Raw genomic sequence first — 70,765 nt, forward strand, 5'->3', positions numbered from 1 at the left:
CAGTATGCATGGTTGGGTCGTGTGGCAAATGGAGTCTGAACCACTTACCGTCCAGGGGAGGGGGAATCGCTCGTTGGTTGGTCCATGGGCTCTTCCCCCGTCTTAGGGTGTTCCTGCATCTGCCCTCAGCTCCCCCATCTCTCCCATTACCTCTACAGATTTGGCTGACTCCACCAATCAACCATGGGAAACGGCACGGGGGTGACAGAGTTCATTCTCTTGGGACTCACAAATGACCCCCACCTGCAGGCTTTGATCTTCCTCGTCCTCTTTCTCGCCTACACAGTAGGCATCTCTGGGAACCTGACCATCGTCACCCTAACCCTGCTGGACTCCCGCCTCCACACTCCCATGTACTTTTTCCTGCGCAGCTTCTCCTTGTTGGAGATCGCCTTCACGTCCGCCTGTATTCCCAGATTCCTGGTCACCCTTGCCAGCGGAGACAGAACCATTTCCTTTTCCAACTGCTTCACTCAGCTGTTCTTCACCATCTTCCTGGCGGTGACAGAGTTCTTCCTCTTAGCCGCCATGTCCTACGACCGCTATGTTGCCATCTGCCGGCCGCTGCATTACACGACCGTCATGAGCCGGGGCGTATGCTCCCTGCTGGTCCTCTGCTCTTTTCTCTCCAGTTATATGATCGTGTTCCCACCGTTTGTGATGGCCATCCGGCTAGACTTCTGCGACTCCAACATCATCAACCATTTTTTCTGCGATTCTTCCCCATTGATGGGGCTTTCCTGCACAGACACCCGCTTCTTGGAGCTGATGGCTTTTCTCTTGTCCTTGGGGACGCTCTTCATTACCTTGGCGCTAATGACTGCGTCCTACACGGCCATTGCCCGCGCCATCCTGAGGCTTCCCTCCGCCCAACAGAGGAGAAAAGCCTTCTCCACGTGCACCTCCCACATGGTTGTGGTTTCCATCACATATGGCAGTTGCATCTTCATGTACATCAAACCGTCTGCCAAGGACAGGGTGGAACTGACCAAGGGGGTGGCGGTGCTCAACACTTCCGTTCCCCCCATGCTGAACCCCTTCATCTACACCCTGCGGAACGAGCAGGTCAAGCAGGCCTTCAGGGCCCTGGTGCTCCGGATTGGGTTTTCCTCCAGGAAGTGAAGGCTCATTTGCAATAGAATACCACATGAAAATCCACAGGAGTCACAAAAGGTCAACCATAAAGACTCAGTGCCTGTACATTAGCCTAGTGCTTCATCAGCTGCCCGACAAGCAGGACCTGGCCGTCCTCTAGCCATCCGTGTGTCCCGCACCACCCTCTTGTAAATCCCTCCCCCGACCTGGTCCCCCTGTTACTCTAACCCTTCTGCCCTCGATCATTCAGGGGGGAATGTTGCCATTTCCTGCCACGTAATAGAGACGTTCCGAGATTTGCTCTGCTGGTCAGTGTCGAAGCCGATGTAGTACGACAGGTGCAGTGTGATGTGTAGGGTTTTTTTCTCCTTCCCCTGGCTCCACGCCCTTTCTCCTGCCTTATGCTCGCTCACATTTCATACATGCCAGACAAAAATTCTGTCTTAAAAGCCCTTCTGAAATCCCTCTTCCTGCAGAGGTTCTTCCCCATTTCATTTTTTTCACTTAGGTCTCACCCTCCTAACTACCACCTCAGCACTTATTCAATTCCAACAACCCTTAGCACTTCTGTTCATATCAATTTAATCTTTCCCAATTGATCTCCCTTCATCTTAAATTGAGCCAACTCTAGCACAGATGACTTTATTTAAAACCATCTTCAGCACTTGTGCATTCATCTTTATTCAACTGTGCATTCGATTATTTAATCTGACCATTCTAGTGGTAAATTATTCTTATTCTATCATTATTGTTATTGTTGTTTTTGTATTTGTTCATTGCTTACTGGGTGCCAAACACTGAACTAAGCCCTAGGGTCAGTACAAGACCATCAAGTTAGATGCAGTCCCTGTTCCACACTAACCTCGCAGTCTAAATTAGAGGTAGAACTGGTATTGAATCCCCATTGAACAGCTATGGAAAGTGAAGCAGAGATAAGTTAAGTGACCCAAGGTTACACAGCAGACAAGTGGCAGAGCAGGATTAGAACCTGGGTCCTTCCAGTCCCGTGCTGTTTCCACTAAGGCATGCTACTTCTCATTTCTATCATACCTCCCGTCCTCATTAGATTGCAATATTCTTGAGGAGAAGTGACGTGTTTGTTTATTCTACTGTAGTATTTCAGTAATTTAGTACTTCTCAGTAAGCACTCCGTAAATACCTTTGATCAAGTGATTGATTGGGTAAAGAATAGTACACTTCACTTTGGAGGAGCTCATAACTTAGAACAGTGTTTTACACATAGTAAGTGCTTAACAAATGCCATTATTATTATTATTTTTACTACTACAACTACAACGGTATGAGACCTATTTAAGCCCTTACTTTCCGCAATTATACCTTCCTATTTTATCTGTAATTCATTTTGGGTCTCTTTCCTGAGTACACTATAAATTCCTTGTCTCCTACTTCTACTGCGTTTTTTCTTTGTCCGTTTGTTTGGTTGCTTTTATTATGTAAGCTTTTAGCACGGAGGTCTGCACAAAGTTAATGCTACTGATGGATTGGGATTGTGTGCTATCCTCCTAGGAAGGGTTTGGGAAAGAACTGTTGGATGTGAATCCCCAAGGGAGGTTCCTGGGTGGGACCAGGGTTGATATTAACAGCTGGAGTCTAGGCACAAAGTCATTCATTCATTCAATCATATTTATTGACCGCTTACTGTGTGGAGAGCATTGTACTAAGCTCTTGTTCAGCAATGAATGGCTGAAGCCAGAAAGCAGGGCCCAGCCAGAAGGTCCTATTTTAGGGTGGGGCAGCACCGGGCTGGAGAATGAGCCTCTCTCCTCCCGCAGGCCAAGACCAGCGTAACTGTCCCACCCCAAGGGAGAACTCAGCCAACGTCTCCAGGTTGTGTCCCTCCGTTCCCACTTCATTTCTGGACGCTGAGTCCCCCACCCTGCCCTCCGAGGTCCCCCCGGCCCCGTTCTTCACGGGCTCCGGTCTCCACTGGCTGCCACCATGGGGAACAGTGTAAGCTCATTACTACTCCTGACTCCTGGCACCGGTCCACGAAGCTCGTCGCGAACAGAGCGGATAAAACCAGCCTGGCTCCTGCCGCATTGGTCTTGAGAGCCACCCGCCTCCCCGCACGAGAACTGGGATCCGTGGCTGTGACTGTTGGAATCTGGACCACAAGGAGGCTGAAACTTCTCCTTTTGGCCACCGTCCGCCGTTGCTCATGTCTAACTTGTCATTGCCCTTATGTTTCCATCGCCAACCCTCTGCCCAGTTATGCTTAGATGGGGAGCCTTCCAGGGACCATGTCTAATTCTCTCCTGGGTATCTTCCACAGTTCTTAGAGCAATGCTTTGCCCCATTATTACTCCTTGCTCCGTTGCTGGAGGAGGGATGGGACCTCCTCTCTGTGATTTCTGAGAGCCTTTCACGTTCCCCATGCGGGAAGGTTACCTGGGGTGGGCACTGTCTCTCTTGGGTCTGGATCGGATCTGCCTTCAGCAGTGCGCGTGTGGGGGGCAAAAGGAGGGGAGCTGACCTACAGATGGCCTGGGGCAGGGCCCCGGAGAGAGGATCTGACTGTCGAGGAGCCAGAAGGAGGGGGCCGACTGCAGGGAGGAAGCCCTGATTTGAAGAGGTTAGACAGTTCTTCCTGCTCAAGACCTTCTCCTCCTCTGGTACAGCAACAGCACGCCAGCTCCGAGTGAGACCGAAAGCGGTCTTCTGGGTTCACCTTCTGAGGGGTGCGATCAGGGACCTGATCCCCGGGAAAGTAAGTCTGTCCCTGTTATCCTCCCTGCCTTTCCCCTTCATCATCGTCTCCCCGAAGGGGTATGTGGAGTTCGTGGGAGCAGACTCTTGTGCCCTCAGGTACCCACAAACGCATTTTATCCATTTTAACGCATTGTCGTGGTGACAGTTGAAAAGGATTGTCATTATTTTATCGTCATTATTATTTTTATTTCAGTGACTGTTGTTATTCTTGTTATTATGGCATTTAATAAGCACTTATTATTTGCTTAGAGCTTGGATAGATGCCTGGTTATGCTTTCAGACACAGTTCCTGACCCACACAGGCCTCACAACTTTATTCCCATCTTACAGAGGAGAACATGGAGGTCCAGAGAAATGAAAGGGCTTCTCCGAGGTCATGCAGCAGGCCAGGGGCAGAGTTGGAATGAAAACACAGGTCTTCCAGAACCTAGCCCCAGGCTGTGATCCTTAAATTAACGAGTCCTTTTCATATCTCCTGGTCCAGGGCAGGCCATCTGCCTGAGTAAAGCGAGTGAGCAGAAGCCATGAACATCTCCCCAAACAGGAGTAGGGGGCATCTCCTGCGACGATGTCATTCCACATGGAACAGGAGAAAGATCTTACCCCCACCCTGGAGATCCCGGCCCCCCTGTTAGAGAAGTTGTCCATTTAGGTCTGTCATCACATCTTGCCAGTGATGAGGTCGTCTTTACTCTTCGGCAGGAGGCAGAGCAACTTAGTGAAAATGGTACGGGCCTGCGAGTCAGGAGGCCTAGCATTTAGTCAAAATTCTCCTTCAGGCCCATGGGCTGACCATGGGCAAACACTACACCACTCTGAACCTCAGCTTCCTCCGCTATAAAATGAGGATAAGATAGATTGTGAGCCTCCTGAGGGACAGAAATTGAGGCCATTCTGACCACTCGAATCTACCTCAATACTTCAGCTGGTGCTTAGGCCTTAGGGAGTGCTGTGTTAATGCTGTAACTTTTTCATCAATTGCACAGGATAATTCTTGAGCAGTGTATAACTGCTGCTCACTAGAAAAGAACACCAGAGAGTGGAGAAGGTGTATAACCAGGAGCAGGAGGAGGAGGGGGAAGAGGGGATAAGGAATATAGAAGGGAGGAAGAGGAAGAAGAGGTATAATGGGAGGAAAAAGGCGAGGGGGAAGAGGAGAATGAGAAGAAAGAGGAGAAGAAAGAGGATGAAGAGAAGGAGGAAGAAAAGGAAAGAGGAGGTAGAGGAGAAAGCATAATGAGAGAAGGAAAAGAGGAAGAAGAGGAGGAGATAAATGAGAAAAAAAGAGGAGGAGGAGGAGGAAGGAGGAGGGCGGTAGTGGTTCAGATCTTTGGCCACGTTTCCTAGAGGCCCCCTTCCCCCGTCCCAGGCTGTATAAGTCATGGCCGCTGAAAGTGAGTACCAGATCCTGGCAGAAGCAGACAGAATGGCAGAATCAGGCAGTCGAAATAGTGAGAAATATACTGAGAAATATAGTGAGAGGTGGGAGCCAGAAAGAACAAGGCTGCCAGAAGAATGCGGAGCTTCCAGGGGACAGTGGGATCACCTGTACTGTGGGCAGGGTAAGGGCCAGGAGTGGAGAGCTGAACTAGAAGAGAAGGGTCAGACGGGTGCCCACGAGACTCCTGTGAATCGGCTGGAGTGGAACTGGGGGCATTTTCCTAGCAAAGCCCCTTTGTCCACAGTATGCATGGTTGGGTCATGTGGCAAATGGAGCCTGAACCACTGACCGTCCAGGGGAGGGGGGAATCGCTCGTTGATTGGTCCATGGGCTCTTCCCCCCGTCTTAGGGTGTTCCTGCATTTGCCCTCAGCTCCCCCATCTCTCCCATTACCTCTCCAGATTTGGCTGACTCCACCAATCAACCATGGGAAACGGCACGGGAGTGACAGAGTTCATCCTCCTGGGACTCACAGATGACCCCCACCTGCAGGCTCTGATCTTCCTCGTCCTCTTTCTCGCCTACGCAGTAGGCCTCACCGGGAACCTGACCATCGTCACTCTAACCCTGCTGGACTCCCGCCTCCGTACCCCCATGTACTTCTTCCTGTGCAGCTTCTCCTTGCTGGAGATCGCCTTCACATCTGCCTGTATTCCCAGATTCCTGGTCACCATCGCCAGCGGAGACAGAACCATTTCCTTTTCCAACTGCTTCACTCAGCTGTTCTTTACCATCTTTCTGGCTGTGACAGAGTTCTTCCTCCTGGCTGCCATGTCATACGATCGCTATGTTGCCATCTGCCGGCCCCTACACTACACGACCGTCATGAGCCGGGGCGTCTGCACCATTCTGGTCCTCTGCTCTTTTCTCTCCAGTTATATGATCGTGTTTCCAGCGGTTGTGATCGGCGCCCGGTTAGACTTCTGCAACTCCAACGTCATCAACCACTTTTTCTGCGATTCTTCCCCAATAATAGGGCTTTCCTGCACAGACACCCACTTCCTGGAGCTGATGGCTTTCCTCTTGTCCTTGGGAACGCTCTTTATTACCTTGGCACTAATGACTGCGTCCTACACGGCCATTGCCCGCGCCATCCTGAGGCTTCCCTCCTCCCAGCAGAGGAGAAAGGCCTTTTCCACGTGCTCCTCCCACATGATTGTGGTCTCCATCACATATGGCAGTTGCATCTTCATGTACATCAAACCGTCTGCCAAGGACAGGGTGGAACTGACCAAGGGGGTTGCGGTGCTCAACACTTCCGTTCCCCCCATGCTGAACCCCTTCATCTACACCCTGCGGAACGAGCAGGTCAAGCAGGCCTTCAGGGCCCTGGTGCTCCGAGTTGGGTTTTCCTCCAGGAAGTGAGGGCTCATCTGCAATAAAATGCCACAGGATAATCTAGAATCGCAAAAGGTCGTCCACAGAGACGCGGTGCCTGCACATTAGCCTAGTGCTTCATCTGTTGCTCGACAAACAGGACCTGGACGTTCTCCAGCCGTCTGTGCGCCCCTATACCCGCCTTCCTGTAAATCCCTCCCCTGGCCAGGTTCCCCTTGCAACCCCAGCCCTTCTGTCCCCATCCATTCAGAGGGGAATATTTGCCTTTTCCCTCCACATGATAGAGATGTTCCAAGATTTGCTCTCTGTGTCAGTGCTGAAGCTGATGGAGTGCCACAGGTGCAATGTGTGTGGGATTTTTTTTCAAAATTCCTTCCGTGTCCTTCCTAAGTGAGTTCTTGCACCTAAATATTTGATGTCACTTGCTGTCGGCAGAGGTGAACCCAAAGGCTCACCACCTCTTGCTACTATCCTATTGCTCCTATTGCACCCCCCTTTCACTCCCACTTTCCACTTGTCCCCTCACTTCTACCCTCTTGGTCTACTCATCTCACTCCCACTTCCTCTCATCTCGCACAAATGCATGTATAAACATTAGATTGCAATTATAGTGATATAGTCTAATTTGGGCAGGCACTTGAGCAGTCATTAGAGAACCAGCGTAGCCTAGTCGATAAGGCAGGGGCTTGAGAGTCAGAAGGACCTGGCTTCTAATCCCGACTCTGCCACTTAATAATAATGATAATAATAATAATAATGGCATTTATTAAGCGTTTATTATGTGCAAAGCACTGTTCAAAGCGCTGGGGAGGTTACAAGGTGATCAGGTTGTCCCACTGTGGGGCTCTTGTATGCTGTGTGACATTACGCAAGTCACTTCACATCTCTGTGATTCAGTTACTTCATCTGTAAAATGGTGATTTAGACAGCGAGCCCCATGTGAGAAAAGGACTATGTCCAAGTTAATTAATTTTTATGTACCCCAGCGCTCACTACAGTGCCTGGCACATTGTAAGCGCTTACCAAAAACCATAAAAGCACAGCATTCCAATCTGTCCTATTTGTTCTTCTTCCAACATGATCCTTATTCTTACTCTGGCTCCCACTCTTTGGAAATCATCTCTCTCTGTCTTCCCTACTCGTTTGGAAATGCCTGGATAGCAGCATGTCCAATGGTGATTGGATGGCGAGGGAGTAGAGTCTGAGCAGGTGCCCATCAGCACGGAGCAGCGGTACAAGTGGAAAATTCCATACAGTCATGTCGCTATCTCAATACCACTTCCCCGGCCCCAGGCCATGACAGGCATTTGGGGTGACCTTCAGAATCAGGGTGAAGTCCTCGGGAAGTGAGGATCTCTTAGGGTCGCTTTGGTCCTTCCCTTTCCCGTTGTGGATTTCAGAGCCTCAATCCGCGGATGACTTCATCCAACTTCCCTACAACCCTGAAATCCTGGAGTCTGAGACCCTGTCCTGGAGCCTCCGTTCAGAACAGGTAATTATCAGAAAATCAATCAATCAATGGTATTTATTGAGGGATAACTGTGTGCAGAGAACTTTACTAGCGCTTGGGAGAGTACAAAAGAGTTGGTACACACGTTCCCTGACCACAAGAACCTTACAGTATACCGGAAGAGACAGACATAAATATAAATCCATACGTAAATGACGGATATGTACATAAGTGTTGTAGTACTGAAGCTCGGGTGAATACCAAGTGCTAAAAAGGTAAAGATTCAAGTGTATAAGTGACTCATAAGGGCGAGGGAGCTTGGGAAAAGAAGGCTTAACAGGGAAAGGACCATGGGAGAAACAAATGCACACACACACACGCACACACACACACACACACTCACACACTCTCTCTCTCTCTCTCTCTCACACACACACACACACACACACACACACACACACCAGAACTTTATCCCCAGTCTGCCCTTTCTCATCCTTACTGACCCAAGCAGGATCCCTTAGATTCAGGGAGGCTCCCTGGGGGCTGGTTAGTCTCTGAGCACCCCACCACCTTCCTGTGTACAAATCCTCTACTCTTCAGAAGCAGTGTCACCTACCAAAAAAACATGGCCTGATATTCAGAGTACCTGCGTTCTAATCCCAGCTCCACCACTTATCTGCTTTGTAACATTGGTCCAGTCATTTGAATTCTCTGTGTCAGTTCCCTCGTCTGGAAACTGGAGATTCAGTACTTGTTCTCCCTCCTATGTAGATTGTGATTCCCATTTGGGACCTAATTATCTTCTATCTATCCCAGCACTTTATAAAGTGCTTGGCACATAGTTGGGGCTTGACTTCCTCTCTTCCCACTCCTTTTTGTATCTCCCTGACTGATTCCCTGTATTCAGCACCATCAACCCTACCCTCCCCCGCCATAGCCCCACAGCAGCTATGTACATATCCGTAATTTATTTATTTACATTAATGACTGTCTCACCTTCTAGACTGTAAGCTCGTTGTGGACAGGGAATGTGACTGTTATATTGTTGTGTTGTACTCTACCAAGCGCTTAGTGCAGCACCTGCACACAATTCATTCATTCATTCAATCATATTTATAATAAGAGCTCGTAAAGACGACTGGTGGATTGATGAAAACCACAACTGTTATTCACTCAAGACAGACATTCCGGACTCGTCTCCTAAGGGTCTTCTCCTTTTTCTGGCAGCATGCTCAAGGAATGGCTGGGCTATGAGCTCCTTATCACTCACTGGGTCCTATGCTCACGGTGCCAAACTCTCTTCCTTCCTCAAGGCTCCTGACGAACTCAGTTCCCCGCATATTGGCAGTTGATAAGTTGGGTGCACTTGTTGCGATGGAACCTTGACATTCATGGATCGGTCAAAAGGCACTTTATCCCCCAATCACATACACACAAGGCATTTACGCATCCAAGCTCCAGGGGGCAGAATGCACCCATTCTCAACAATCATGTATACAATGATTCAAGTTCTTATTTTGACCACACTACCGGTAAATAAATTTACATTTCCCTGCTCTTGAGAACGAAAGCTCCATGTGGGCAGGGTATTTGTCACATGCTTGGTATTTATCACATGCTTTTGTGTACTTTCATGAGAAATTAGAACAGCGTCCTGCTCCCAGTGTGTGCGCAGTAAATATAATCTCCATTCCAAGTATTATCTCTATTCCAACCTTCACTCAGGTTCCAGGTGCTGAAGCCTAAGGATCGCTGCTGGGACCATCATTCTTCTGTTGTCCCGCGGGGAGGTGTCAGCCATCAACCCTTGAAGTCATCTCAAGGAATGGGTCCTGATCCGGCCATGACCAAGATTTCATGCACTCGGCCTGGACTGTAGGACCCTGGGAATATCTGGAGCTGTTCCTACCCATTTAGTCTGGAGGGAGAGGAGAAATAACCCTCCGTTTCCCTCCAGTAGGTCCTCTTGTCGTTATCCGATAAGAGTCACCGGTCAACCATGAGGAACCACACGCCAGTGACTGACTTCATCCTCCTGGGGCTCACAGAAGACCCGAATTTACAGGCGGTGATTCTCCTCTATATGTCTGTTACCTACGTACTGAGGGTCACGGACAACCAGACCATCGTCACCCAAACCCTAATGGACTCCTGTCTCGGCACCCCTATGTACTTCTTCCTGCACTGCTCCTCATTCCTGGAGATCTGCTTCACGTCACGTGGGTTTTGTTACTGTGTGCCCAGCACTGTGCTCCACTAAGCCACACTCCTCATGTTGCCACGCAAGTTGTACATGTTTTCGTGTTGCCACGCGAGCTGCAGCCGCTGGACAGTACACTGGAAACTCCCGGGGCGTCTCTCCAGCAGGTCTCTGGTCATCCTGAGTTCCTGGCAGCCTGAATATAGCTCCTAGTCAGGGACATGTAATGCCACACCTTCCAAGGAGGTCTCAGCACATGGCCGCCTGTCCAGGTACTCGGGTGGGGTTTTAACACATACTTTCATTTTCGTAAACCCACCCCAAGATGACATAGTCAGTTCCCTTTGGCCCCCCAGAGAATGGTTCCCTCATCACAAACCGTCATCAGTCCCTCAAGAGATAGGCCGGTTTTGTGGCTTCTCATTGGAGATTGAGGAAGAACTTGGTATTCCTCTGTCTCCAGTGGTGCACATTCACCATCTTAGTCCCTCCTCCAAAGGTTAATTAATCAGGGTCAATGGGCCCCCAATCCGGGTATTAAACGTTCACAGCCAAAGCCACCAAGCATCTACCGACTCAGTATCTCCCGACTCACCCCTGGGGAGACATTGATTGTTCTCACAATTGGTCCCCGTGTGGCCAGCAGGAACCAAATAGAATAAAACTCCAACTCTTGCTCCTGCAGTTTTTAAAGAAGCCCATCTCCTGCCGGAAGAGTATAGAATGATTCTCCTGCTTTGAGCAGAGAAAACTCCTGATGCCTTCCTTCCATCCCCATTCCCAGAGGATGCAGAAATTTTGATCTTGTGGCTAGTGGATGGAGTCGTTTCTACAATGGTGATAGGAAGGCGTGGAACTGACCATGGTTTGGAGAGGTGCATGAAAGCCTGGAACAGAGTAACAGGAAATTATATAAGTGCTAGGGAAGTGAGGACCTCTCAGGGTCACTTTGGTCCGTTTCCTTCCCGTTGTGGATTTCAGAGCCTCAATTCATTGACTGAATCCACCTTCCCTCCAGCCCCGGATTCCCAGAGCCTCTGATCCTGCCCTGGAGACCCCGTTCAGAACTGGTAATTTTCAGTCAATCAATCTATCAATGGTATTTATTGAGGGCTTATTGTGCTCAAAGAATTTTACGAATTAATTAATTAATGATGGTATTTGTTAAGCTCTTACTATGTACCAAGCACTGTTTTAAGTGTTGGGGTAGATACAAGGTAATCAGGTTGTCCCACGTGGGGCTCACATTCTTAATCCCCATTTTACAGATGAGGTAACTAAGGCACAGAGAAGTTAAGTGACTTGTCCAAAGTCACACAGCTGATAAGTGGCGGAGTTAGGATTAGAACCCATGATCTGTGACTCCCAAGCCCGTGCTCTTTCCACTTAGCCACACTGCTTCTCTTAAGCACTTGGGATAGTTCAGCGGAGTTGGTAGAGATGCTCCCTGACCACAAGAAGTTTACAGCATAGAGGGAGAGGAAGAAATACATATAAATCCAGAAGTGAACGGACATATACGTTAGTGCTGTAGTGCTGAAGGTGGGGTAAATCACAACTTCTTGAAACGCAAAGATCCTAGTATATAAGCGACGCAGAAAAGGGAGAGGGAGTAGGGGAAAAGAGGACTTCATCCGGAAAGGCTTCTGGGAGAGACAGATACACACACACACACACACACACACACACACACACACACACACACACACACACGAACACCCCCCTCCCGCTCCCCCTCCAGAGCATAGTCCCCAGTCTGATTTTTGTAATCCTTACTGCCCCAAGCAGGGTCCCTTTGATCCCTGATGGCTGATTAGTATCTGAACAGCCCACCTGCACCACGTAACCATATCCTCTCATCTTCAGTAGCAGTGTCACCTAGTGGAAAAAGTACACCTTAGGGGTCAGAGGGCCTGAGTTTTAATCCATGCTATGCAATTTACTTGCTGCCTGACCTTGGGCTAGTCACTTAATTTCTCCGTGCCTCAGGTCCTTCATCTGCAAAATGGGGATTCAATTCTTGTTCTCCCTCCTATTTAGATTAGGATACCCGAGTGAGACCTGATTACCTTGGATCCACCCTACTACTAAGTACAGTACTTGGCACATAGTAAAGGGCTAACAAAATAACTTTCATTATTCACCCAGGGCAGACACCCCTGACTTGTCTCTGAAGGGTCTTCTCCCTTTTCTGGCAGTATCTCCAGGGAATGATGGGGCCATGAGCTCCTTAGCACTCACTGGGTCCTAGGCTTATGATCCCAAACACTCTTTCTCCCTCAAGGCACCTGACAATCTCAGTTATCCAAGTATGGACAGTTGATGGGTTGGGGGATGAATTCAGGTGAAACCTTGACATTCTTGGGCTAGGACAAAGGACACTTTTCCTCCCTCTGGCTTAGTAGATAGAGAACGGGCCTTGGAGTCAGAAGCTCGTGTATTCTAATCCTGGCTCGACCACTTATCTGCTGTGTGGCCTTGGGCAAGTCTTTTCACTTGCCTGTTGCCTTAATTACTTCATCTGTAAAATGGGAATGGAGACTATGAGCCCCACGTGGGACAGGGACTATGTCCGCCTGATTTGATTGTATTCATTCGTTCATTCAATCGTATTTATTGAGTGCTTACTGTGTGCAGAGCACTGTACTAAGCGCTTAGGAAGTACAAGAAGCAGAGAAGTAGGGAAGTAGAGAAGCAGCGTGGCTCAGTGGAAATCAATCAATCAATCAATCAATCGTATTTATTGAGCGCTTACTATGTGCAGAGCACTGTACTAAGCGCTTGGGAAGTACAAATTGGCATCACATAGAGACAGTCCCTACCCAACAGTGGGCTCACAGTCTAAAAGGGGGAGACAGAGAACAGAACCAAACATACCAACAAAATAAAATAAGTAGGATAGAAATGCACAAGTAAAATAAATAAATAAATAAATAAACAGAGTAATAAATATGTACAACCATATATACATATATACAGGTGCTGTGGGGAAGGGAAGGAGGTAAGACGGGGATGGAGAGGGGGACGAGGGGGAGAGGAAAGAAGGGGCTCAGTCTGGGAAGGCCTCCTGGAGGAGGTGAGCTCTCAGCAGGGCCTTGAAGGGAGGAAGAGAGCTAGCTTGGCGGATGGGCAGAGGGAGGGCATTCCAGGCCCGGGGGATGACGTGGGCCGCGGGTCGATGGCGGGACAGGCGAGAGCGAGGTACAGTGAGGAGATTAGTGGTGGAGGAGCGGAGGGTGCGGGCTGGGCAGTAGAAGGAGAGAAGGGAGGTGAGGTAGGAGGGGGCGAGGTGATGGAGAGCCTTGAAGCCCAGGGTGAGGAGTTTCTGCCTGATGCTCAGATTGATCGGTAGCCATTGGAGGTTTTTGAGGAGGGGAGTGATATGTCCAGAGCGTTTCTGGACAAAGATAATCCGGGCAGCAGCATGAAGTATGGATTGAAGTGGAGAGAGACACGAGGGTGGGAGATCAGAGAGAAGGCTAGTGCAGTAGTCCAGACGGGATAGGATGAGAGCTTGAATTAGCAGGGTAGCGGTTTGGATGGAGAGGAAAGGGCGGATCTTGGCAATGTTGCGGAGCTGAGACCGGCAGGTTTTGGTGACGGCTTGGATGTGAGGGGTTTTGGGGGTTCCGGGCACCGGAAAGAGCCCGGGTTTTGGAGTCAGAGGTCACAGGTTCAAATTCCGGCTCCACCAATTGTCAGCTGTGTAACTTTGGGCAAGTCATTTCACTTCTCTGTGCCTCAGTTACCTCACCTGTAAAATGGGGATTAAGACTGTGAGCCCCCTGCGGGACAACCTTATCACCTTGTAACCTCCCCAGAGCTTAGAACAGTGCTTTACACATAGAAAGCGCTTAATAAATGCCATTATTATTATTATTATTATTACAAGTTGGCGACATATTGAGACGGTCCCTATCCAACAACGGGCTCACAGTCTAGAAAGGGGAGACAGAGATAAAAACAAAACATGTGGACAGTGTCAAGTCGTCAGAATAAATAGAATTAAAGCTATATGCACATCATTAACAAAATAAATAGAATAGTAAATATGTACACGTAAAATAAATAGAATAATAAATCTGTACGAACATATATACAGGTGCTATGGGGAGCGGAAGGAGGTAGGGCGGGGGGATGGAGAGGAGGAGATGAAAAAGGGGGCTCAGTCTGGGAAGGCCTCTTGAAGGAGGTGAGCTCTCAGTAGGGCATTGAAGGGAAGAAGAGAGCTAACTTGGCGGATGTGTGGAGGGAGGGCATTCCAGGCCAGGGGGAGGACGTGGGTCGGACGTGGGTGGGACAGGCGAGAATGAGGTACAGTGAGGAGGTTAGCGGCAGAGGAGCGGAGGGTGCAGGCTGGGCTGTAGAAGGAGAGAAGGGAAGTGAGGTATGAGGGGGCGAGGTGATGGAGAGCCCACCCCAGCGCTTGATACAGTTCCTGGCACATAGTGATCGCTTAACAAATGCCACAATTATCATTATGATCATTATTATATTATGATTATTATGATTACATAAGGCCTCATCCCCCTCATCCCCTCTCCATCCCCCCCATCTTACCTCCTTCCCTTCCCCACTGCACCTGTATATATGTATATATGTTTGTACATATTTATTACTCTGTTTATTTATTTATTTATTTTACTTGTACATATCTATTCTATTTATTTTATTTTGTTATTATGTTTGGTTTTGTTCTCTGTCTCCCCCTTTTAGACTGTGAGCCCACTGTTGGGTAGGGACTGTCTCTATATGTTGCCAACTTGTACTTCCCAAGCGCTTAGTACAGTGCTCTGCACACAGTAAGCCCTCAATAAATATGATTGATGATGATAAGGCATTCGCGGACCCATACTCCGGGGGTGGGGGGACACTCTGAATTCATTCTCAACAATCGTGTACATATGCTATTCAAGTTCTCATTTTGACTACGTTATTAGTTACATTTACATTACATTTACGTTTGCCTCCTCATGAGAATGAGAGGTCCATGTGAGCAAGAAATGAGTCCCATGTTTGTTGCGTACTTTTCCGAGCGACCAGAGAAGTGCATTAGTCACAATATATGCTCAGGAAATGTAATCTTTACTCCTTCTCGCAGGTTTTCGGTGATGAAGACTAAGGATCGTGGCTGGGACCATCAGACTCCCTTTGCCCCGCAGGGAGGTATCAGCCATCATCCCATTAAGGCATCGCAAGGACTGGATCTTGACCATGTCTTTCCCGAAGTCTAGCGCACCCTGCCCGGAATGGAGGACTCTGGTAAACACATCCGGAGCTGTTCCTACCCACCTAGCCTCGTTGAAGAGGAGACCATGCCCTCCATCCCCCTCCAGTCAGACAGAATGAAGGCCCTCTGGTGTTATCCAATAGGAGTCACTGATCAACCATGAGGAACTACACACCGGTGACTGAGTTCATCCTCCTGGGCCTTACGGACAACCCGAATTTACAAACGGTAATTCTCCTCTACATGTCTGTCACCTACGTGATGAGCCTCACCGGCAACCTGTCCATCGTGACCCTCACCCTGCTGGACTCCCACCTCCGCACCCCCATGTACTTCTTCCTTCGCTGCTTCTCCTCCCTGGAGATCTGTTTCACGTCCACCTGCATTCCCAGATTCCTAGCCGCCATCGTCACCGGGAACAGGACCATTTCCTACAACTGTTGTGTAACTCAGCTATTTTTCTTTTTTCTGCTGGGGGCGACCGAGTTCTTCCTCCTGGTCGCCATGTCCTACGACCGCTACGTCGCCATCTGCCGGCCGCTGCACTACACGACCATCATGAGCCAGAGAGTCTGCAATCTGCTGGTGCTCTTTTCCTTGCTGACCGGTTTCCTGGTCATCTTTCCTCCTATCATCCTTGGCCTCCAACTAGACTTCTGTGACTCTGTGGCCATTGACCACTTCTTCTGTGACGTCTCCCCTATGCTCCTGCTCTCCTGCTCGGACACCTGGTTCCTGGAACTCATGGCTCTCATCTTGGCCGTGGGGACAGTTCTAATCACCTTGGCGTTAGTGGTCATGTCCTACACAGCCATCGCCCGTGCCATCCTGAGACTACCCTCCTCTCAGCAAAGGAGAAAGGCCTTTTCCACCTGCTCCTCACACATGGTCGTGGTCTCCATCACATATGGCAGCTGTATCTTTATGTACATCAAACCATCCGCCAAGGACAGGTTGGACCTGACCAAGGGGGTATCCTTGCTCTACACCTCCGTGGCCCCCATGCTGAACCCTTTTATCTACTCCCTGCGGAATCAGCAAGTCAAGCAAGCCATCAGGGACCTGATGCATCGGGTTCGATTTGTCTTCAGGGGATGAGGGTTCTTCAGCGACCAAATCCAGCAGGAAAATCTGCAGAAGACGTGGAAGCTGAGACTGAGACTGACACAATCAATCAATCAATCAATCAATCAATCAATCGTATTTATTGAACGCTTACTGTGTGCAGAGCACTGTACTAAGCGCTTGGGAAGTACAAGTTGGCAACATATAGAGACAGTCCCTACCCAACAGTGGGCTCACAGTCTAGAAGAGACACAGAGACTCGGTGCCTGTACATTAGGCTAATGCACTATCTTCTCCACAAATAACAGGTTCTAACTGTTATCCATCCCTCTGTGCGCCCCTTCACCCGCCATTCTGGAAATTTCTACCCTGGTCAGGTCCCCCTGTTACCTCAGCCCTTTGCCCTCATAATTATAATGGTATTTGCCAAGTGCTTACTCTATGCCAAGCACTGTTCTAAGCGCTGGGGTAGATACAAGTTAATCAGGTTGGACACAGTCCCTGGCCTACATTGAGCTCACATTTTTTAGAGATGTGGTAACTGAGGCACAGAGTATTTAAGTGACTTGTCCAAGGTTACACAGCAGACATGTGGTTGAGTCTGGATTAGAATCCAGGTCCTGACACCCAGGCCCGCGATTTAATCTGAATTAATCGGATTTGGGCAGACATTTTAATCTGTCCTATTTGTTCTGCACCCTACCTCATCCCCGTTTTTATTCTGGCTTCCACCCTTTAGAAATCAATTCCATGTATCCATTTGATTGGAAACTACTGGGTGACAGGAACCATGTGAATTTCATCAGGTGTGCTCGCCCAAGCACTGAATAGAGTGCCTAGGACTCAGTAGGCAGTCAGTAGATTCCATTTGACTGATTGATGGATTGCTTAATAGTCAGTAAGACCTCACTAAACTCTATCTGTTTGATGAATTGCTTTGCACACAGCAGGTGCTCAACAAATGCCGTTTTATTGATAGATGGATTGCTTTGCACTTAATAGGCTTTCAAAAAATACCGTGAGAAGGACAGAAAGGTTTGGGAAGGGAAAGCTGCGCTCCTGTACAGATGGAAGGTAATGGAGGGCCCACGGGGGAAGGGAGGGAGGGAAGGAAAGAGGAACTGAAGGATGCTACCTCTCCCAAAGGGGTGTAGTGTAAAGAACATAAAATAAACCGTTAGCTCCTAATCAGGGACCTTTAATCCAAAACCTTCCCAGGAGGTCTCAACACATGGCCGCCTGTCTAGGTACTGAGTGCGGGCTGCTTACCAGGGTGGGGTTTTAACACATTCTTTCATTTCCATAAACCCGCTCCAAACTGACATCATCAGTTCCCTTTGGGCCTCCTGAGGATGGTCCTCCCATCGCCAACAGTCATTAGTTCCCCGTGAGGTCAGTTGGATTCCATGGCTTCTCACTGACGGTGGAGCAATTACTTGGTATCCCTCGGTCTCCTGTGGTACATGGTCACCATCTTAGAGAAGCAGCGTGGCTCAGTGAGAAGATCACGGACTTGGGAGTCAAAGGTCATGGGTTCTAATCCCGGCTCCGCCACTTGTCAGCTGTGTGACTTTGGGCAAGTCACAACTTCTCTAGGCCTCAGTTACCTCATCTGTAAAATGGGGATTAAAACTGTGAGCCCCACGTGGGACAACCTGACTACCTTTGTACTCCCCCAGCGCTTAGAACAGAGCTTGGCAAATAACGCTTGACAAATGCCATAGTTATTATTATTATCATTATTATCTTAGTCCTTTCTCCAATGATCAAACAATAGATCATTCAATCATATTTATTGAGCACTTAATGTGTGTAAATAACTGTACTAAACGCTTGGAGAGTTATTAAAACTTACAGTCTAGAAGGGAAGATAGGCGTTCACATAAATCGAGAAATTATGAATGTGTACATCAGTGCTATGGGGCTGTGGAAGGGACTAAAAGGGCGCAAACAAATGTGCAAAGATGAGACAGAAGGAAAAGGGAGAAGAGGAAATGAGGCTCAGTCAGGGAAGGCCTCTTGGAGGAGATGTGCCTTGAATAAGGCTTCGAAGGTGGTTGGAGGGCCGGAGCAGGGGCGGAAGTGATAGTCACTTGGCTATGAAGAGGGAGGGCGCTCCAAGCCAGAGGTAGGGCGTGGACAAAAGGTCGGCGGCAGGTGATTGCCACCCCGTGGCCCGATACACCATGTTAGAACCCAAAATGCCAAGGCGTTAGGGAAACCCAGGACGCTAGAGTCAATGCCAAGGTGCACCGGGGCAGAAGTTAGAGTTATTTTGCAGCGGCAGCTGTTCCAGGAGACGTTGCAGGCTGCGATCTGGGGCATGGGCTGGGGGACACGCCATGGGGCCTAGGTGTCAGTGTGTGTGTGTGTGTGTGTGTGTGTGTGTGTGTGTGTGTGTGTGTGTGTGTGTGTGTGTGTGTGTGAAGGGGGCTGTGGTTCTGGGCTCTGCTGGAGCCGGTCCGACAGTGGAGTCTGTACCTGGGACTTTGGGGAGGCGAATTAGGGGCGGGAGGGGAAGGAGCCGCGTGCGGGCACTGAGTCACCTGCAGAAGAGACGTAGAAGAGACGTGAGAGAGTGAGGGGAGGGGCAGTGAGAGATCCACAACGGTGGCAGCTCTGAGCCCTCTCTCCGCGCTGCGAGGTGCACACCCCAGAGTGCAGGGATGACAACAAGGTGTGGATCTCCGTCCCCACCAGGGGAAGCTCAACCCAGGACATGATGCGAAGTGAGGAAAAAAGAGCCCATGGCAGCCCGGAGTCTCCCCACGGAAAAGAGGATCGCACATGGGACTCCCTTGTGGACGCACCCCGCGGCTGACTTGTCTGCCACGGAGCCAGAGCCAAAGAAAGGAGAGAAAACAAAGGGAAGAAGGAGACGCCTTCTACCAATCAGTCAATCAAGGGCATTTACTGAAAGCCTGATGTGTGCAGAACAGTGTACTGAGTGCTTTGGAGAACCCAATAGGTCGAGGAGTTACGATCTATCAGTCATCTTTATCACTGTCTATTTCGCTGCCTCTCTCTTCATGGTTATGTAGACAGACTCAGGTGGTCTCTTGGGAGGCGAGGACCTGGTGGGATGAAGGGACTGTCAGTTGTAGGAAGGGGTAAGACGACGGGTGAGAACGCTGATAGGGGCTCCTGGAAAGGCGAATAACTTTCTCCCACCTTCTGAGGGAAGACAGTGCTAGTGATAAGTTCCACTGGGACAAGAGGAGTCTGGACCCTGGGGACCAAAGCAGGAAGTCCCCCGTTAGATGGTAAACTCTTTGAAGGCACGGATCTTGTCTCTTTTATATGATACTTGCCTACTGTGTGCCAAGCACTGTACTAAGCATTGGAGCTGATACAAGTTAATCAGGATGGACCCATAGAGAACTCAATCTAAGTAGGAGAGTGCAGGATTCAATCTCCATTTTTCTATGGTATTTGTAAAGCACTTATTATGTGTCAGACTATTCTAAGTGCTGGGGTAGATATAACACAATCAAGTTGAATAAAGTGCCTGCCCCGCTTGGGGCTCTAAGTAGAAGAGAGTATAAGAGAACTGAGGAACAGAGAAATTAAGTGACCTGCCCATGGTCACGCAATAGGCAAGAGACAAAGCCAAGATTTGTACCCAGGTTTTATGATTCCCAGGTCCGTGCTCTTTCCAATAGGCCAAGTTGTTTCCCAGCTATTGTTTCAATTGTCCTCACCCAAGCTCTAAGCATAGTACTGCCAAAACAAAGTGAAGGAAACACCGCCTACCAATATGCTGAATGCTTCTGACAGCCCAATATATCTAGGAGGTATGATCTACCGGTCATATTTATCATTCTCTATCTCCCTGACTCTTCTCCTCGTGCTTATAATAGTAATGATAATGGTATTTGTTAAGCGCTTACTATTTGCCAAGCACTGTTTTAAGCACTGGGGTACAAACAAGGTAGTCAGGTTGTCCCACGTGGGGCTCACAGTCTTAATCCTCATTTTGTGGATGAGGTAACTGAGGCACAGAGAAGTTAAGTGACTTGCCCCAAATCACAAAGCTGATAAGTGGAAGAGCCGGGATTAGAACCCACGACCGGACTCTCAAGCCCGGCCTCTTTCCACTAGGCAACGCTGCTTCTCTAATGTAGACAGATTCGGGTGATCAAGTCGGTGACGAGGACTTGGTGGAATGAAGAGACTGGCAGTGGGAGGAAGGGATAGGACAAAAGGTGAAGGCAATGATAGGCGCTCCTGGAAAGGTGAATAACTTTCTCCCACCTTCTGAGGGAGGTGTTCCACTGGGACAGGAGGAGAGGCAGGCGGGACCTTGGGAACCAAAGCAGGAAATCTCCCGTTAGATGGTAAGCTCTCCGAAGGCAAGGATAATGTCTATTTTTTCTGGTACTCCCCTATCATGTGCCAAGCACCGTACTATGCTTTGGGCCAGAAACAAAATAATCAGGATGACACAGTCTCTGTCCCACATGGAGAACACAATCTAAGTAGTAGGGTGTAAGATACAATCCCCATTTTTGTGGTATTTCGTAAGCACTTCTATGTCTCAAAGCTGTTCTAAGTCCTGGGGTGGATACAAGATCATCAGGTTGGACACAGTCCCTTCCCTGCCTAGGGCTCACAGTCTAAGTAGGAGGTAGTGCGGGAGAACTGGGAGTATTTATTTTACTTGTACATATTTATTCTACTTATTTTATTTTGTTAATATGTTTTGTTTTGTTCTCTGTCTCCCCCTTCTAGACTGTGAGCCCACTGTTGGGTAGGGGCCGTCTCTATACGTTGCCAACTTGTACTTCCCAAGCGCTTAGTACAGTGCTGTGCACACAGTAAGTGCTCAATAAATACAATTGAATGAATGAACTGGGGCACAGAGAAGTTAAGTGACTTGCCCATGATCACGCAACAGGCAAGTGGCAGAGCCAAGATTAGTACATAGGTTCTCTGACTCCCGGCCCATGAACTTTTCCACTAGGCCACTGCTCCTTCCCAGCTATTTATTCCACTGTCTTTCTCAAGCTCTAAGCACAGTGCTGGCACCCCTGTAGGCACTCAGGAAATACGATTGATGGATTAATTGAAAGTAGGTTCCATCGCCAAAGGAGCCCAATACTTCAACCACCTCTAGGCCAAGACACGCTTTGTACAAGGAAGATCTCCCATTGCTCCATCTCCCTTGTTCTCCTCTTGGTCACCTGGACTGGGGATTAATGGTTGGATTGGCTGCGTCTGTGTCTCATCCCCCGGCACTTGGGACATGCCCGCAATCAGGGCTTTAAACGTTCACAGCTATAACCACCAAAGCATCCTCCATTCATTAGGGTCTCCCGACTCAACCCTAGAGAGACATTTATTGTTCTCACAATTGGTCCCCGTGTGCCCATTGGGAACCAAAGAGAATAAAACTCCCACTTTTTGTCCTGTGGTAAGTAGAGAAGCCCATCTGCTGCCCAAAGGGTTGAGGTTGTCTTCCCTAATATGAGGAGATAAAACTCCTGTTGCCTTCCTCCACTTTCCTTTCCCAGAGCATGCGGAAAATTTGGCCTTGCGGGGAATGGGTGGGGTCGCATTTCCAATGGTGATAAGAAGCCGAGGAAGTGAACAGGGTCTAGGAAGTTGAGTTAAGACTAGAGCCGGGGAATAAGAGGGAAATTCCAGAAATTCCACGCAGGCGTGGCATTATCTCCGTGCTTTTGCCCCGGGCCTGAGCTACGACGGACATTTGGTAAGACTCCCGGAATCAGAGCAGAGTCCTGGGGAAGGGGAGGTCCTCTCAGGGTTACCTTGGTCCATTCCCTTCCCGTTGTGGATTTCAGAGACTCAATCCGTGATGGCTGCGTCCACCTTCCCTCCAGCCCTGGACTCCAGGAGCCTCTGACCCTGTTCTGGAGACTCCGCTCATAACTGGTGATTAATAGACAATCAGTCAATCACAGGTATTTATTGAGGGATTACTGTGCACAGAGCACTTTATGAAACACTTGGGAGAGAACAACAGAGTTAGTAGATATGTGACCTGACCACAAGAATCGTGCAATATAGAAGGAGTGAGAGACATAAATATAAATCCATAAATAAATTGTGGGTATGGCCATACTTGTTGTGCTGCAGAAGGTGGGGTGAATAGCAAGTGTTTAAAAGGCAAATATGCAAGTGTATAAGCGACGCAGAAGGGAGAGCAAGTAGGGGAAAAGAGGGCTTCATCCAGAAAGACCTCTGGGAAAGACAAAACACACACACACGCACACACAGACACACACACACATCCCAGAACTCTATCCCCATTCTGTCTTTTGTCATCCTTACTGCCCCAAACCGAGTCCCTAATAATAATAATAATTGTTGTACTTGTAATATGCTTACTGTGTGCCAGTCACTGTATTAAGCACTGGGTAGATTCAAGGCAATCGAGTTGGACACAGTTGCGGTCCCATATAGGGCTCACAATCTTAATCCCCATTTTACAGATGAGGTAACTGAAGTCCTGAGAAGTTAAGCGACTTGCCTAAGGCCACACAGCAGACAAATGGCCGAGCTGGGATTAGAATCCAGGTCTTTCTGACCTGTCATGCTAGTGCTCTGTCTCCTTTGATCCAAGGAGGCTCCCAGATGGCTGATAAATCTTTGAGCACCGCACCTCCACCCTTTATCCAAATCTCCTAATCTTCAGAGATAGTTTCGCCTAATGGAAAAAGCGTGGCCTGAGGTCAGAGGACACGATTTCTAAACCCTGTTCCAACACCTACTTGCTGTGTGACCTTGGGCCAGTCGCTTACATTGTCTGTGCATCAGTTCCCTTATCTTCAGATGGGGATTGAATTCTTGGTCTACCTCCTATTTAAATTGTGAGTGCCAAGTGAGACCTAATTATCTGTTTTCCACCCGAACATTTAGTCGAGTGCTTGGCACATACTAAGGGCTTGACCATAACACATTTATTATTCACCCAAGGCTCTCAGCAAATCTAATCTGTACTCGAAGCATCACGAAGGTTCTCGGTGATGAAGCCTAAAGATCGCGGCTGGCGTTCGTTGTCCCACGGGGAGGTGTCAGCCATCAGCCCATGAGGTCATCTAAAGGACTGCCATAGGCTCGTGCATCCGGCCCGGAGTGGAGGACCCTGGGCACATCCAGAGCTGTCCCTGCCCAGCTAGTATGGAGGGAAAGGAGACACTGCACTCCATCCCTCTCCAGTAGGCCAAACTGACGATCCTCTGGCGCTACTCAAAAGCAGTAACAAGTCAGCCATGAGGAACCACACGCAAGTGACTGAGTTCGTCCTCCTGGGACTCACGGACGACCCGGATTTACAGGCTGTGATTCTCCTCTATATGTTTGTCTGCTACGTACTAAGCATCACCGGCAACCTGGCCATTGTCATCTTCACCATGCTGGACTCCCGCCTCCACACCCCCATGTACTTCTTCCTGTGCTGCTTCTCCTTCCTGGAGATCGGCTTCACCTCCGCCTGCATTCCCAGATTCCTGGCCACTATCGCCACCGGAGACAGAACCATTTCCTTTTCCAACTGCTTCACTCAGCTGTTCTTCTTCATCTTCCTGGGGGCGACCGAATTCTTCCTCCTGGCCGCCATGTCCTATGACCGCTATGTTGCCATCTGCCGGCCCCTGCACTACAGGACCGTCATGAGCCAGAAAGTCTGCACCCTGCTGGTCCTCTGCTCCTGTCTGGCCGGGTTCCTGGTCATCTTTCCTTTGATTATCCTTGGCCTCCAACTGGACTTCTGTGGCTCAGTAGACATTGACCACTTCTTCTGTGACTTCTCCCCTCTGCTCCTGCTCTCCTGCTCGGACACTGGGTTCCTGGAGCTGATGGCTTTCATCTTGGCCTTGGGGACACTACTGGTCACCTTGGTGTTAGTGGCCGTGTCCTACACAGCCATCGCTCGCACCATCCTGAGACTGCCCTCTGCTCAGCAGAAGAGAAAAGCTTTTTCCACCTGCTCTTCCCACATGGTCGTGGTCTCCATCACATATGGCAGCTGCATCTTTATGTACATCAAACCGTCCGCTAAGGACAGGGTAGACCTGACCAAGGGAGTGGCCGTGCTGAACACTTCCGTGGCCCCCATGTTGAACCCTTTCATCTACACCCTGAGGAACAAGCAGGTCAAGCAGGCCATCAGGGACCTGGTGCACCGCGTTCGATTTTCCTCCAGGAGGTGAGGGCTCCTTGGTGATGAAATCCAGCAGGAAAATGTACAGGAGATACTAAGGCTCGACCACAGAGACTTGGTGCCTACACATTACCCTAATCATCATCATCATCAACCGTATTTATTGAGCGCTTACCGTGTGCAGAGCACTGTACTAAGCTCTTGGGAAGTACAAGTTGGCAACATATAGAGACAGTCCCTACCCAACAGTGGGCTCACAGTCTAAAAGGAGGAGACAGAGAACAAAACCAAACATACTAACAAAATAAAATAAATAGCATAGATATGTACAAGTAAAATAAATAAATTAATAGAGTAATAAATATGTACAAACATATATACATATATACAGATGCTGTGGGGAAGGGAAGGAGGTAAGATGGGGGGATGGAGAGGGGGACGAGGGGGTGAGGAAGGAAGGGGCTCAGTCTGGGAAGGCCTCCTGGAGGAGGTGAGCTCTCAGTAGGGCCGTGAAGGGAGGAAGAGAACTAGCTTGGCGAATGGGCAGAGGGAGGGCAATCCAGGCCCGGGGGATGATGTGGGCCGGAGGTCGATGGCGGGACAGGCGAGAACGAGGTACGGTGAGGAGATTAGCAGCAGAGGAGTGAAGGGTGCGGGGTGGGCTGTAGAAGGAGAGAAGGGAGGTGAGGTAGGAAGGGGCGAGGTGATGGAGAGCCTTGAAGCCGAGGGTGAGGAGTTTCTGCCGGATGCGCAGGTTGATTGGTAGCCACTGGGGATTTTTGAGGAGGGGAGTAACATGCCCAGAGTGTTTCTGGACAAAGACAATCCGGGCAGCAGCATGAAGTATGGATTGAAGTGGGGAGAGACACAAGGATGGGAGATCAGAGAGAAGGCTGATGCAGTAGTCCAGACGGAATAGGATGAGAGCTTGAAAGAGCAGGGTAGCAGTATGGATGGAGAGGAAAGGGAGGATCTTGGCAATGTTGGGGAGCTGAGACCGGCAGGTTTTGGTGACGGCTTGGATGTGAGGGGTGAATGAGAGAGCCGAGTCGAGGATGACACCAAGGTTCCGGGCTTGTGAGACGGGAAGGATGGTAGTGCCGTCAACAGAGATGGGAAAGTCAGGGAGAGGGCAGGGTTTGGGTTGGGAGACAAGGATCAGCATTGGTTCTCCATGCCTCTTTGTGCCCCCGCACCCGCCCTTCTGGAAATCCCTCCCCGGCCATGTCCCCTTGCTACTTCAGCCCTTTGTCCTCATCCACTCAGTGGGGAGTTAAGTCTTTTCATTATGCACGAGAGAGACATTCCGAGGTTTGTTCAGTGGGTCCATGCCGAAACCAATAGAAACCCCCAGGTTCCCGGTGTTTTTTGAAAATCTCGTTCCATACCCACCAAAGTGAGGCCCTACGGCTGGAGGAGTCACGTTATTGGTCATTACGGGGAGGGGAAGCCTAAGGTTCACCAGTTTTTACTCCCATCCTTTCACTCCCCTCTCTTAGTTCCAACCTCCCAATCCCCAACTCACCCCCAACCTCTCACTCCCCCTCTCACATCAATCCTCAGCATATTTGCATATGTGTCTGTTATACTGTAATTTCACTGATTTAATCCGATTTGGGCAGACAGTCCCGTCTGTCCTACTTGTTCGGCTCCCTAGCTGATCCCTTTTTGACTCTGGCTCCCACTCTTTGGAAATCATCTCTATCAACTCCTTCATTCGAATAGAAATTATTGGATAGCAGGAACCATGTGACTTTCATCAGTTGTGCTCTTTCAAGCTCTTAGTATAGTGCCTAGGACTCAGTAGACAGTCATTAGATGCCATTTGATTGATTGATGGATTGCTTAACACTCAACACCCAGTAAGCCCTCAATAAATACTTCCGGATTTCTTTGCACTCGGCACTCCACATCCACAACCCAGACTGCAGGGGCGACAACGCCGGTCGGATCTCCCTCACGACATGGCGGGGCTCAACCCAGGCCATGGCTTGTAGAGGGGAAAAACGGCCACGGCAACCCGGAGATGCCCCACAGTAACAGAGGCTCCGAGCGCGGAAATCCATTTGTGGAAGCAATCTGGGGCTGACCTCTTTGCCACGGAGCTAGAGCCTGGGGAAGGCGACAAATCGAAGGGAAGAAGGAGCTGCCGCCTACCAGTCTGTCAATCAATGGTATTTACTGAACGCCTACTGTGTGCAAAACAGCGTACCGAGTGCTTTGGAGAGCCCAAGAGATCTGGGAGAAATGACCTATCAGTCATCTTTATCATTATCTCCCTTCTCTCTCTCCTCATGGTTAAGTAGACAGATTCGGGTGACCTCGTAGGTGGAATGAAAAGACTATCAGTGGGAGGAAGGAACAGGACGACGGGTAAATGCTTTGACTGGAAAGGGGAATAACTTTCTCCCACCTTCTCAGGGAGGACTGTGCTAGTGATGAGTTCCACTGAAACAAGAGGAGAGGCAGGACTCTGAGGGCAAAAGCAGGAAATCACCCTATAGATGCTAAAGCTCAGTGAAGGCAGGGATCATGTCTATGTTTTATGGTACTTTTCTACTATGTGCCAAGCACTGTACTAACCTGTGGGGCAGATACAAGATAATCAGGATGGGCATAGTCCTTGTCCCACCTGGAGAACACAATCTAAGTAAGAGGGAGTAGGATTCAATTCACATTTTTTATGGTATTTGTTAAGCACTTACTATGTGTCAAACACTGTTCTAAACTCTGTGGTAGATACAAATTAATAATAATAATAATAATAATAATGACATTTATTGAGCGCTTACTATGTGTAAAGCATTGTTCTAAGCGCTGGGGAGGTTACAAGATGATCAGGTTGTCCCACGGGGGGGCTCACAGTCTTACTCCCCATTTTACAGACGAGGTAACTGAGGCACAGAGAAGTTAAGTGACTTGCCCAAAGTCACAGAGATGACAATTGGCAGAGCCGGGATTTGAACCCATGACCTCTGACTCCAAAACCGGTGCTCTTTCAACTGAGCCACGCTGGACACAATCCTTGTCCTGCATTGAGCTCATTCATTTATTCATTCATTCAATCATATTTATTGAGCGCTTACTGTGTGTACAGCACCGTACTAAGCTCTTGGAAAGTACAATTCGACAACAAATAGAGACAATCCCTACCCAACAACGGGCTCACAGTCTAGAAGGGGAGAGACAGAGAACGAAACAAAAAAAGTTTTTGTTTTGTTTGCTCAGTCTAAGCAGGAGGGAGTACAGGAGACCTGAGGCACAGGTCATGCAACAGGCAAGTGGCAGAGCCAAGGTTAGTACCCAGGTTCTCTGACTCCCGGGCCCGGGATCTTTTCCTCTAGGCCATGCTGCATCCCAGCTATTCTTTCCATTGTCGTCTCCCCAGCTCTCAATACAGTGCTGGGCCCCGAGTGGGAGTTCAGGAAATATGATTGGTGGATTAATCGAGAGTAGGTTCCATTCGCAAATAGCTCTATACATCAACCACCTCTGGGCCCAGCCACCATTTGTAGAAGGAAGATTCCCATTGCTCCATCTTAATTACTCTTCTCTGGGTCTGCCCTCCTTTACTTCTCTGTTCCTCAGTTACCTCATCTGTAAAATGGGGATTAAGACTGTGAGCCCCACGTGGGACAACCTGATCACCTTGTAACCTCCCCAGCGCTTAGAACAGTGCTTTGCACATAGTAAGCGCTTAATAAATGCCATCATTATTATTATTATTATTCTCCCTCTCTCTTCTGTGTCACCTTGATTTATTCCCTTTATTTATCCCCCCTCCCAGCCCCACAGCATTTATGTACATATCTATAATTTTATTTATTTATATTGATGTCTGTCTCCCTCTCTAGACTTGTAAGATCGTTGTGGGCAGGGAATGTGTCTGTTATATTGCTACACTGGTCTCTTCCAAGCGCTTAATACAGTGTTCTGCACACAGTAAGCACTCAATAAAACGATTGACTGACTGATGGACTGGGTCACACGGACTGGGAATTAATGGCTTGGGATGGCTGCAACTTGCCCCCAACCTTCACCCACAGACCCTCTGAATGGGACCCCAATCCGGGTATTAAATGTTCACTGCCAGAGCCACCAAAGCATCTACCATTCATAAGTGTCTCCCGACTAACCCCTGGGGAGACTTTCATTGTTCTCACAATTGGTCCCCTTGTGCCCATCAGGAACCAAAGAGAATAAAACCCTCACTCTTGCTCCTGTATTAGGTAGGGCAGCACATCTTCTGCTCAAAGGTTCCACACTGACTCCCAGGCTATGAGCAGAAAAAAAATCCTGATGCCTTCCTTCCCACCCACTTTGGCCTCGAGTTAATTTGATGGGGTTGCGTGCCCAGTGGTGATGGGAGAGCAAAAACGAGCATCGTTTGGAGAGGTCAGTGAAAACCGGAACAGGGGAATAGGTGGGAAATTCCGCACAAGCATGACATTATCTCAGTGTTGCTTCCCTGCCAACTGTAAGATGGGCATTTGGGATGACCCCCGTAATCAGGGCAGAGTGCTAGGGAAGCGAGGACCTCTCAGGGTCACTTTGGTTCGTTCCCTTTCTATTGTGGATTTCAGAGCCTCAATCCATGGACGACTGCATCCACTTTCCCTCCAGTCCTGGGCTCCCAGAGTCTGTGATTCGGTCATGGAGCTCCCGTTCAGAACTGGTAATTATCAGTCAATAAATCAATCAGTCAATAGTATTTATTGAGAGCTTACTGTGCACAGAGCACTTCTTGAAGTGCTTGGGAGAGTACAACAATCAATCAATCAATCGTATTTATTGAGCGCTTACTATGTGCAGAGCACTGTACTAAGCGCTTGGGAAGTACAAATTGGCAACACATAGAGACAGTCCCTACCCAACAGTGGGCTCACAGTCTAAAAGGGGGAGACAGAGAACAAAACCAAACATACCAACAAAATAAAATAAATAGGATAGAAATGTACAAGTAAAATAAATAAATAAATAAATAAATAGAGTAATAAATATGTACAACCATATATACATATATACAGGTGCTGTGGGGAAGGAAAGGAGGTAAGATGGGGGGATGGAGAGGGGGACGAGGGGGAGAGGAAGGAAGGGGCTCAGTCTGGGAAGGCCTCCTGGAGGAGGTGAGCTCTCAGCAGGGCCTTGAAGGGAGGAAGAGAGCTAGCTTGGCGGATGGGCAGAGGGAGGGCATTCCAGGCCCGGGGGATGACGTGGGCCGCGGGTCGATGGCGGGACAGGCGAGAGCGAGGTACGGTGAGGAGATTAGCGGTGGAGGAGCGGAGGGTGCGGGCTGGGCAGTAGAAGGAGAGAAGGGAGGTGAGGTAGGAGGGGGCGAGGTGATGGACAGCCTTGAAGCCCAGGGTGAGGAGTTTCTGCCTGATGCGCAGATTGATTGGTAGCCATTGGAGGTTTTTGAGGAGGGGAGTAATATGCCCAGAGCGGTTCTGGACAAAGATAATCCGGGCAGCAGCATGAAGTATGGATTGAAGTGGAGAGAGACACGAGGATGGGAGATCAGAGAGAAGGCTGGTGCAGTAGTCCAGACGGGATAGGATGAGAGCTTGAATGAGCAGGGTAGCGGTTTGGATGGAGAGGAAAGGGCAGATTTTGGCAATGTTGCAGAGCTGAGACCGGCAGGTTTTGGTGACGGCTTGGATGTGAGGGGTGAATGAGAGAGCGGAGTCGAGGATGACACCAAGGTTGCGGGCTTGTGAGACGGGAAGGATGGTAGTGCCGTCAACAGAGATGGGAAAGTCAGGGAGAGAACAAGGTTTGGGAGGGAAGACAATACACAGAGTTGGTAGACCTGTTCCCTGATCACAGTAACCTTCCAGTATAGAGAGAGTGAGAGACATAAATATAAATCCTTAAGCAAATTACGGATATATATGTAAGTATCGAAGGTGGGGTGAATAGCAAGTGCTCTAGAGATAAACATCCAAGTGTATAAGCGGTGCAGAAGGGAGGGGGAGTAGAGTAGCAGCATAGCCTAGTGGCAAGAACATGGGTTTGGGAATCATAGGTTGTGGATTCTAATCCCGACACCTCCACTGGTCTGCTGTGTGACTTTGAGCAGTCCACTTAACTTCTCTGGGCCTCAGTTACCTCATCTGTAAAAATGGGAATTAAGACTGTGAGCCCCACCTGGGACAACCTGATTACCTTGAATCTACCCCAGCGCTTAGTACAGTGCTTGGCACAAAGTAAGTGCTTAACAAATACCATAATTATTATAGAGAAGCACCGTGGCTCAGTGGAAAGGGAACGGGCTTTGGAGTCAGCCGTCATGGGTTCAAATCCCGACTCCGCCACTTGTCAGCTGTGTGACTTTGGGCAACTCACTGAACTTCTCTATGCCTCAATTACTTCATCTGTAAAATGGAGATTAAGACTATGAGCCCCACGTGGGACAACCTGATGACCTTGTAACCTCCCCAGCGCTTAGAACAGTGCTTTGCACATAGTAAGAGCTTAATAAATGCCATTATTATTATTATTATTAAAGGAAAAGAGGGCTTCATCCAGGAAGACCTCTGGGAAAGACAAATACACACACACACACACACCACACACACACACACACACACACACACACACACATACGAACTCAATCCCACTCTGCTCTTTGTCATCCTTACTATTCCAAGCAGGGTCCCTTTGATCCAGAGAGGTTCCCTGATGGCTGGCTAGTATCTTAGTACCTCACCTGCACCATGTGTCCAGATCCTCTAATCTTCAGAAGCAGTGTTGCCTAGTGGAAAAGATACATCATGGAAGTCAGAGGACCTGGGTTCTCATCCATGCTCCGCCACTTACCTGCTAGGTGACCTTTGACCAGTCGCTTAATTTCTCCATGTTTCAGTTCCCTCATCTGCAATATGGGGATTCAATTATTGGTCTCACTCCTACTTACATTGTGAACATAGAGTGAGATCTAATTACCTTGTTTATTATTCACCCAGGGCAAACATCCCAGACTTGCCTCGTGCGTGTCTTCTCCCTTTTCTGGCAACATCTCCGGGCAATGACTGGGCCATGAGCTCCTTAACACTTAGTGGATCTTATGCTCATGATCCCAAATACTCTTCCTCCCTGAAGGTTCCTGACAATCTCAGTTATCCAGATATTGACAGCTGATGGGTTGGGGGCATGTATTCAGGTGAATCCTTGACATTCATGGGCTTGGGCAAAGATCAATTTTTCCCCCCATCCCATGTACACAAGGCATTCAAGGGCCCATGCTCCAGGAGGCAATCTGCACACATTCTCAACAATCAGTTACATATGCTATTTGAATTCTCATTTTGACCATGCTATTTCATTTGCCACCCCATAAGAATGGAAGCTCCTTGTGGGGAGGGAATAGTTGTGATATACTTTCCCGAGCTATTAGAGCAGGACCCGCCCAAATGAGTGCTCAGTGAAGGTAATCTCTACTTCAACCATCATGCAGGTTTTCTGGGATGAAGCCTAAGGGTCACAGCTGGGACAACCACGCTTGCACTGGTTGTCTCCCATGAAGTCATCTCAAGGATTGGGTTGTGACCCTCCCATGCCCGACTTCTTTCACAGCAGAAGCTGTTCATGCCCAGCTCGTCTAGTGGGGGAGGAGTCACGGTCCTCTGTTCCCCTCCGGTTAGCTGGATTGACAGTTCTCTGGTGTTATCCAACAGGAGTCACAGCTCGGCCATGAGGAATCACACGCAAGTGACTGAGTTCATCCTTCTAGGGCTCACGGACGACCCGGACTTGCAAGCGGTGATTCTCCTCTACATGTCTGTCACCTACGTTCTGAGCATCACCGGCAACCTGACCATCGTCACCCTCACCCTGCTGGACTCCCACCTCCACACCCCTATGTACTTCTTCCTGCGCTGCTTCTCCTTCCTGGAGATCTGCTTCACCTCCGCCTGCATTCCCAGATTCCTGGCTACCATTGTCACCGGGGATAGGACGATTTCCTACAACTGCTGTGCAACTCAGCTATTTTTCGTCATCCTCTTGGGAGTGACTGAGTTCTTCCTCTTGGCCGTCATGTCCTACGACCGCTACATCGCCATCTGCCGGCCTCTGCACTACACGACCGCCATGAGCCAGAGTGTCTGCAAACGACTGGTCCTCTGCTCCTGGCTAACCGGGTTCCTGGTCATCTTTCCTCCTCTTGTCCTTGGCCTCCAATTGGACTTCTGTGGCCCGGTAGATATTGACCATTTCTTTTGTGACATCTCCCCTTTGCTCATGCTTTCCTGCTCGGACACCGAGTTCCTGGAGCTGATGGCTTTCGTCTTGGCAGTGGGGACACTCCTGTTCACCTTGGCTTTAGTGGCTATGTCCTACACGGCCATCGCCCGCGCCATTCTGAGACTGCCCTCCGCTCAGCAGAGGAAAAAGGCCTTTTCCACCTGCTCCTCCCACATGGTCGTGGTCTCCATCACGTACGTGAGCTGCATCTTTATGTACATCAAACCGTCTGCCAAGGATAGAGTGGACTTAAACAAGGGGGTGGCAGTTCTCTACACTTCTGTGGTCCCCATGATGAACCCCTTCATCTACACCCTACGTAACCAGCAGGTCAAGCAGGCCGTCAGGGACCTGGTGCATCGAGTTGAATTTTCCACCAAGGGGTGAGGATACTTCAGCGACGAAATCCCACAAGAAAATCTGCAGGAGCTGCAGAGGGTCGACCACAGAGACTCGGTACCTGTATATTAGCCTAATGCTTCATCTGTTGTCTAACAAACAGGATCTGACGGTTCTCCATCCCTCTCTGCGCCCCCGCACCCGCCCTCCTGGAAATCCCTTCCTTGGCCTGGTGTCCCTGCTGCCTCAGCCCTTTGTCCTCATCCATTCAGGGGGGATTCAAGCCTTTTCACTCCACTTGAGAGATGTATCGAGATTTGTTCAGCCAGTCTGTGCCAAAGCCAATAGAAATCTCCAGTTTCAATGCATTTTTTGCAAATCTCCGCCTGTATCAGAGGTAAGCGAGGCCTTTTAGCAAGAGGCCCTTTAATCCTGATTGGCTCCCTTTGCTCTTCCACCTGCCCTCCCACAGCACTTATGTATTCTGTTATTGTATTTACTTATATGGATGTCTGTTTACTTGTATTGATGAATGTCTCCCCCCACCCCAGACTGTGAGTTCGTTGAGGGTGGGGATTGTCTCTCTTTATTGCTGTATTATACTTCCCCCAAGCGCTTAGTACAGTGCTCTGTCTCAGTGCTCTCTCCCCACTTCAATCTATACTTCACGCTGCTGCCCGGGTCATCTTTGTGCAGAAACAGTCTGGGCATGTTACTCCCCTCTGACATGTTACTCCCCTCCTCAAAATTTTCCAGTGGCTACCAATCAACCTGTGCATCAGGCAAAAACTCCTTACTCTCGGCTTCAAGGCTCTCCATCACCTCGACCCCTCCTACCTCACTTCCATTCTTTCCTTCTACAGCCCAGCCCGTGCCTTCTGCTCCTCTGCTGCTAACCTCCTCACTGTGCCTCGTTCTCGCCTGTCCCTCCATCGACCCCCGGCCCACGTCCTCCCCCTGGCCTGGAATGCCCTCCTTCCGCACATCCACCAAGCTAGCTTTCTTCCTCCCTTCAAAGTCCTACTGAGTGCTCACCTCCTCCAGGAGGCCTTCCCAGACTGATCCCTCTCCTTCCTCTCCCTCTCCTCCCCCTCCCCATCCCCCCCGCCTTACCTCCTTCCCCTCCCCACAGCACCTGTATATATGCTTGTACATATTTATTACTCTATTTATTTTACTTGTACATATTTACTATTCTATTTATTTTATTTTGTTAATATGTGTTTTGTTGTCTGTCTCCCCCTTCTAGACTGAGAACCCGCTGTTGGGTAGGGACCGTCTCTATATGTTGCCAACTTGTACTTCCCAAGCGCTTAGTACAGTGCTTTGCACACAGTAAGCACTCAATAAATACGATTGAATGAATGAATGAATGAATGAATGAATGAATGAATGAATGAATGAGGAGCGACTTCATTTGTCATTACTGGGAGGGGAAGCTCACCACCTTTTACTCCCATTCTCTTACTCCCCTCTCTCACTCCCACCCTCTCTCTCTTCTCTCCCACTCCCACCCTCCCTCTTCCCAGATCACTCCTACCCTCTCGCATGTATCCTCGGCATATATGCATTGTCTCAGTTATACTGTATTGCACTGATTTCAACTAATTTGGGCATAAATTCCAATCGGTCCTATTTGTTCCTCACCCTAGCTAATCCTTGTTTTGACTCTGGCTCCCGCTCTTTGAAAATCATCTCCATCTATCTCCTCCGTTTGATTGGAAACTACTGGAAAGTAGTAGTTTAGTGCCTAAGACTCATTAGGCAGTCAATAGATTCCATTTGATTGATGGATGGATTTCTTAATATTCAGTCATTCAGTCATTCAATTGTATTTATTGAGCGCTTACTGTGTGCAGAGCACTGTACTAAGCGCTTGGGAAGTACAAGTTGGCAACATATAGAGACGGTCCCTACCCAACAGCGGGCTCACAGTCTAGAAGGGGGAGACAGACAACAAAACAAAACATATTAACAAAATAAAATAAATAGAATAGTAAATATGTACAAGGAAAATAGAGTAAAAAATATGTACAAACATCTATACAGGTGCTGTGGGGAGAGGAAGGAGGTAAGGCCGGGGGGATGGGGAGGAAGAGGAGGGGGAGAGGAAGGAGGGGGCCGCCCTCAGTACATGCTATCAGCACTCTGTAAGTGATCAACAAATGCCATTTCATTGATTGATGGATGGCTTTGCATTCAATAGGCTCTCAAAAGATACCGTGAGATTAATTGATGAATTGATTTGCACTCAGTAGGTGCTCAGTAAATACCAGAGATGGACTAAAGGAGTGATGGATTGACTGACTAATTGACCGATTAATTTATAGACCTGGAATCCCAGTTCATATGAGGTGGGGTGAGAGCTAGGGGAAGGGCAGACAGACATAAGACCAGAAGTCTTAGAAGGGGGCTGAGATTTAGGGGAAAGCAGCAGGGAGCATTGGGATCAGGGAAACAGCACCGGACGACAGGCTGAGGGAAGCTGGTTAGCACCTGGTCTGTCATTTTTGTTGTTGTTCCTGGAAGTGTTCCCAAGTGGAGAGGCTGCTCCCAGCCCTTTCTCTCCCTGCTCACCCGAGGCCTGGACAAGGGAGCACAGTCAGCAGTTCCGGGAGGTCCTACAAGGAGGCGCTAGATAGACTGAAGTATTGATTGATTGATTGATTAACTGCCGGGTCAGCCCATGACAGTGGGCTCCCGCAGGAAAGGACAGCTCAGAGTGGCCAAGGGCCTTCAGCTAGATCCAGAACCAAGTGTCAATTTGTGTCCCCATAGGGAACACCTATTGTCACATGAGCTGCAGCAGTGGGCAAAACATAAGAAACCTCTGGGGCGACTCTTCGACGGGGCTCTGGTCATTCTGAGCTCCCGAGAGGCTGAATAAATGGGCGTGTCATAATCTCCAGTCCACAACTACTGATTAGGCATTCTGGGAGGGAGTAGACATGGAGGCGTCCCCCTGGGAGAGTCCTGATGACAGGAAAGGGGTGTGTCTGGGTATCTCCTTCGGCTTCCCCTGTCTCAACCCTGATAGCACGGGGACCTGGGACACCCCGGAGAGAAGGATATGAGGAGCAGAGTGTCAGAGGGGCCGAAACACAGGGGTTCTCTCTGGAAATTCTCCCACGTTCTGTCAGGTGGCGGCTTCCCCGGAAAGTGGGATGATCAGAGCTAGAGCTGCCCTGGGATAAAGTCTTCCCCATTTGGGGCTAGGATACCCCAGCTAGCATCAGAATCATAGGTCTGCAGTGTCCCGTCCTGCACAGGGAAGAGGGAAAAGGTACCTCACTTCTTTTCCCCGTGGGGGGCAGAAATACACTGGCCTCTTACTTCCTGTTTCCTTCTCAAACAAGAGGGAAGGACAGAGAGGTTGGGGAAGGGAGAGCTGAGGAAGGAGAAAAACCCGAGAGCTGGGGAGCATCGCTCCTGTACCTGTGTTAGACAAGGGAGGACCCACGGGGGACGGAAGGGACGGAGGGAAGGAGAAAGGAACTGACGGATGCTACTTCTCCCAGAGGTATAACATAGAGAACACGGAGTCAACCGTTAGCTCCGACTCAGGGACCTTTAATCCCACACCTTCCCAGGAGGTCTCAGCCCATGGCCACCGGTCCAGATACTGAGCGCGCCTGTTGACACGGGTAGGGTTTTAACACATCACTAAATCCTGCCCACCTTCACAACATCTCTTTCTTCTGACTCTCAAGCCATATATCTCAGCACCTTGGACAATTCCCACGTCCCCAGCTTCTAGATGTAGCACTGGATAGTATGATACCAGAGGGACAGAAATACTCCAGTAATATTCTAGTTAGCGACATGAAGATGTTCTCGTGATATTCTAGATAGTATCGCAGAAAGGAAGTGCTAGGTGTAGCCCAAAATTCTGACCCAAATCAGTCCGTCACTTTGGAGTGTCCTACCACTGCTTAACACTGGAGGAAATGGAAGGAAAGGGAAAGGAGGGAAAACATGCACATTTTCCTGGAAATTTTTCTGGGGCTAATTTGAGCTCTCAGAAGCGCCCCCCTCCCCACCCCCTACCCCAGGATAACCCAGTGTCTCTGCCCCTCCCAGAGGAAAAACTTAGCCAGGGGTCTCCAGGCTGAGTCCCAGCAACCCTCGCCTCACCTCTTTGCTCTGAGCACCTGTTTCTGCTCTCCGTTCTGTTTCCCAAGGGCCCCAGTCTCTTTCGTCTGCCATCGTGGTTAACAACATAGATTCATTAGTGCCCCTGAGCACGGCTTCCCGCAGCTCAGCTGTGGCTCCTGGGCCCCCGTTTCCCCAGAGCCCATCGCGAACAGAACGGATAAAGCCAGCCTGATTCTCGGCCTTCAGAGTCTCTCGCCTCCCTGATCAGTGAGTAGGTCTCCTTCATCCGGACAAACCATGGTCCACCCCGATGAACCCGGCGGCGGGGATAAGGCCCTGAAAGCAACAACCGGCAGAACTTCCCAGGACTCTGGATGAGTTCTGGGAAAAGCCAGGAGAGTTCTCCCCTGGAGGAGCCTGGGGGAGATTCCCCCCACCCCCCCCCCCCACCACGGTGAGACAGTTGGATGAGATAGAGGCTGCTTCTGTGTGTCCAAGAGCTGAAACTAGACTGAAGCACAAAATTATCTTCTGTCTCCACATACCGAGTCAAAGTCCCGAGAAAGCCATCAGAGAGAGTGGGAAAATTGTGTGGTCTTTGTTTGACACGAGAAAGATTTTCCCTTTCCCCTACCTGCCGTTTTGCAAGTAATATCTCTGAATGTTCTGTCGGTGCACTCATCATCCAAACAGTAAATTAATTAATCAATAGCACTAATTATGAACCTACTTTTAAAGAGTCAATCAATCAAGCCATAAAATTGACTAAGCACCTAGTTGATTGGTGTAGAGCACGATTCCGAACTTTTAGGAGAGTAAAGCAGAGTTAGTAGAGTCCAGACCTAGGTGTCAGAAGGACTTGGGTCCTACCCGCGTTGGCCACTTCTTTGTTGTGTGACCTTGGGCAAGTCACTTAACTTCTCTGGGCCTCAGGTACATCAACTGTAAAATGTGGATTAAGACTATGAGCTCCACCGGGACCAGGACTATGTCCGACCTGATTAGCTTGTAGCTACCTAGCGCTTATCACAGTGCCTGGTTCATGGTAAGTGTTTAATAAGTACCATAAATAATACCTGTCCTCACGTAGTTAACAATCTAATGGGGGAGACTGTAGGGGAGAGGGATTAATTCAGAGAAAAGTGTTGGTAAAGGAGAGATTGAAATTAAGGACACCAAGATCAGAAAAGAGTCTGATGGGGTCGATAGTTAAAAGACACTGCCACCTCCTCTTGTTTGGACACTTCACTCATTCAATCGTACTTACTAAGCACTTACTGTGTGCACAGCACTGTACTAAGCGCTTGGAAAGTACAATTCGGCAACAAATAGAGACAATCTCTACCCAACAACGAGCTCACAGTCTAGAACGAGGGAGACAAGGCACTTGCACGTTGCAGCTAATGTTGGCGAATGACAGTAACCTCGTTAAGGGCAGGGAATGTGTCTGTTATTGTTATATTGTACTCTCCCAAGCCTTAGTACAGTACTCTGCACACAATAAGCCCTCAATATATACTACTGAATGAATGAAAGACTGAATGAAGGAAGGGAGAGAGCAGGGGTTCACCGCTCCTGGCCTCTTCACCTGGGTCACAGGCTGCTTCTGAGCCAGCTCTTACTTTCTCTCTCATTTCTGCTGCATCAACAGGTCCAGTTAACGAGAACAGGCAACAATGGGAAATGGCACGGGGTGACAGAGTTCATCCTCGAGGGGCTCACCGATTACCCTCAGCTGTAGGATCCGCTCTTCTTCGTCCTCTTTCTTACCTACACATTAAGTGCCACCTGGAATCTGACCATCGTCACCCTCACCTTGCTGGACTCCCGCCTCCACACCCCCATGTACTTCTTCCTGCGTAGTTTCTCCTTGCTGGAGATCGCCTTCACGTCTGCCTACATTCCCAGATTCTTGGTCACCATCGTCACCGGAGACAGAACCATTTCCTTTTCCAGTTGCTTCGCTCAGCTGTTCTTCTTCTTCTTCCTGGGGAGGACGGAGTTCTTCCTCCTGGCCGCCATGTCCTACGACCGCTACGTCGCCATCTGCCGGCCCTTGCACTACACGATCGTCATTAGCTGGGGCGTATGCTCCCTGCTGGTCCTCTGCTCTTTTCTCTCAAGCTATCTGATCGTGTTCCCACTCGTTGTGATGGTCGCCCAGCTAGACCTCTGCGACTCCAACATCATCAACCATTTTTTCTTCTATTCTTCCCCAATAATGGGGCTTTCCTGCACGACACCCACTTCCTGGAGCTAATCGTTTTCCTCTTATCCTAGGGGATGCTTCTCGTTACCTTAGCGCTAATGTCTGCATCCTACATGGCCACTAGAAGCTGCCCTCCGCCCAGCAGAGGAGAAAGCTTCTCCCACATGGTCGTGATCTTCATCACATATAGCAATTTGCATCTTCATGTACATCAAACCGTCTGCCAAGAACAGGGTGGAACTGACCAAGGGGGTGGCGGTGCTCAACACTTCCGTTGCCCCCATGCTGAACCCCTTCATCTACACCCTGCGGAACGAGCAGGTCAAGCAGGCCTTCAGGGCCCTCGTGCACCGGGTTGGGTTTTCCTCCAGGAAGTGAGGGCTCATTTGTGATAAAATACCACAGGAAAATCTGCAGGAGCCTCAAAATGTCGCCCACAGAGACTCGGCACCTCTACATTAGCCTAAGGCTTCATCTGCTGTCTAAAGAAGAGGACCTGGCCGTTCTCCAGCACTCAGTGTGCCCCCACACCCGCCCTCCTGAAGATCCCTACCCTGGCCAGGTCTCTCTGCTATCCTAACCTTTCTGCCCTCCACCATTCAGAGGGGAATGTTGCCCTTTCCCTCCACGAGATAGAGACGTTTCGAGGTTTCCTCTTTAGGTCGGTGTCCAAACCGATGGAGTACCACAGATGCAATATGATATTTGTTTTTTTTCTCCTTCCCCTGGCTCCGCACCTTTTCTACTGCCTTGAGCTCTCTCACATTTCATACCTGCCAGACCACCATTCTCTGTCTTAAAACCCTTTACGAAATCCCTCTTCCTCCAGGAGTTCTTCCCCACTTATTTTTTTTGCTTAGGTCTCACCATCCTAACTACCACCTCAACACTTATTCAGTTCCAATAACTCATAGCACTTCTGTTCATATCTATTTAATTTCTCCCAGTTAATCTCCTTTCATCTTAAATTGAGCCAGCTCTAGCACAGATGATCTTATTTAAACCCATCTTCAGCACTTGTGGCATTCATCTTCATTCAACTGTGCATTCGATTATTTAATCTGACCATTCTAGTTATAAATTATTATTTTTTATATTATTATTGTTATTATCCTTATTGTTGTTGTATTTGTTGATTGCTTACTGGTGCCAAACACTGTACTAAGCACTAGGGTAAGTACAAGACCTTTAAGTCAGATGCAGTCCCTATTCCACACTAAGCTCACAGTCTAAATTGGAGGTAGAGCAGGTTTAGAATCCCCATTGCACAGCTAAGGAAAGTGAGGCAGAGAGAAGTTCTGAATCAAGCTACAAATCAAGCAAAAAGAAAAAACTCCTCGCTCTCGGCTTCAAGGCTCCCCATCACCTCGCTCCCTCCTACCTCAACTCCCTTCTCTCCTTCTACAGCCCAAATGGCACCCTCTGCTCCTCTGCCGCTAACCTCCTCACTGTACCTCATTCTCGCTTGTCCCACTGTCGACCCTCGGCTCCCCGTCCTTCCCCTGGCCCGGAATGACCTCCCTCCACACATCCGCCAAGCTAGCTCTCTTCCTCCCTTCAAAGTCCTACTGAGAGCTCACTTCCTCCAGGAGGCCTTTCCGGGCTGAGCCCCCTTTTTCCTCTCCTGCTCCCCAACCCCCTCACCCTACCTCCTTGCCCTCCCCACAGCACTTGTATATATATATATATATATATATATATATATATTTGTACAAATTTATTACTCTATTTTACTTGTACATATTTACTATTCTATTTAGTTTGTTAATGATGTGCATATAGTTTTACTTCTATTTGTTCTGACGACTTTGACACCTGTCTACATGTTTTGTTTTGTTGTCTGTCTCCCCCTTCTAGATTGTGATCCCGTTGTTGGGTAGGGACCGACTCTATATGTTGCCGACTTGTACTTCCCAAGCGCTTAGTACAGTGCTTTGCACACAGTAAGCGCTTAATAAATACGATTGATTGAATAAATGAATGAAAGTTAAGTGACAAAAGGTTACACAGCAGACAAGTGGCAGAGCAGGGATTAGAACCTGAGTCCTGGGACCTCCAGGACTGTGCTATTTATCATCATCATCATCATGATCAATCGTATTTATTGAGTGCTTACTGTGTGCAGAGCACTGTACTAAGCGCTTGGGAAGTACAAGTTGGCAACATATAGAGACAGTCCCTACCCAACAGTGGGCTCACAGTCTAAAAGGGGGAGACAGAGAACAAAACCAAACATACTAACAAAATAAAATAAATAGAATAGATATGTACAAGTAAAATAAATAAATAAATAGAGTAACAAATATGTACAAACATATATACATATATACAGGTGCTATGGGGAAGGGATGGAGGTAAGATGGGGGGGTGGAGAGGGGGACGAGGGGGAGAGGAAGGAAGGGGCTCAGTCTGGGAAGGCCTCCTGGTGGAGGTGAGCTCTCAGTAGGGCCTTGAAGGGAGGAAGAGAGCTAGCTTGGTGGATGGGAAGAGGGAGGGCATTCCAGGCCCGGGGGATGACGTGGGCCGGGGGTCGATGGCGGGACAGGCGAGAACGAGGTGCGGTGAGGAGATTAGCGGCAGAGGAGTGGAGGGTGCGGGGTGGGCTGTAGAAGGAGAGAAGGGAGGTGAGGTAGGAGGGGCCAAGGTGATGGAGAGCCTTGAAGCCTATTTCTCATTTTTCCCATACCTTCCTTCCTCATTGGATTGCAATATTCATGAGGAGAGGGGACGGGTTTGTTTATTCTATTGTAGTATTTCAATAATTTGGCACATCTCAGTAAGCACTCAGTAAATACCACTGACTGGCTGATTGATCGGGTAAGGAATAGTGCAGTTCACTTTTCTCTGGAGGAGCTCATAGCTACTACTACTACTACTACTACTACTACTACTACTACTACTACTACTGCTACTACTACTACTACTACTACTACTACTACTACTACTACTACTATTGTATGAGGTCTTCTATATAAGCCCTTACTTTCCCATAAATATACCTTCCCATTTTATCCATAATGTATTTTGGGTCTGTTTCCTGGCTAGATTGTAAACTTCTGTCTCCTACTTCTATTGTTGTGTTTTGTTTTCTTGTTTGTGTTCATTTTTTCAGCGTTTAACAAGGAGATTGGCACACATTTAATGCAACTGATAGATTGGGATGGTGTGTTTTCCTCCTGAGAATGGTTTGGGAAAGAACTGCTGGCTGTGAATCTCCGAGGGTGGTTCCTGGGTGGGATCAGTGCTGATATTAACAACTGGAGTCCAGTCAAAAAGTCATTCATTCATTTAATCGTATTTATTGAGGGCTTACTGTGTGGAGAGCAATGTACTAAGCGATTGGAAAGTGCAATTCAGCAACAAATGGCTGAAGCCAGAAAGCAGGGCCCAGCCAGAAGGTCCTATTTTAGGGTGGGGAAGCACCGGGATGGTAGGTGAGCCTCTCCCCTCCCCCAGGCCAAGACCATAGTAACTGTCCCTCCCCAATGAAGAACTCAGCCAGGGTCTCCAGGCTGCATCCCTGCAGTCCCCACTTCATTTCTGGGCACTGAGTCACCGGCCCTGCCCTCCGACGTACCCCCGGATCCATTCTCCACGGGCCCCGGTCTCCACTGGCTGCCACCACGGGGAACAGTGTAAGCTCATTACTGCTCTTGACTCCTGGCACCGGTACACGGAGCTCGTCACGAACCGAGCGAATAAAACCAGCCTGTCTTCTGCCACGTTTGTCTTGATAGTCACCCGAATGAAGAACTAGGGTCCGTGGTTGTGGCTGTTGAAATCCGGGCCACAAAGGAAGCTGAAACTTCTCCATTGGCCACGGTCCTCTGTTGCTCTTGTCTTATTTGTCATTGCCTTTGTGTTTCCATCACCAGCCCTCATCCCGATTATGCTAAGATGGGAAGTCATCCAGGGACTGTATCTAATTCTCCCCTGGGTAATTTTCCCAGTACTTAGTGCACTGCTTTGCCCCATTGGTACTCCTTGCTCCGTTGCTGGAGGAGGGAGGGGACCTCCTTTCTGTAATCTCCGAGAGCCTTTCACGTTCCCCGCGGGTCTGTAGCGTAGAAAGGTCAGCTGGGGTGGGCTCTGTCTCTCTGGGTTCTGGATCGAATCTGCTCTCGGAAGTGTGGTGGGGACAAAGGGAGGGGAGCTGCCCTTCGGATGGCCTGGGGCGGGGCCCCCGAGAGAGAGTCTGCTTGTCGAAGAGAGATAAGGAGGGGGCCACCTTCAGGGAGGAGGCCCTGATTTAAATAGAATAAACGGTTCTCCCTGGTCAAGATCCTCTCCTCTTCTGGTGCAGCAACAGCACACCGGCTTTGAGGGGAACCTAGTACGGTCTTCTGGGCTCACTTTCCAAGGGGCGCCATCAGGGACCTGATCCTTAGGAAATGCGTATGTCCCTGTTCTCCTCCCTCCTCTTCCCCCTTCATCATTCTCTCCCCAAAATGGTAAGTGGACCTCATAGGAGCTGACTCTTGTGCCCACCTGTCTCTGCGACTCACAAACGCGTTTTTACCATTAGTCGGGATGACAATGGACATAAATTATCATTATTATTTTTATCGTAATTATTATGTTTATTTCAGTGGGTGCTGTGATGTTGTTAAAGGCCCTACTGAGGGCTTACCTCCTCCAGGAGGCCTTCCCCTCCCCACCCCTCCGCCTTACCTCCTTCCCCTCCCCACAGCACCTGTATATATGTGTATACGTTTGTATGTATTTATTACTCTATTTATTTATTTATTTTATTTGTACAAATTTATTTTATTTATTTTATTTTGTTAATATGTTTTGTTTTGTTGTCTGTCTCCCCCTTCTAGACTGTGAGCCCGCTGTTTCGTAGGGACCGTCTCTATATGTTGCCAGTTTGTACTTCCCAAGCGCTTAGTACAGTGCTCTGCACACAGTAAGCGCTCAATAAATACGATTGAATGAATGAATGGAGAAGCAGCATTACCTAGTGGCAAGAACATGGGCTTGGGAGTCAGAGATGGTGGGTTCTAATCCCGACTCTGTCACTTGTCTGCTGTGTGACCTTGGGCAAGCCACTTAACTTCTCTGGGCCTCAGTTACCTCATCTGTAAAAATGGGGATTAAGACTTTAAGACTGATCCCCACCTGGGACAGCCTGATTACCTTTTATCTACCCCAGCGCTCAGTACAGTGCTTGACACAATGTAAGTGCTTAACAAATACCATAATTATTATTAAAGGACAAGAGGGCTTCAACTGGAAAGACCTCTGGAAGAGACAAATACAAACACACACACGCACATACACAAGCGTGCGCGCGCGCACACACACACACACACACACACACACACACACACACCCCAGAACTCAATCCCCATTCTGCTTTTTGTCTTCTTTATTTTTCCAAGCAGGGTCCCTTTGATCCAGAGAGGCTCACTGTTGACTGGTTAGTAGCTCACCTCACCTGCACCATGTATCCAGATCCTCTAATCTTCACAAGGAGCATTGTCTAGTGGAAAAGGCATGTCCTGGATAATAATAATGATGATGGCATTTTTAAGCGCTTACTATGTGCAAAGCACTGTTCTAAGCGCTAGGGAGGATACAAGGTGATCAGGTTGTTCCAAGTGGGGCTCACAGTCTTAATCACCATTTTTCAAATGAGGTCTCTGAGGCATAGAGACGTTAAGTGACTTGCCCAAGGTCAAATAGCTGACAATTGGCGGAGCCGGATGTCAGAGGACTTGGGTTCTTGTCCATTCTCCACCACTTACCTGCTAGGTGACCTTTGAACAGTGATTTACTTTCTCCATGCTTCAGTTCCCTCATCTGCGAAATGGGGATTCAGTTATTGGTCTCAATCCTACTTACATTGTGAACCTAGAATGAGATCTGATTACCTTGTTTATTATTCACCCAGGGCCGACATACCGGTCTTGTCTCCTGAGGGTCTTCTCCCTTTTCTGGAAGTATCTCCAGGTAATGACTGGACCTTGAGCTCCTTGACACTTACTGGGTCTTATGCTCCTGATCCCAAACACTCTTCCTCCCTCAAGGTTCCTGACAACTTCAGTTATCCAGGCGTTGACGGTTGATGGTTTGGGGGCATGTACTCAGATGAAACCTTGACATTCATGGACTTGGGCAAAGATCAATTTCCCCCCCATCATATGTACAAAAGACATTCACGGGCCTACGCTCCAGGAGGCAATCTGCATCCATTCTCAACAATCAGCTATATATGCTACTCGAATTCTCATTTTCACCATGCTATTGGTAAGTATGTTTACATTTGCCACCGCATAAAAATAGAAACTCCTTGTGGGCAGGGAATAGTTGTGGTGTACTTCCCCGAGCTATTAGAGCTGGACCCGCCCAAATGGGTGCTCAGTAAAGATTATCTCTACTCCAACCATCAGGCACGTTTTCGGGAATAAAGGCTAAGGGTCACAGCTGCGACAACCACGCTTCTGTTGTCCCGCGGGGAGGTGTCTGCCATCAACCCATGAAGTCATCTCAAGGATTAGGTTGTGACCCTCCCATGCCCGATGTCTCCCACAGCCGGAGCTGTTCCTGCCCAGCTCGTCTAGTGGGTGAGGAGTCACAGCCCTCTGTCCCGCTCCAGTGAGCTGGATTGACAGTCCTCTGGTGTTATACAACAGGAGCCACAGCTCGGCCATGAGGAATCACACGCAAGTAACTGAGTTCATCCTCCTAGGGCTCACAGACGACCCGGACTTGCAAACGGTGATTTTCCTCTTCATGTCTGCCTCCTACGTACTGAGTGTCACCGGCAACCTGACCATCGTCACCCTCACCCTGCTGGACTCTCGCCTCCACACCCCCATGTACTTCTTCCTGTGCTGCTTCTCCTTCCTGGAAATCTGCATCACCTCTGCATGCATTCCCAGATTCTTGGCTACCATTCTCACCGGGGATAGGACGATTTCTTACAACTGTTGTATAACTCAGTTATTTTTCATCATCCTCTTGGAAGTGACCGAGTTCTTCCTCTTGGCCGCCATGTCCTACGACCGCTACGTCGCTATCTGCCGGCCGCTGCACTACACGACCGTCATGAGCCAGAAAGTCTGCACCCTACTGGTCCTCTGCTCCTGGCTAACCGGGTTCCTGATCATCATTCCTCCTCTTATCCTTGGCCTCCAACTGGACTTCTGTGGCCCGGTGGACATTGACCATTTCGTCTGTGATGTCTCCCCTCTCCTCCTGCTCTCCTGCTCGGACACCGGGTTCCTGGAGCTGATGGCTTTCATCTTGTCCATGGGGACACAACTGGTCACCTTGGTGTTAGTGGCCGTTTCCTACACGGCCATCATACTCGCCATCCTGAGACTGCCCTCCGCTCAGCAGAGGAAAAAGGCCTTTTCCACCTGCTCCTCCCACATGGTCGTGGTCTCCATCACATATGGGAGCTGTATCTTTATGTACATCAAGCCGTCTGCCAAGGATAGGGTAGGCTTAAACAAGGGGGTGGCCGTGCTCTACACTTCCCTGGTCCCTATGATGAACCCCTTCATCTACACCCTACGGAACCAGCAGGTCAAGCAGGCAGTCAGGGACCTGGTGCACCGAGTTGAATTTTCCACCAAGGGGTGAGGATTCTTCAGCGATGAAATCCCACAGAAAAATCTGCAGGAGATGCAGAGGGTCGACCACAGAGATTTGGTACCTGTACATTAGCCTTAATTAGCTAGGGCGTGGAACAAATAGGACATTTGTACATTTGTTAGCTTCATCTGCTAAAAAACAGGACCTGACGGTTCTCCATCCCTCTGTGACCCCCACACCCGCCCCCCTGGAAATCCCTTCCCTGGCCAGGTCCCCTGCTGCCTCATCCACTCAGAGCGGAGTCAAGCCTTTTCACTTCACATGAGAGACGTTCAGAGGTTTCTTCAGCGGGGCTGTGCCGAAGCTAATAGAAATCTCCAGGTTCAATGTGTTTTTTTTTGCAAATCTCCGACTGTATCCGAGATAGGTGAAGCCTTTTAGCAAGAGGCCCTTTAGCCCTGAATCACTCCCTTTCCTCTTCCCCCCTCTCCCCACCCCGCGGCACTTAAGTATATACTTTTATTTTTTTTATTTATGTTGATGTCTGCTTACTTGTATTGATGTATATCTCCCCCCACCCCAGACTGTGAGCTCGTTGTGGGTGGGGATTGTCTCTCTTTATTGCTCTATTATACTTCCCTCAAGCGCTTAGTACAGTGCTCTGTGTACAGTAAACGCTCAATAAATAAGATTGAATGAATGAATGAGGAGCGACCTTATTGGTCAATTCAGGGAGAGGAAGCCGAAGACTCACCACCTTTTACTCTCATTCTCTCACTCCCCTCTCTCACTCCCCTCTCTCACTCCCCTCTCTCACTCCCACCCTCTCTCTCTTCTCTCCCACTCCCACCCTCCCACTTCCCGGATAACACCCACCCTCTCACTCCTCCTCTCACATGTGGACTCGGCATATATGCATTGTCTCGGTTATAATGTACTACACTGATTTCATCGCTTAGAACAGTGTTTTACACATAGTAAGCGCTTAATAAATGCTATGATGATGATGATGATGATGATGATGATGATGATGATGATGATGATGATCTGATTTGGGCAGACATTCCAATCTGTCCTATTTGTTTCGCGCCCTAGCTAGTCCTTGTTTTTACTCTGGCTGCCACTCTTCGGAAATCATCTCCATCTATCTCGTCCATTAGATTGGAAACTACTGGAAAGTAGTAGTGCAGTGCCTAAGACTCACTAGGCAGTCAATAGATTCCATTTGATTGATGGATGGATTGCTTAATACTCAGTCCACCCTCAACATATGCTACCAACACTCTCTAAGTGATCAACAAATGCCATTTCATTGATTGATTGTTGCCAACTTGTACTTCCCAAGCGCTTAGTACAGTGCTCTGCACACAGTAAGCGCTCAATAAATACGACTGATTGATTGATTGATTGATTGCTTTGCACTAAATAGGCTTTAAAAAGATACCGTGAGATCAATTGATGAATTGATTTGCACTCAGTAGGTGCTCAGTAAATACCAGAGAAGGACTAAAGGAGTGATGGATTGACTGACTAATTGATTGATTAATGTATAGACCTGGAATCCCAGTTCATATGAGGCGGGGTGATATTGGAAGAGCATACTGATCTAAGACCAGAAGTCCTAGAAGGGGGAGGAGATTTCTGAGAAAGCCACAGGGAACGTTAGGATCAGAGAAACAGCACCGGACGACAGGCTGGGGGAAACTGGTTAGTACCTTGTCTGTCATTCTTGTTGTTGTTCCTGGAAGTGTTCCCAAGTGGAGAGACTGGTCCCAGCACTTTCTCTCCCTGCTCACCCGAGGCCTGGGCAAGGGAGTACGGTCAGTAGGTCCTACCGGGAGGTCCTACCGGGAGGCACTAGATTGACTGATGTATTGATTGACTGATTGATTGATTAACTGCCGGGTCAACCCATGACAGTGGACGCCCACAGGAAAGGACAGCTCAGAATGGCGGCAGGGATCCAGCTAGACCAAGAACCGAGTGTCAGTCTGTGTTCCCGTGGGGAACACATATTGTCACATGAGCTGCAGCGGTGGGCAGGGCATTAGTAACGTTCGAGGAGACTCTCCAAAGAAGCTCTGGTCATTCTGAGCTTCCTGGAGGCTGAATAAATGGGCCTGTCATAATCTCCAATCTACAACCACCGATCAGGCATTCTGGGAGGGAGAAGATACGGAGGCATCCCCCTGGGAGAGTCACGACGACAGGAGAGGGGTATATCTGGGTCTCTCAGTCGGCCGCCCCTATCTCAGCCCTGACCTGATAGCACGGAGACATGCAACACCCCGGAGAGACGAATGCGGGAGCAGAATGTCAGAGGGGCTGAAAGACAGGGATTCTGTCTGGAAACTCTCCCAAATTCTGTAGGGCAGCGGCTTCCCCAGCAAGTGGGATAATCAGAGCTAGAGATGCTCCGGATTAAAGTCTTCCCCGTTTCGGGACGGGACACCCCAGCTGGCATCAGAGTCACAGGTGTCTGCAGTGTCCCGTTCTGCACAGGGCAGAGGGAAAAGGTACCTCACTTCTTTTCCCTGTGGTGGAACAGAAATACTCTGGCCTCGTCCTGTTTCCTTCTCAAACAAAAGGGAAGGGCAGAGAGGTTGGGGAAGGGAGAGTTGAGGAAGAACAGCCTGAAAGCTGGGGAAGGGAGAGCTTCTCTCTTGTACCTGTGGTAGACAAGGGAGAACCCACAGGAAAAGGAAGGGAGGGAGGGAAGGAGAGAGGAACTGACGGGTGCTACTTCTCCCAGAGAGGTGTAATACAGAGAACACAGAGTCAATCGTTAGCTCCTACTCAGGGACTTTTAATCCCTCACCTTCCCAGGAGGTCTCAGCCCACGTACTGAGCGTGCGTTGTTGACACGGGTAGGGTTTGAACACATAACTAAATCCTGACGGTCCCACCTTCACAACATCGCTAAAATCCACCCTTTCCTCACTCTTCTTCCAAACTGCTACCACGTTAATCCAATCACTCATCCTAACCGGCCTGGATTACTGCATCAGCATTTTTGTTGACACCCCCCCCCTCCCCCCCAGCCTTTGTCTCTCCCAACTCTAGTCCATACTTCACTCTGCTGCCTGGATCATTTTTCTACAAAAAACGTTCAGGACATGTCTCCCCACTCTTCAGAACAGTCCAGTGGTAACAAAAATTCCTCATTATTGGCTTTAAAGCTCTAAATCGCCTTGCTCCCTCCTACTTCACCTTGTAGTCTCCAACTACAACCCAGACCGCGCATTTTGCTCCTCTAATGCCAACCTTCCCACTGTGACTCCATCTCGTCTATCTCTCCCACGTTGATCCCCTGGGTCCTGCCTCTCCTCCTGTCTCACTGGAATTCATCGTTAATACTATCCTCCCTTGGAAGGTGGAGAAAGTTATTCCCCTTTCCAGGAGCACCTATCAGCGCCCTCACTCGTCGTCCTATCCATTCCTTCTACTGTCAGTCTCTTCATTTTACCAGGTCCTCCTCACCCACGAAGTCACCGGAGTCTGTCTACTTAACCATGAGGAGAGAGAGGCAGGGAGATAGAGAATGATAAAGATGACTGATAGGTTGTATCTCCTAGCTCTATTGGGCTCTCCTAAGCACTCAGTACACTTTCCTGCTCACGGTGGCTTTCAATAAGCACCCTTGATTGACTGATTGGTAAGCGGTGTCTCCTTCTTCCCTTCGTTTTGTTGCCTTCGTCAGGCTCTGGCTCCGTGTCATAAAGGTGAGCTCCTTCTCGTTCCCACGAGGAAGTCCCGCAAGCGAAGCCTTTGCTGCCGGGGTACGTCTCTGGGCTGCCGTGGTCTCTTTTTCCCCGCTCCAAATCGTGGCCTGGGTTGAGGTCCACTGTGTGGGGAGGGAAATCCGAGCGTCGTCGACACCCTTGCGGCCTGGAGTGTGAGACCCGCATCGCGGAGCGGGGGTTCCACGCTGCCACCTCCGTGGACCTCTCACTGCCCCTCCCCTCCCGCTCTCCCTTCTCCCCTGCTGCACACCCAAAGAGTCTGAGCTGCCGCTGCTTTGGAGCCTCACCCTCGTCTGCAGGAGGCTCACTGCCCGAACGCGACTCTCCCGCAAACCCCAACCCCGGTCTCAGGTCCAGACTCCAATGCCGGACGGGCTCCAGCAACACAGAACCATAGTCCCATTCACACTCACACACACCCTGACCAGATAGGCTCTGGCTTGTCACCCAGTCCCTACCCTGGATTGCAGCCTGCAGCATCTCCTGGAGCCACTGTTTCTCTAACACCTTGGTATTTAGGGCTCTAACATGGCAGATCATCCCACAAGGTGGAAATCGGTAGCCGCCGACCTCTGGCCCACGTCCTGACTCTGGCTTGGAATGTCCTCCCTCTTCATATCCGACAGTCGATTACTTCCGCCCCCGCTCCGGCCCCCCAACCACCTTCGAAGCCTCAATGAAGGCACATCTCCTCTTTGGGAACGGTGTGGGCGCTGATAGGGACTCCAGGAAAGGCGAATAACGTTCTCCCACCTCTCCGAGGGAAGACAATAGTAGTTATGAGTTCCACTAGGACAGGAAGAGAGGCAGGTCCCTGATGTCCAAAGCAGGAAATCCCCATAAGGGCGGTAAGCTCTTTGAAGGCAACCATCATGACTCTTCTTTATGGTACTTGCCTACTATGTGACAAGCACTGTACTAAGCGTTGAGGTAGATACAAGATAATCAGGATGGACACCATCCTGCTGCAGATGGTGAACAGAATCTAAGAAAGAGAGTGTAGGATTCAAACCTCTGGTCTGGAATGCCCTCCCTCTTCACGTCCGCCAAACTAGTGCTCTTCCCCCCTTCAAAGCCCTACTGAGAGCTCAACTCCTCCAGGAGGCCTTCCCAGGCTGAGCCCCCCTTTTCCTCTGTTCCTCCTCCCCTCCCCATCGCCCCGATTCCCTTCCTCTGCTCTACCCCCTTCCCTGACACACAGCACTTGTGTATATTTGTACATATTCATTATTCTATATACTTTATTAGTGATGTCTATATATCTATAATTCTATGTATCTGTTATTGCCTGTCTACTTATTCTGTTTTGTTGTTTGTCTCCCCCTTCTAGGCTGTGAGCCCTTTGTTGGGTAGGGATTGTCTTTATCTGTTGCCGATTTACACTTTCCAAGCGCTTAGTACAGTGCTCTGCAAACAGTAAGCGCTCAATAAATACGACTGAATGAATGAATGAATCCACATTTTCAATGGTATTTGTTAAGCACTTTACTATGTGTCAAACTGTTCTAAGATTGGGAGTAGATAAATATTACTTAGGTTAGACAGAGTCCCTGACTCACCTGGGGGTTGCAGTCTACATAGAAGGGAGTGCAGGAGAACTGAGACACAGAGAAGTTAACTGACTTGCCCAGTGGTCACACATAGCTAAGATTAGTACACAGGTTCAATGACTCCCAGGTCCGTGTTCCTTTCCATTAACCCACGATGTTTCCCAGTTTGTTTCCACTAGGCCATGATGCTTCCCAGCTACTGATTCCATTGTCCTCTCCCAAGCTCTCAGCATAATGCTGGGTCCCCAGTGGGAGCTCAAAAAATACCACTGATGGATTAATTGAAAGTAAGTTCCACCCCCAAAACAGCCCAATACTTCAACCACCCTAGACTTAAACACCAATGGTAGAAGGAAGATCCCAATTGCTCCATCTCCCTTGCTCTCCTCTTGGTCACTTGGGCTGGGGATTGACTACATGTTTTGTTTTGTTGTCTGTCTCCCCTTTCTAGACTGTGAGCCCGTTGTTGGGTAGGGACCGTCTCTATATATTGCCGACTTGTACTTTCCAAGCGCTTAGTACAGTTTTATGCATACAGTCAACGCTCAATAAATACGATTGAATGAATGAATGAATTAACAGCTTAGAATGGCTGAGTTTGTGCCCCATCCTCCGACCTTCTGGACATGTCCCCAATCCGGGGATTAAACTTCTGCAGCCAGAGCCATCTCACGATCATCCATTCATTAATGTCTCCTGATTCGCCCCTGGGGAGACTTTCATTGTTCTCACAATTGGTCCCCTTGTGCCCAACAGAAACCAAAGAGTATAAAACCCCCACTCTTGGTCCTGCCTTAGGTAGAGAAGCCCATCTCCTGCCCAAAGTATCAAAACTGACTCCCCTATTATGAGCTGAGAAAAGTCCTGATGCCTTCCTTCTCTCCCCCTTACCAGAGATTGCTGAAATTTTGGCCTCGTTGAGCATAGATGGAATCACGTGTCCAATGGTGATGGGAGGGAGAGGAGCTAGCAGGATCCGGAGAGGTGCGTGTAAGCCTGGAGCAGGGGAACAGGTTCGAAATTCCACCCAGGCATGACCTTATCTCCTTGCAGCTGTACTAGGCCTGGGCCAACCCCCGGAATTAGGGCAGAGTCCTAGGGAAGGGAGGACCTCTCAGGGTCACCTTGGTCTGTTCCTTTCCTGTTGTGAATTTCAGAACCTCAATCTGTGGACGACTGCATCCACATTCCCTCGAACCCTGGACTCCAAGGAAGCTCCCTGATGGTTGCTAAGTCTCTGAGCACCCCACCTCCACCCTTTATCCAGATCTACGAATCTTAAGAGGTAGTTTTGCCTGGTGGAAAAAGCATGGCCTGAGAATCAAAGGACATGAGTTCTCCTCCCTGCTCCAACACCTACCTACTGTGCGACCTTGGGCCAATCACTTACCTTGTCTGTGGATCAGCTCCCTCATCTGCAAAATGGGGATTCAATTTTTGGTCTCCCTCCCACTTAGATTGTGAGTCCCAAGTGAGACCTAAGTATCCTATATCCACCCTATCGCTTAGTACAGTGCTTGGCATATAGTAAGGGCTTGACAAAAACACATTCATTATTCACCCAGAGTTCTCAGTAAATATTATCTCTACTTCACCGTCAGACAGGTTCTCTGTGCTGAACCTAAGGATCGCAGCTGGGACCATCAGGCGTCCGTTTTCCCTCGGGAAGGTGTCCGCCACAAATCCATGAAGTCATCTCAAGGACTGGGTCCTGACCTTGGCACTTGGCCCGGAGTGGAGAACTCTAGGCAATCCGGAGCTATCCCCGCCCACCTAATCTGGACCAATGGACGGCACAGCCCTCTGTCCCCCTCCAGTGAGCTGGATTGAGAGTCCTCTGGTGTTCTCCAACAGGAGTCACAGGTCGTCCATGAGGAATCATACGTAAGGGACTGACTTCATCCTCTTGGGGCTCACGGACGGCCCGGACTTGCAGACAGTGATTCTCCTCTACATGTCTGTCACCTACATAATGAGAGTCACCGGCAACCTGACCATCGTCCCCCTCACCCTGCTGGACTGCTGCCTCCACACCCCCATCTACTTCTTCCTGTGTTGCTTCTCTTTCCTAGAGATCTGCTTTACGTCTACCTTTATTCCCAGATTCCTGGCCACCAACACTACGGGGGACAGGACCATTTCCTACAACCGTTGTGTAACACAGCTATTCTTCTTATTCCTGCTGGGGGCGACCGAATTCTTCCGCCTGGCCACCATTACCTACGACTGCTATGTCGCCATCTGCCGGCCGCTGCACTACACAACCATCATGAACTAGGGTGTCTGCACCCTACTGGTCTTCTGCTCCTGGCTAACCGGGTTCCTGGACATCTTTCCTCCTCTTATTCTTGGCCTCCAACTGGACTTCTGTGGCCCGGTAGACATTGACCATTTCTTCTGTGACATCTCCCCTCTGCTCCTGCTCTCCTGCTCGGATACAGGGTTCCTGGAGCTGATGGCGTTCTTCTTGGCAATGGGGACATTCCTGTTCACCTTGGCGTTAGTGCTGAACCCCTTCATCTACACCCTGAGGAACCAGCAGGTCAAGCAGGCCTTCAAGGACCTGGTGCAGCAGGTTGGAGGTGAAGACTCCTCCGTGATGAAATCCCACAAGAAAAGCTGCAGGAGAGGCAGAGGCTTGACCATAGAGACTCAGTGCCTGCATATTAGCCTAATGCCTCATCTGCCGCTCAACAAGCAGGACCTGACGTTTATCCGTCCCTCTTTGTACCCGCAAACCAGCCTTCCTGAAAATTCCTCCTCTGCCAGATCTCCCTGCTTCTAAAGCCCTTCTGCCCTCGACCACGCATTGGAGAACTTAGCGTTTTCTCTCTCCGTAATAGAGATTTCCTGAGCTTTACTCAGCAGATTTGAGCCGAAGCCAATAGAAATCCCCAGATGTAATGGGTTTTTTGCACATCTCCTTCTGTATCCGAGCTAAATGAGGCCCTTCCACTGGAGGAGTGACGTCATCGGTCATTACGGGGAGGGGAAGCCAAAGGCTCACCAACTTTTTACTCTCATTTTCTCACTCTCTTCTCTCACTCCCTAACTTTCACCCATAGCCCGGGGTCGGGTTAATTCAGGAATCGGCGTGGCGAGAGAGAGAGATAGGCCGGGGATGGAAAGCCTGTGTTTTATACAAAATTTATTCAGTGAGACGAAGTGAATGATTTAATTGTTTAGGTGTAATGAATTGAACTTCCCTTTCGGGAGGAATGTGATCTGTTAGTAATATTAGAGCTTCCCTAACGGGAGGAACACACTTACACGTTACTCGCACGTAGCAGAACACCCAGGTTCCACCCAGACGTTATTCACTGTAGGGTTGTTTACACGTGGTGGGGCTGCTAGCTCTCTCCCACCTGTGACGTCCCCCACAACTTGGGAGGAATCCATTCATGCGTTACATGCCCATGGCGAAGTGCCTGGCTTACAATGTGCCAAGTACTGTTCTAAGCGCTGGGATAGATTTAAGTTTTGTCCCACGTGAACAACCTCCATTGTCTAGATGAGGTAACTGAGGCCCAGAGAAGTTAAATCACTTGTCCAAAGTCACACAGCAGACGAGTGGCAGAGCGGGGATTAGAACCCACGACCTCTGACTCCCAAACCCGGTTTCTTTCCACTAAGCCACATATGAATAAATGCTGACGAGAGATGAGAATGGGGGGAGCGAGAGAATGGGAGTGAGTCAGGGAACGAGGGGGGAGAGTGAGAAAATGGGAGTAAAAGGTGGCCATTGGATAGGAACCTTCCTCTGCCCCGACCCACGGATCTGCTTTCCTGGTTCCCATGGCAAGCCAGGGATGTTATAGACCCGTGCGGTCAGGGGAGGGATAGCACTGGAAGGCATAGCTTCCAGTGCCACCCCACCACCATGAGACCCGGAGAGGATGCAGGAAGGGGTGGGTTCAGGTAGGCACGGATGGCGAAAGCCAAGGAGTGGTATGTCCCAAGGTGACCCTGGGGTACCGGCCATCTCAAGGTCAAATGCTATATCATGGCCGCCTAAACCAGCAGGCGGAACTCGGAAGTGAGGGTGGGATACTGCCCCCACAACCAAAACTGCTAGATTGATAGCCGAAGCTGGGAATACAGAAGGCGTCCCCCGCCCCCGTACCAATCAAATTAGATATGGAGAAAAGGGGAGGACAGAGATTGGATAAACTGAGGTCGGAAGCTGGAATGGTCTAAGAATACAGGTGATAAATACCTGCAGCCTCTAACCTTCTGGGTAGAGGATCGAGATTTGCAGCAGCCGACTGCGGGGCACCTCTGCCCAGAGCGTAAGAAGCCCGCTCTGCCTGCATCAAATGAGGAGCTGTGGGATGGGTGAGTGTCCCATCCCACTGAACGCTCGTGGGGCTTGTCCCCCTTCTAGACTGTGAGCCCACTGTTGGGTAGGGACCGTCTCTATATGTTGCCAACTTGTACTTCCCAAGCGCTTAGTACAGTGCTCTGCACACAGTAAGCGCTCAATAAATACGATTGATTGATTGATTGATTGATTGATTGATTGGAAGCCATACTCAATATAGCTCTCTTTACACAGTAAGTGTTCAGTACATTCCATTGATGTATTAATTGCAAATTGCTGCTACCCTGTGGGGAGACTGGATGTAAAAGTGTTCTGAGTGACCCAGCACCTGATTCTTCACAACTCTCTAACAGTGAAATATATTGATAACAACAACAATAATTACAATAACAATAGTGGTATTTGGTATTTGATAATTAGGTATTTGATATTGAGAAGCAGTATGGTGCTGTGGATAGAGCACGCGCCCGGGAGTCAGAAGGACCTGGGTTCTAATCCTCCATCCATCACTTGTTTGCTGTGTGGCCTTGGGCAAGTCACTTCACTTCTCTGGGCCTCAGTTACCTCATTTGTAAAATGGGGATTGAGACTGTCAGCCCCAGGTGGGACAGTGACTGTGTCCAACTCGATTTGCTTGTATTCACTCCAGTGCTTAATACAGTGCCTGCCACATATTAAGTGCTTAACAAATGCCATTACTATGCGCCAAGTACTGTACTAAGTGCAGGGGTAGATACAAGATAATCTAGATATGGGGATCCCAGTCTAAATAGAAGGAAGAACAGGTATTGAATCGCCATTTTTCAGATGAAGGACTAGGGCACAAAGAAGTTAAGTGACTTGTCCAAGGTCACCCAGCAGACAAAGGATTAAAACCCGGGTCCTCTGACTCTGGATCTTGTGCTCTTTGATCTGGGCCTTGCTGTTTCTTAAAAGCAATCCCTCCAGAGTGATCAAACCCACTCAGGAACAGTTCATCATTCCATTGTTGTGTCAGAGGTAGGCAAATAGAGTCCTCTCCTGAAATATAAACTTTGAGAAGTGACTAATGAGGCACTAGGGGAATGATTAGTAAGCTTGGAACATAAATCTCTGTGGGGGTGGGGTGGGGACAAGGTTCCTCGGAGCCTGGAGACTAGAGCTACCCTCGAGCCAGCCCCACAGCTACCCAGAGAACAAGAGCTTCCACCAATACTATTCATATTTTCTGTTGTAAACTCAGACTGGGGAGCTTCAGGCCCTGGGGGATTCCTTTGTCTGGATAAGGCTCTCCTGAGAGAACAGATCTACTGAGAAACCACAGTTCAGAACCCTGTATTCAACCATCTGTATAACCCTCTTCCTTGTGGGGAAAAGATTGTGATTTTTACAGCTTTTATCCAGGTCATTCTACTCCCATCACCCTTGTCCTCGTCTCTCCAGCCACCAGTACCCTTCCTTCATCCTGGAACTCTCCCTTTCCAGATCTGGCACACCACTACTCTCCCCATCATCAAAATCCTTCTTAAATCACTTCTTCTCCAGTGAGTCTTTCCTGACTGATCACTGATATCCCCACTTTATATCTCCCACAACGGCCATTTCAGCACTTCTGTCCAACCTAAGCATTTGGGTACTCACCTTTGGTAATAATAATAATAGTATTTGTTAAGCGCTTACTATGTGCCAAGTATTGTACTAAGCGCTGGGGTGGATACAAGCAATTTGGATTGGACACAGTCCCTGTCTCACGTGGGGCTCACAGTCTCGCTTCCCATTTTACAGATGAGGTAATTGAGGCACAGAGAAGTGAAGTGACTTGCCCAAGGTCACACAGAAAATAAGTGGCAGTTCCTGGATTAGAATCCATGACCATCTGACTCCCAGGCTCATACTCTATCCATTAAGCTATGCTGCTTCTCTGTCCATATCTCACGCACCCTACTAATTATTGGTTTTAATCTCAGCTCCACCACTTGTTTGCTATATGATCTTGGGCAAGACACTTCACTTCTCTGGGCCTCAGTTCCCTCATCTGGAAAATGGGGATTGAGACTGTGAGCCCCACGTGGGACAAGGACTGTGTCCAGCCCAATTTGCTTGTATCCATCCAAGCACTTAGTACAGTGCCAGGCACATAGTAAGCACTCAACAAATACAATAATTTTAATTAATAATAACAATAATCTATCAGAGGAGACAGTTCCTGATATAGATCACAGACAGTTGAACAGCTACTGTGTGCAACAGTGGTGATTGCAATGCACTGAGCCTTTACAGTATCTCGCCCCCTCCCCCCACCTCGGCCCCTCGCCCCTATTGCCCCGCAGCCCACATTGTCAGAGAGCTAGCAGGGAAAGCAGTTGCCACTTGTAGTCACGGAACAGAACATCACCAGTCAACCATATTTACTGAGCACTCACTGTGTGCAGAGCATTTCCTAAGCACTTGGGAGAGTACAATATAACAATACAACAGGCATATTCCCTGACCACAATGAGCTTACAGTCTAGAAGGGGCGATAAACAGTAATATAAATGAAAAAATTACAGATATGCTGTTCAATAAATTACAAATGTCCAAGATCTCGTCATCTGCAGACACCCCTGCGCTTTCCCAATGTGGTCAGGCAATGCTGAGTATGTCGCTCGGTGGCCTACCCTGACTAAGCCCTCATACCCTCTTCTACTCCTTTCTGCATCGCCCTGACTTGCTTCCTTTATTCATTGCCCCCCTCCCAGCCCCACAGCATTTATGTACATATCTGTAATTTTATTTATTGACATTAATGTCTTTCTCCCCCTCTAGACTGTAAATTCGTTGTGGACAGGGAATATGCCTGTTTATTGCTATATTGTACTCTCTCAAGCCCTTAGTACAGTGCTCTGTATTCAATGAATATGACAAAATGAAATACGATTGAATGAATGAAGTGGGACTAAGGGCCGGTGAGATATTTCCCACTTTCTTGAGAACAGCAGGAAAAGAAAAACAAAAGAGCAACTGCAGCAGCAGCTACAGCTGCTCCTAAGTACGGCTAGGAGTACAGTGGCCATTTTTCCAACACGGGTAGCTCAGGGACCAGGGACCACTTGGTGAAGAGAGGATTGGTGAAGCCAGCCCCAGCTCCAGGGAAAAAAAAACCCTTCAAGATCCCCATCACTCCTCCTTCGGGATTTTTCCAGGCACTGCCTCTTTCCCACCCAAATTAAAATTCTTTGCTCAGGGGGTTGAGAGCCGAGTTCATTAGTGCCTTGCAATAAGCATCTCCAGGGAATGGCTCCTTTCTTATCTAAAGGACCCTCCCCATCTGCACTGAAAGGAACTCATAAGGGGGCTGAATTTTGTCCCTGTAAAATAAGGGCTGGGGGAGGAAGGAATAATGTCAAATCTCCTTTCTGTGACTGTTAGGAAGCAGCTTGCTTTCGCCAGTCTCATCTATCCTGTCTTTCCCTCCCTCTAGAACAGAGTTCTCTCCAACCCCGTTGGTAAGCTGGCAGGAAGGGTGTCTCCCCGGACCCTGACTCTTCTCCCCTCCGCAAACCGATGGAAGCAGCAGCAGAAGGAGGAGGAGGATAAGGAAGATTCTGTTCTGCCTGGCAAGACACCACGAAAATGGGGAGAGATTTGCGCTGTGTAAATGCTAGGCAATTCTTCCTGAGCACAGGAAGAAGGTCGATTTGGATTTTCAAACGAACAAACCGAATATTCAGGGTGAAAACTCTGACCAAAACCATCGAGTGTCAGAAAAGTAAGTACGTGTTCCTCCTTAAGTATCTTGGTCCTCCCGAAATCTGATCTCTACTAGTTTTTCCTGCCCCATATCTGACCTTTCTGATTTGAGCAGTGAAGAAGACAGAGACAATTGGAAAGGAATCGGCTGGATTGGTATTTTTACTGGCTGGGTCGATCTCTAAGGGGTTGGGATTAGCCTGTGTGTCAAGTGATCTGTTGCCCCTGGCAACTCTCTCCTTTTCACCAGGCAGATCCTTGCCTGGAGCCCTGCTAGGGGTCTATTGGATGGTTCTCAGCTATGGAATACCTGGGGTTCTAGCCACAGCTCTGCCTGGAGATGGCTGAAAAGACTTAACTGACCCTGGGTTCAAAAATCCGGGTGAATTCCTCGATAGCCAATGTTTACTGCTGATCTCTCCCATTAGATTGTAAACTCCCCACAGGCAGGGTCTGTAGTCTATTGCTGTGCTCTGTATGCTGTAAGCACCAAATAAATACCACTGATTGATTGATTTTACTTCCCTAAGAACCTATGAGAGTGCTGTGTACAGAAGAGGTGCCCAGTAAACGCTGATAAGGATTGGTTTAATAAAGGCAGCCAGGGTGATGATAATGATTCAGTCCAATGAGGGTAGGAGAAGCATTCCAACTGGTTTCTTTGAGTTCCTCTTTTCAGCCTCTCTTCTCATTTAATCTTATTTATTGAGCCCTTACTGTTGGCAAAGGGCTGTATTAAGCAATTGGGAGAGTATAATATAACAATAAACAGAAAACTTCCCTGGCCAACTTCAGTTCTGCTTCCTCTCTCATCCTCAGGTGTGACCCCAGAGGAAATCCAGAGTCAGCGATGAGAAATCAGACCTCAGTGACCGAGTTTATCCTCCTAGGGCTGACGGACAATCCAGACTGGAAGATTGTCATCTTCATATTCCTGCTACTCAGTTACCTGTTGAGCATCACTGGGAATCTGACCATCCTCACCCTCACCCTACTGGACTCCCATCTCCACACCCCAATGTACTTCTTCCTCCAGAATTTCTCCTTCCTAGAAATTTTGTATACGTCGGTCACCATTCCCAAACTGCTGGTGGGTATTTCGACCGGGAACAGGTCCATTTCCTATAGTGCTTGTGCCATTCAATTGTTTTTTTACATCCTCCTGGGGGCGACGGAGTTCTTCCTCCTGGCCGCCATGTCCTACGACCGCTATGTCGCCATCTGCCGGCCGCTACATTACTTAACCATCATGAGCCGGAGAGTCTGCGCCCTGCTGGTCCTCTGCTCCTGGCTGGTCGGCTTCCTGATCATCTTTCCGGGCCTCATCCTGGGTCTCCAGCTGGACTTCTGTGACTCGAACGTCATCAACCATTTCACCTGTGACACTGCGCCCATGCTGGAAATTTCGTGCACCGACACGCAATTATTTGAGAAGATGAATTTTATATTAGCAGTGGGGACACTCCTGGTCACTCTGACACTAGTCGCCGTGTCCTACACGGCCATCACCCGCACGATCTTGAGACTGCCCTCCACCCAGCAAAGAAAAAAAGCCTTTTCCACCTGCTCCTCCCACATGATCGTCATCTCCCTCTCTTACGGCAGCTGCATATTCATGTATATCAAGCCATCCCCCAAGGAAGGTTTAGACTTCAACAAGAAGGTGGCGGTGCTAAACACCTCCGTGGCCCCCATGCTGAACCCCTTTATCTATACCCTACGAAACCAGCAGGTGAAGCAGGCCATCAAAGACGTGGGCAAGAGAGTGATTTTCTTTAAGAAGAAATAAGAGGCTTTGAACGCTTGTTTGTGATTCTGTAACAGGAAACGAAATTGAAGGCCCCAAACTTTCCCTAGTGAGGATGGACTTACAGCTCTCCCCTCAGGTCTTCCTTCCTCATCCTCTTTTTCTGTTTCCACTCCCAGGTCTGATTTGCCCACTGCTTTATCCACTAGACCTGCCCCTTAGCGTCTGTCTCCCTCTGTAGACTGTAAGCTCCTTGTAGGCAAGGATCATGACTACCTACTCTACTGTATTGTACTCTTCCCAGCGCATTGTACAGTGCTTTGCACACAGAAAGTGCTCAATAAATACCACTGACTGATTGATTGATTGATTACTGTAGCAGCAATAAAAGTAGTAATAGCAAAGCATCAGTAGTACTAGCAGAAGTAGTAACAGTAGTAGAAGTAGTCATAGTAGCTATAGTAGTAATATAGCAGCAGACATAATAGCAGAAGCAATAGAATGAATGAATTGTTATTAATTAATTATTACTATGGTATTTGTTAAGCACTTACTATATGCCAGGCATAGTTCTGAGCGCTGGGGTAGGTACAACATAGTCGAGTTGGACAGTCCCTGTCCTATATAGGGCTCACAGTCTTAATCGCCATTTTACAGATATGGGAACCGAGGCACAGAGAAACGGAGTGACTTGCCCAAGATCACACAGCAAGTAAGTGGTGGAGCGGGGAATCTCACTGAACACTCAGTAACGTGTTCTGATCACTCCATTTATAAATATATTTTATTTCTATCTCACCCATTAGAGTGGAAGCTCCTCGTGGACTGATAATTTGTCACATGTTTCTCACCAACCTCTTTCTACTCACATCAGATGAGAACTCCTCTCTGATGACTATTGGACTGTCACCCTGCTATCTCCCCGACACCAATCTAATCTCTTCTCCCAAGCCTCTTACCCAGACTGTGGCCTTTCCTCCTCCCAAGCAAACCTTCCAAATGTACCTCGCTGGCGATTCTGCAATATTCCATATCCTACTCCCTTCCCTCTCCAAGAAACACACTGCCCTCTTCCCTCAGACAGAATACATTAGAACCCTCCTTCAGAGCCAAATGCTACTTCCTCCAGGAAGACTTCATTGATTGATGGCTCCCTTTCCTGGTTGGAGTGTCCCTTTAGCCACTTTCACTACCTTGTGCACCTCTTTTTTAGTCGAGTACTTGTAAGTTTTGTGAGTGTGATTGTGATTCGTATTTGAATGACTTGCCTGAGGTGAACAAAAGACCACTGAGAGAGCTGGGAAAAAACCCTAGATATTCGACTGTCTTCTCCATCTATCCTCCTTGTCCTTCAAACCATTTTTCAATCCCCATCTCCACCATGATGGATCCCAGATCTATCTCTTTTCTTATGGCATTTGATAAGCACTTACTATGTGTGAAGTAGTCAGTCAGTCAGTTATTGAGTATTTACTGTGGCAGAGCACTGTACTAAGCGCTTGGGAGAATACAACAATAAACCGACACATTCTCTGCCGACAATGAGTTTACAGTCTGGAGGAGGAGACAGTCATTAATAAATAAAAAACACTGTTCTAAGCACTGGAGCAGATATAAGTTTATCAGGTCCCTGTCCCACATGGGGCTCACAGTCTAAACTGGAGGGAAGAGGTTAATCCTGATCAGTGCCAAGTGATGATCTCAGATGATGTTAGCAGAATTCGTGATTCTGCCTTGGTGGAACAGTGTCAACTTCTTCGTTTCTTTAACAGGAAAGAGTAACTCACATGAAAAGTGAACTCAACTTTGAAAAAAATAAATAATAATAATAATAACATTTATTAAGTGCTTACTATGTGCACAGCACTGTTCTAAGCGCTGGAGAGGTTACAAGGTGATGAGGTTGTCCCATGGGGGGCTCACATTCTTAATCCCCATTTTACAGATGAGGTAACTGAGGCACAGAGAAGTTAAGTGACTTGTCCAAAGTCATACAGCTGACAATTGGCAGAGCCGGGGTTTGAACCCATGACCTCTGACTTCAAAGCCCGGGCTCTTTCCACTGAGCCATGCTGCTTCTCAAATAAATGCAATTACAGTATCTATTTTTAATATCTCCTTCCTGTCTTCAAATGTGAGGATTGCTGGGAGTGATCAGAGCTGATCCTGTGTAAAAAAAAATACTGGGTAGCGATGAATCCCTCTCCAGTCACCCAGAGCCCATGGAAAAAGCAATAGGGAGTGAGGAAGGGAAAGAAAAGAATGTATGTCTTTGTATGTATGTATGAATGAAAGTCTAACCTCAATACTCTCTTACTACAACCCAGCCCGCACACTTTGTTCCTCTAATACTAACGTACTCACTGTACTTCGATCTCGCCTATCTCCCCGCTGACCTCTCGTCCACGTCCTGCCTCTGGCCTGGAACACCCTCCCTTTTCACAATCGACAGAAAATTACTCTTCCCACCTTCAAAGGCTTATTGAAGGCACATATCCTCCAAGGGGCCTTCCCTGATTAAACTCTCATTTCCTCTTTTCCTCCTCCTTTCTGCGTTACCCTGATTTACTCTTTTCATTCACCAGGCTCCGCCAAACACCACAGCACAGCACGTATGTATATATCTGGAATTTATTTATATTAATGTTCATCTCCCCCTCTAGACTGTAAGCTCGTTGTGGGCAAGGAATGCGTCTGCTGTATTGTTGTGTTGTACTCTCCCGAGCCCTTAATACAGTGTCCTGCTCACAGTAAGTGCTCAATAAAAACGAGTGTTCGACAGAGGTGAACATCTGTGTCTTCTGACTCTCAAGCACTCTATCTCAGCACCTTGGACAATTCCCACGTCCCGTGCTTCTAGATCCAGCACTGGATAGTGTGGAATCAGAGGAACAGAAATACTCCTGTGATATTCTAGATAGCGACATGAAGATGTTCTGGTGATACTCTAGATAGTATCGCAAAAAGGAAGTGCTAGTTGTAGCACCAAAATTCTGACCCAAATAAGTCCGTCACTTTGGAACTTCCTACCACTGCTTAACATTGGAGAAAATGGAAGGAAAGGGAAAGGAGAGAAAATAAGCACATTTTCCTGGAAACTTTTCAGGGGCTAATCTGGGCTATCAGAAGCGCCCCCCTCCCCACCCCCTACTCCAGGATAAACCCAGTGTTTCTGCCCCTCAATGGGGAAGAAGTTAGCCAGGGGTCTCCAGGCTGAGTCTCAGCAGCCCTCGCCTCGCCTCTACGCTCTAAGCACCTTTTTCTGCTCTTCGTTCTGTTTCCCAAGGGCCTCAGTCTCTTTCGTCTCCCATCGTGGTTAACGGCGTAGATTCATTAGTGCTCCTCAGCACGGTTTCCCGCAGCTCAGCTGTGGCTCCTGGCCCCCGTTCCCCCAGAGCCCATCCCGAACAGAGCGGATAAAGACAGCCGAGGCCTTCAGAGTCTTTCGCCTCCCTGCTCAATGAGTAGAACTCCTTCATCCGGATAAACCGCGGTCCACACCGATGATCCCGACAGCGGGAATATGGCCCCGAAAGCAACAGCCGACAGAGCTTTCCAGGGTCTTGTATGAGTTCTGGGAAAAACCAGGAGTTCTTCCCTGGAAAAGCCTGGGAGAGATTCCCCCCGCCCCACCACCACCACTACGGTGAGATTTTAGTTGGGTGTAGTAGAGGCTGCTTCCGGGTGTCCAAGAGGTGGAACTAGACTTTAACACAAAATTCTCTTCTGTCTCTGCATGCCGAGTCAAAGGCCCTAGAAAGCCGTCAGAGACCGTGGGAAAATTGTGTGATCTTTGTTTAACATGAGAAAGATTTTCCTTTTCCTCCACCTGCCGTTCTGCTGGTAATCGCTCTGAATGTTCTGTTGGTGAACTCATCACCCAAACAGTAAATTAATTAATCAGTAGCACTAATTTAGAACCTACTCTTAAATAGTCAATCTATCGATCCATAGAACTGACTAAGCACCTACTTGATTGGTGTGGAGCACGATTCTGAGCTCTTAGGAGAGTAAAGCAGGGATAGTAAAATCCGGACGTGGGTTTCAGAAGGACCTGGGTCCTACTCGGCTCGGCCACTTCTTTGTTGTGTGACCTTGGGCAAGTCATTGAACTTCTCTGGGCCTCACGTACATCATCTGTAAAATGGGGACTAAAACTATGAGCTCCACTGGGACATGGACTGTGTCCAATCCGATTGGCTTGTATCTACCCAGTGCTTACCACAGTGCCTGGCTCATGGTAAGTATTTAAGAAATACCATAAAAAAATCCCTGTCCTCACGGAGTTAACAGTCTAGTGGGGGAGATTGTTGAGGAGAGGGATTAATTCGGAAAAAAGTGTCGATAAAGGAGAGATTGAAACTAAGGACACTAAGACCAGATAAGAAGATGATGGGATCGATAGATCAAAGACACTGCCACCTCCACATGTTTGGACACTTCATTCATTCAATCGTATTTATTGATCGCTTACTGTTTGCAGAACACTATACTAAGCGCTTGGAAAGTACAATTCGGCAACAAATAGTGAAAATCCCTACCCAACAACGAGCTCACAGTCTAGAACGGGAGAGACACAGCACTTACTTGTGCATTGCAGCTAGTGTTGGCGGTTGACAGTAACCTCGTTCAGGGCAGGGAATGTGTCTATTATTCATTCATTCATTCAATTGTATTTATTGAGCACTTACTGTGTGCAGAGCACTGTACTAAGCGCTTGGGAAGTACAAATCGGCAACAGATAGAGGCGGTCCCTACCCAACAACGGGCTCACAGTCTAGAATGGGGAGACAGACAACAAAACAAAACATGTAGATAGGTGTCAAAATCGTCAGAACAAATAGAATTAAAGCTATATGCGCGTCATTAACAAAATAAATAGAATTATAAATATATACAAGTAAAATATAGTAATAAATCTGTACAAATATATACATTACACGGATTAATTTACAAAAGCACACCCTTATCTAAAAGCTACAACAGATGAGCCATTCAAAAGAGGAAACCGACCCCACGCGTCTGTTTGGTGAATGTTGTCTAGGAGGCCTTTTCACCCCGAGGATGAATAAGGACCTGACTTTTATTGATGTGATCATTGGGGTGCACCGGCATCTTGCTCCCCAGCTCGCCCCCCAACATCTCGATGGCCCTATTACTGATGACTTCGTTGACGTTCATTTTGGTCTGCATCCCGGAGCCCATCTGCCACACCACCAGAGGGAAGTGCTCGTTCAGTTTCCCGGCTGCCACCTCATCAGCCGCCTTCATGATCGCGCTGGCAATTTTGAAAGTGCTGAATTCATCTTGATATAAAAAATCAACTGTTATTGTTATATTGTAAACAGTATAAAAACTGTTATTGTTATATTGTACTCTCCCAAGCTCTTAATACAGTACTCTGCACACACTAAGCCCTCAATAAATATGACTGAATGAATGAACGACTGAATGAAGGAAAGGAGAGAGCAGGGGTTCACTGCTCCTGGCCTCTCCAGCTGGGTCACAGGCTGCTTCTGAGCCAGCTCTCACTTCCTCTCTCCCTTCTGCTACATCAACAGGTCCAGTGAACAAGAACAAGCAACCATGGGAAACGGCACAGGCGTGCCATAGTTTATCCTCGTGAGGCTCAACGATGACTCCCAGCTGCAGGCTCCGCTCTTCTTCGTCCTCTTCCTCACCTACGCATTAAGCGTCACTGGGAATCTGACCATCGTCACCCTTACCTTGCTGGACTCCCGCCTCCATACTCCCATGCACTTCTTCCTGTGCAGTTTCTCCTTGCTGGAGATCACCTTCAGGTCCGTCTGCATTCCCAGATTCCTGGTCACCATCGTCACCGGAGACAGAACAATTTCCTTTTCCATCTGCTTCACTCAGCTGTTCTTCATCTTCCTGGCGAGGGGGGAGGGAGGGAGGAGTTCTTCCTCCTAGCCGCCATGTCCTACGACCACTACGTCGCCATCTGCAAGCCCCTATACTACACGACCGTCATAAGCCGGGGCTTCTGCACCCTTTTGGTCTTCTGCTCTTTTCTCTCCAGTTATCTGATCGTGTTCCCACCGGTTGTGATGGTCGCCCAGGTAGACTTCCGCGACTCCAAGATCTTCAACCACTTCCTTTGCGATTATTCCCCATTTGTGGGGCTCTCGTAAACGGACACACGCTACCAGGTGCTGATGGTTTTCCTCCAGTCCTTGGGGACGCTCCTGGTTACCCTGGCACTAATGACAGCGTCCAACACGGGTATCGTCCGCACCATTATGGGACTGCCCTCCGCTAAGCAGAAGAGAAAGGCTTTTTCCCCCTGCTTCGCCCACATGGTCGTGGTCTCCATCACATATATCAGTTGCATCTTCACATACATCAAGCCGTCCGCCCAGGACAGGGTGGATCTGAACAAGGGGGTGGCGGTGCTCGACATTTCTGTGGTCCCCATGCTGAACCCTTTCATCTACGCCCTGCGGAAAGATCAGGTCAAGCAGGACTTCAGGTCCCTGGTGCAACGGGTTGGGTTTTTCTCCAGGAACTGAGCGCTCACGTGTGATAAAATACCACAGGAAAATCTGCAGGAGTCGCAAAAGGTCGATCACAGAGACTCAGCACCTCTACAGTAGTCTAATGCTTCATCTGCTGCCCGACAAACAGGACGTGGCCGTTCCCCAGCCCTCTATACGTCCTGGCACCGGCCCACCTGGAAATCTCTCCCATGCCCAGGTCTCCCTGCTACCCAAACACTTCTTCCCTCGGCCATTTAGAGGAGAATGTTGCCCTTTCCCTCGGCGTGATAGAAAGGTTTCGAGGATTGCTCTGCAAGTCGGTGCCAAACCCGATGGAGTGCCACAGATGCAATGTGATGTGTGTTTTCTTTCCTCCTTCCCCTGGCTCCACACCATTTCTCCTTCCTTGAGCTCCCTCACATTTCACACCTGCCAGACCACAATTCTCTGTCTCAAAAGTGCTTCAGAAATCCCACTTCCTCCAGGGGTTCTTCCCCATTTACTTTTTTTTTTTACTTAGGTCTCACCGTGCTCACTACCATCTCAGCACTTATTCAATTCCAACAACCCATAGCACTTCTGTTCATATCAATTTAATCTCTCCCTGTTAATCTCCCTACATCCTAAATTGAGCCAACTCTAGCACAGATGACCTTATTTAAACCCATCTTCAACACTTGTGCACTCATCTTTATTCAACTGTGCAATCGATTACATAATATGACCATTATAGTGGTAAATTATTATTATTGCAAATATTATTGTTAGTATCGTTATTTTGTATTTGTTGATTGCCTACTGGGTGCCAAGCACTGTACTAAGCATTAGGGTAAGTACAAGATCATCAAGTCAGATGCAGTTCCTGTTCCACACTAAGCTCACATTCTAAATTGGAGGTGGAACAGGTATTGAACCCCCATTGCACAGCTAAAAAAAGCGAAGCAGAGAGAAGTTAAGTGACACAGAAGTTTATTGGCAGAGCAGGGATTAGAATTTGGGTTCTGGGATTTCCAGGCTTGTGCTGTTTCCACTAGGACATGTTATTTTTTCTCATACCTTTCTTCCTCATTAGACTGCAAAATTCTTGAGGAGAGGGCACGTGCTTGTTTATTCTACTGTAGTATCTCCATAATTTGGCACTCTCAGTAAGCACTCAGTAAATACCACTGATTGGCTGATTGGCTGAATAGTACACTTCACTTACCTCTGGAGGAGCTCATAAGTACTACTACTACTACTACTACTACTACTACTACTACTACTACTACTACTACTACTTATGAGATCTTCTATTTAAGCACTTACTTTCCCATAAATATACCTTCCTATTTATCCGTAATTCATCATCATCATCATCAATCGTTTTTATTGAGCGCTTACTACGTGCAGAGCGCTGTACTAAGCGCTTGGAATTCATTCTGGGTCTGTTTCCTAGCAACATGGTAAAACTCCTTGCCTCCTACTTCTATTGTGATTTTGTTTGTTTGTGTTCATTTTGTCAGCATTTAGCACGGCTCTGCACACATTTTATGCTATTGACGGATTGGGATTGTGCGTTTACCTCCTAGGATGGGTTTGGGAAAGAATTGGTGGCCGTGAATCCCCGAGGGCGGTTCCTGGGTGGGACCAGTGCTGATATTAACACCTAGATTCCAGGCACAAAGTCATTCGTTCATTTAATCATATTTATTGAGCGCTTACTATGTTGAGAGCACTGTACTAAGCGCTTGGAAAGTACAGTTCAGCAACAAATGGCTGAAGCCAGAAAGCAGGGCCCAGCCAGAAGGTTCTATTTTAGGGTGGGCAGCACGGGACTGGAAGATGAGCCTCTCCCCTCCCCCAGGCCAAAACCGGAGTAACTCTCCCTCCCTAAGGAAGAACTCAGACAGGTTGCCTGCGTCTCTGCAGTCCCCGCTTCATCTCTGGGCGCTGAGCCCCCCGCCCTGCCCTCCAAGGTCCCTCCGGCCCCATTCTCTACGGGCGTCGGTCTCCACTGGCTGTCACCGAGGGGAACGGGGTAAGCTCATTACTGCTCTTGACGCCTGGCACCGATCCATGGAGCTCGTCGTGAACAGAGCGGATAAAAC

General features: G+C 48.7%; 7 protein-coding genes across 7 annotated transcripts; all 7 read left to right on the forward strand.

The window, feature by feature from the left end:
• Window positions 1-183: 183 nt before the first annotated feature.
• Window positions 184-1,122, forward strand: LOC119933598 (olfactory receptor 6C74-like). Its single transcript, XM_038753148.1, has one exon. The coding sequence runs from the start codon at window positions 184-186 to the stop codon at window positions 1,120-1,122; it is 939 nt and encodes a 312-aa protein (XP_038609076.1).
• A 4,570-nt stretch (window positions 1,123-5,692) lies between these two features.
• LOC119933688 (olfactory receptor 6C75-like) lies at window positions 5,693-6,631 on the forward strand. The gene has a single exon (XM_038753243.1). It carries the CDS (start codon window positions 5,693-5,695, stop codon window positions 6,629-6,631), a length of 939 nt encoding a protein of 312 aa, XP_038609171.1.
• A 9,012-nt stretch (window positions 6,632-15,643) lies between these two features.
• Window positions 15,644-16,582, forward strand: LOC119932935 (olfactory receptor 6C74-like). The gene has a single exon (XM_038752060.1). It carries the CDS (start codon window positions 15,644-15,646, stop codon window positions 16,580-16,582), a length of 939 nt encoding a protein of 312 aa, XP_038607988.1.
• Window positions 16,583-23,784: 7,202 nt separating this feature from the next.
• LOC119933262 (olfactory receptor 6C74-like) lies at window positions 23,785-24,723 on the forward strand. Its single transcript, XM_038752681.1, has one exon. It carries the CDS (start codon window positions 23,785-23,787, stop codon window positions 24,721-24,723), a length of 939 nt encoding a protein of 312 aa, XP_038608609.1.
• A 7,622-nt stretch (window positions 24,724-32,345) lies between these two features.
• LOC119932936 (olfactory receptor 6C74-like) lies at window positions 32,346-36,144 on the forward strand. Its single transcript, XM_038752061.1, has 2 exons — window positions 32,346-33,301; window positions 36,036-36,144. Exons 1-2 carry the CDS (start codon window positions 32,367-32,369, stop codon window positions 36,142-36,144), a joined length of 1,044 nt encoding a protein of 347 aa, XP_038607989.1. The 5' UTR covers window positions 32,346-32,366.
• Window positions 36,145-46,200: 10,056 nt separating this feature from the next.
• Window positions 46,201-47,154, forward strand: LOC119932937 (olfactory receptor 6C74-like). The gene has a single exon (XM_038752062.1). The coding sequence runs from the start codon at window positions 46,216-46,218 to the stop codon at window positions 47,152-47,154; it is 939 nt and encodes a 312-aa protein (XP_038607990.1). The 5' UTR covers window positions 46,201-46,215.
• A 14,127-nt stretch (window positions 47,155-61,281) lies between these two features.
• Window positions 61,282-62,220, forward strand: LOC119933330 (olfactory receptor 6C76-like). Its single transcript, XM_038752795.1, has one exon. The coding sequence runs from the start codon at window positions 61,282-61,284 to the stop codon at window positions 62,218-62,220; it is 939 nt and encodes a 312-aa protein (XP_038608723.1).
• The last annotated feature ends 8,545 nt before the right edge of the window (window positions 62,221-70,765 follow it).

The sequence above is a fragment of the Tachyglossus aculeatus genome, chromosome 10 (assembly GCF_015852505.1).
Source record: "Tachyglossus aculeatus isolate mTacAcu1 chromosome 10, mTacAcu1.pri, whole genome shotgun sequence".
In the NCBI taxonomy this organism is placed as follows: domain Eukaryota; kingdom Metazoa; phylum Chordata; class Mammalia; order Monotremata; family Tachyglossidae; genus Tachyglossus; species Tachyglossus aculeatus.

What these genes read in the sequence shown, in the direction of transcription:
- LOC119933598 (XM_038753148.1), top strand. Translation starts at nt 184, where the DNA reads ATGGGAAACGGCACGGGGGTGACAGAGTTCATTCTCTTGGGACTCACA.
- LOC119933688 (XM_038753243.1), top strand. Translation starts at nt 5,693, where the DNA reads ATGGGAAACGGCACGGGAGTGACAGAGTTCATCCTCCTGGGACTCACA.
- LOC119932935 (XM_038752060.1), top strand. Translation starts at nt 15,644, where the DNA reads ATGAGGAACTACACACCGGTGACTGAGTTCATCCTCCTGGGCCTTACG.
- LOC119933262 (XM_038752681.1), top strand. Translation starts at nt 23,785, where the DNA reads ATGAGGAACCACACGCAAGTGACTGAGTTCGTCCTCCTGGGACTCACG.
- LOC119932936 (XM_038752061.1), top strand. Translation starts at nt 32,367, where the DNA reads ATGAGGAATCACACGCAAGTGACTGAGTTCATCCTTCTAGGGCTCACG. An exon ending in GTTGAATTTTCCACCAAGGG is followed by an intron (nt 33,302 to 36,035) that starts GTGAGGATACTT and finishes GTGTCCCCATAG; the next exon opens with GGAACACCTATTGTCACATG.
- LOC119932937 (XM_038752062.1), top strand. Translation starts at nt 46,216, where the DNA reads ATGAGGAATCACACGCAAGTAACTGAGTTCATCCTCCTAGGGCTCACA.
- LOC119933330 (XM_038752795.1), top strand. Translation starts at nt 61,282, where the DNA reads ATGAGAAATCAGACCTCAGTGACCGAGTTTATCCTCCTAGGGCTGACG.